We start from the raw sequence: 72,089 nt of genomic DNA, 5'->3' as shown, positions 1-72,089 counted from the left end.
TCTTAATAGAGAATTTTATTACAGAGAATCTAGGAGATAGATTTGAATCTATTAATGAATATGTCATGTATTTTATTTGAATTCTATCTCTTAAAAATGTGAATGCATTGCTAATCTGAGAAATATTAAGTTCTTACTTGTCACCTAAATCAGGATTTTAAAAAGATTCCCAGGCGATTGTAATGTGCAGCCAAAGTTGAGAACCACTGTTCTAGAGGATGGATTTGAATCTGTTGATGAATAAGTCTTGTATTTTGTTTGAAATATCTCTTTAAAATGTGAATGTATTGCTAATCTGAGGAATGTTAATTATTTACTTGTCACGTAAAAATTAATGTTTCTAAGTTAAGAATTCTAACTGGAAAGACATTACATGGCTTTGGTGTAATAGAAGGCATGAGGCATGGAGATGCCTTTTGAAGGAAAAGGAAAGTGGGTTCTAACAGCGATTCGGAGCCGTCTGGTAAATCGTATTTTCCCTAAACCAAGGACACTTAGTAGTAAATGATTTGCATTTTTCCTCTCTAACCAGAAGGTAAACAGCTTATATCAATCTACTCAGGGAGACAGATAGCTTAGAGGAAATTGCCCAAAGTATTGTTGTTCCAGGGCGCCAGGGTGGAGAACACGAATTACCTCAATGTTATTGTTATGGTATTAACTAGAGGCTCGGTGCATGAAATTTGTGCACGTGGGGAGGAGGTGTTCCTCAGCCCGCCCTGTGCCCTCTTGCAGTCCAGGAGCCCTCCAGGGGATGTCCTACGGCGTAGGCCCAGTCAGACATCATTAGCACCACCCTGGCTGCTCCAGCCGTGAGCCCCGCTTGTGGGAGTGCACTGACCACCAGGGGCCAGCTCCTGTGTTGAGGGTCTGCCCCTGCTGGTTGGTGCGTGTCATAGCAACCGGTCGATCTGCTGTTTGGTCAATTTGCATATTAGCCTTTTATTATATAGGATTTTTGACTGTTAACTACCCTGTACCCACCTATGTAAAAGAAGCATGTATCTATCATTTTACTTTTTATCCAATCCCAGAGGTCCCCCCACACACACACACACTTTGCTCTCTCCCACTTCCCTAATCTATCACCAATGGATTTCATGTAACTAATGTCTCCTCCTTTGATTGTAATAGTAATTTATAAAATAACGTGAAAACTGTCATTCTCTGGAACATTATCTCCATACCTTGAGATTCTGCTTCCCAGCTATTGTTGGCAGTTTGGCTCAAACAAATTCACAAAAATTCTTTACAGGTTTGAATGTTTCTTACATTAACAGAGTTTAAGATTACAAATCAGTGAAATTAAAGGGGAAAGATGGAAATAGTCGCAAAAATAGAAAATGAAGCTACCTGATAGAAAGTTTTAAAGAAATGTTTAAATGAATGAGAATCCCTATATTGCTCATTATAATTACAGCTTCCACATGGGTCACAATTAAGCAGCACCCCTAATACTACAGTGGCTTTGAGACTCTCCAGTCAGGCTGGAGAATTCTGAAAACCCTCTGGGAGGTGAAAGAGGTTTGGTAGCTTGTGGACCTTCACAATGATGGGGTCTGTCTTGTGGTTTGCAGAAGGAGATACCAGAAAGGCAGTGGGGCCACTGGAGAGTGTGAAGGGAAAAGGAGACATTGTAATGCATTATCTAGGAAAAGGGTTCGATTTCAAGGGTTTGGGATAGTGCATGGCATATTTGTCCACTTACCCAAACTGTAACTGGACAATCAATGGGTCCATGCTGCCTGCCATTACTTGAGTCAATTCAGCAGACACAGGGTTGAATCATATATGAGTGTTTATCCCAATACTGCCAGCAGTATGGGAGAGCAGCAGGTCATCCACAAAAATCTGCTCTGCACCCCACCATAAGCCAGATGCTTCTGTTGGGTAGAGGGACAAAGATTACATGGGGAAGTAGGCAAAGGGTATGCCAAATGGGCAGTTTACAGGTAATATGGGCGGGAGATTTGCAAAGGCCTGTGGGCATGCAAAGGCTGGGGGTCTTCAAAAGACTAGTGATATGCAAAGGGCTGGGGGGCGGTCTTCAAAGGGCTTGCAATTCTGATTTCTGCAACAAGGTTGTTAATCTTTCAGCTCCCTGATGGGGAGGATGGGCTGCATTTCCAGGTGAGCTCCCAGCCAGGTTAGAATGTGCCTTCTTTAACAAAACAATCACAGTTAACAGAGCAGGATTAATATTTCTTACAATTATAGCTGGCCCCCAATATTCTATTTCTGTCCCTATCAAAACTACACCATTCAGCTACTCATGGGTCAAACTGACTGTATTACAGGATAATGTAACATTCTCCTGACTAGAATGTTATTGAATAAAGAAGGGAGATCAAATGAAGGGAATTTTTTCCTTCAGCCACCTTGGGTAGGTTGCTCTTAGGTTTTACGCCGCCGCAAGGAAAAACCGTGAGTCCAAACAGAGACCAGATCAAACAGGCTTTATTGGGAGCACACGGGCGGGTTCACCGGCTCAGAGAGGGGAGCCGGAGAAGCCGCGCCAAACCTGGGCAGGGGCAAGGTTTTATATTTTTCTGAGGCAATTGTTGCTGGCCGAAACTGGTGGCAGTCGGGGCTTTCTAGGGTCAGGTGAAACCTGTGGTCTGTCCTGCGGTTTGGTCATTGTCCGGAGCCGATTGTCCGGCAGGAATTTTCCAACGGGGTTGGGTGGTTTTCAGATGTCAGTGTGGACAGGTCAGCTTCTCACCGGCCCAAGAGAAGGAGGGGGTCCTTTCGCCCCCGGGGCAGGGTGCCAGCGAATACCAGACAGTTGCCTTACAAATACTTTTTTTTTTTTTTTGGCCAAAAATAATACAGCCATTAGAAATATCAAGTTTCATGGAGCATCTTGGTGAGATTTTTAAGCAAGACTTTGGTAATAACACTAACACTGGGGACTGCCACATCACCTTTGCAGAGATGCTTGACTCCACCTCACTTGCTTCTCACCTGGCTGATCAGAGGGACCAGCTGTGATACAGGTAAGCTTTTTCAATAAAGAGTCCATTTATTTGGGAGAAATTGTTGGCCATAAACATGAACTGGAAAGCCAAATGACCGATAATGTGACTGAAGTGTTTAGATATCCACCCCAACTGTATCTGGTCCCTTTACAATTATGTATCTACATAGAGCTAGTTCATTGACTCCTCATAGTTTTCCTGTAAAATGAGATGAGAAGGACATAAGCCCTGGAGGCAATACCAGGACGCATGGCTGGAATTTTCTGTTTCGGCATAGTAGATACTCATCTTTAGTAGTGTATGAATTTCTCTTTTCTGTTTATTTTTTTTCCTGTTGAATAATAAAACTTTGTAAGAATATTACACCCAATTCAATTTAACTTAGTTAATGCAATAAACACTTATTGGGTGCCTATGACATGTTGAATACCATGATGGACATATGAAAGACAAAGAGGACCTTAGCCCTGTCCTTTGGGACATTACCTTCTAGTATGGATAATAAGATTTTGCATACAGAAACTATAAAGCTAAGTAGACCAGGTTATAAAAACATTTTTAATGATGGAGAAATGCTTACAAAATAATGTCACGAGGAAAATTAACCTGGACACTAAACAGTATATACAAATTGAGTTCTCCTAAAAAGATTGAAAGAGAATATTCCAGAATGACAACAGTTCTCTGAGTGACAGACTTAAAAGTGATTGTAATATTCTTCTTTATTCTTTTCTATTTTTTCAAACTTAATTTTTAAAAAATGAATCTGTGTTGCTATGCATCCCCTTTGGAATAGCAACTATATCTTTACAACAATACTTTAAGGATAATATTGGGTATGTGTACAAAGATGTAAATACAAGATTATTTTTGAAACTCAGTGTATAATATCTAGAAATAAAAAACCTTCTAAAAACCAACCCAAGAAAATTAGATAGATCCATTATGGAGCATATGAAAATGAATGATGTAAGTCTAAATTTATTGACATAGAAAGCATCCACAACCTGTTGCTCAGTGTGTGTAGTATGGTCTCATTTTTGTGGGGGGAGAAAGAAAATGTGTATGTAAGTGTACACATAGTAGAAACTCTGGAAATACATGCCTCAGAGCCTTAGGCATCAAGGATGGGTTTGATGGGCATAGTCTTCCCTGGAAGTAGAAAATAAAAGTACATGGTATATGGTATATCTATGAACAGTAATAAAACCCATTAAAATCAGTCTGCTTATTACCATCTCCAGCAATTCTAAACAACAACAACAACAACGAAGATGGCATATAAGTCTCAGCTGCCTGAATTGTCCATGGGTCCCCTATTCTTATGAATGTACACATGTAATAAATATGATTATTCCCTCCTGTTAATCTGTGTCATGTCAATTCGATTATTAGGTCAGCCAGAATAACTTAGAGTAGAAGGAAAATTACTTTTCCTTCCCCACGCCTATTTTTATCCATTTGGGAAGGATCACTCCATAACTTCCCAGATACACCTGTATATCTTCTAGTAATACCCCCTCCACTGTTGACTTTTCCCCAGCAGTACCCGGAAAGGCCAGTGACGGTTGGCTTGTGAAGTTGTCACTGACCTCTCAGATATCATCTCAGGGCAGACTCATCCAAATGAATTTAAATGTGACTCCCTTAGAGAAAGAGCTTTGTATATTAGATAAATAGAATTCCAGGTTCAAACACATCTGCATAGGATCAGCCTGAGTGAACTTGACTCAGTGGACATCCCATAAGGAATGCTGAGGTGCTGGAAGTCTCTGCTAAGGGACTTAGCACCTTTGCTAAGGATGGGTGGTGGGTGTGGAGTCTGGAGGAGGTGTCTGGGGGGCCTTCCTCAGATCTAGCAGGGCAGAGGGGTAGAGGCGGGCTGGGCTATGCTGACCCACACTCTTTTTTTGGCTGAGGCAAGTTTTCTACCTTTCTTTTTTGTTCCTTACAGAATGCCTTTCTTTTTGTTGACTGTCAACATACTTCTGCTTATTTATGATGCAGGTGAGTTGCTTTTCAAAAACTACTTTGTGGATATTTCTAAGACAGCTTTGGAGATAGTGAAGAAAATAGTGATTTGGAGGTTGTTTTTTTTTTAAAGCAAGTGATTTAATCTCTGAACCTCAGTCTTTTCATTTGTTGTTTTGTTTTTTTTAAATTTTTTTTAAAATATATTTTATTGATTTTTTACAGAGAGGAAGGGAGAGAGATAGAGAGTTAGAAACATCGATGAGAGAGAGACATCGATCAGCTGCCTCCTGCACATCTCCCACTGGGGATGTGCCCGCAACCCAGGTACATGCCCTTGACCGGAATCGAACCTGGGACCTTTCAGTCCTCAGGCCGATGCTCCATCCACTGAGCCAAACCGGTTTCGGCCTTTTCATTTGTTTTATGCTGTATTTGTTTCACAAGAAATAGTGAAGAACGGAAGGGGAAATAGACACAAATTGTACAGCATTATTGTTTACTCTAATTTCATTTTTTAATGAGAAAGTCCTCCCCACACCCCAATTTGGTTTGTCCATTTGAGGCCATATCTGGATAACTACACTTATTCACACCTATGATTTGAACTCCCCCAACTAAAAAAAAAAAAAAAAATCTAGCACCATCCCCCCCCCCAACCCCCCCCCCCCCCCCCCCCCATATCCCTGCACTTTAGGTGACTCTGACATGTGCTGATTTATAGTATAAGTATCACAGGATATTTGAAATGAGATCTGTCCTGAAAAATCTGGATGGGCAGTTAACACAGGGTGTTCTTTTTTATAACTCTACTCAATTCTTCAAAAATGTTGGGATGCACAGTATATTCGTGTTAAAATATTAACATAATTCAGCTAACTCCAAGTATATATGCAACAATTTCTTTTTAAAAGGCATGTATCCAAAATCTGCAATGTAACTACTCTGAAAAGTGATGAAACACGTTTAGAGTTTTCAGGCACATGCTATAGCAGTTCTGCTGGACTGCTGGCCTCTTAAAGCTCACAGCAGCTTGAAGGCAGCAGGTCTCAGGCTCCAGAGATCTACTCAGGAGTTAGTGCAAGACCTGGTCCACCCAGGTTACTGTAACTGGGTACTGTGTGTGTGTGTGTGTGTGTGTGTGTGTGTGTGTGTGTGTGTGTGTAAAGGGGAGCAGTAGGTCAAAGTAAGATGATAATTCACTCGTGGTCAGGAACAACCCAAACAAATAAATTAAAGGAATGGGTGTGTGTGTAGGTGAGGAAGAAAAAGGTATGTTAGTTCTAATAATATCTTTCATTGTATAGCAACTTTTGACAGCTTAATACTATGTGCTAGGTACTATAATAGGTGCTTCAGAAATAGTGTCTTTCTACAGTTTTTAAAGTGTTTTCCCATATTACTAGCTTTTTGCTGAGTTTTTACCTCAGCTTGTTAGGCCTTGGGAAACTAAAAGCACATGGTCTAGAACAGTGATGGCGAACCTATGACACGCGTGTCAGAGGTGACACACGAACTCATTTTTTTGGTTGATTTTTCTTTGTTAAATGGTATTTAAATATATAAAATAAATATCGAAAAGATAAGTCTTTGTTTTACTATGGTTGCAAATATCAAAAAATTTCTATATGTGACACAGCACCAGAGTTAAGTTAGGGTTTTTCAAAATGCTCACACGCTGAGCTCAAAAGGTTCGCCATCACTGGTCTAGAAATAATACAGCCTAGTCAGTGTGGCTCAGCGGTTGAGCATCGATCTATGAACCAGGAGGTCACGATTTGATTCCCTGTCAGGACACTGTTAGGCTGCCGAAGGAGGAATGCACGGAGGAATGCGGGAGGCCAGAGTGGTTAGAGGTTATGAATTTATTCAATCATCCACGCACCAGGTGGCTGAGCCTGGATGGCTCCAGCACCCAGTCAGGGGAGTCAGTGGCTTTTAAAGGGCTTTTGGCGGGATTTTTTTTCTGGGCGGAGACTTCTTTGTGCATACCCGGAGGGGAGATCATGGAATGTGGTCACTGCAAGTGAAAAGTGGTCTTTAGCAAAGGGAATGTCCATAGTGCAATGACCTGAAAAGCCACTTCCAGGGGGAAGGGTACCAATTCAAATGCTCCATCAAACCTAACAGGCACATGCCTGGGTTATGGGCTTGATCCCCAGTGTGGGGCATGCAGGAGGCAGCTGATCAATGATTCTCTCTCTTTATTGATATTTCTACCTCTCTCTCCCTCTCCCTTCCTCTCTGAAATCAGTAAAAATATATTTAAAAGAATACAGATGGAAACAAACAGAAGAGTTATTCAAGTTTAAATAGGACCATCTGCAGACATATCAGAAGTTAGCTTTCATATTACCAATTACATCACCAGGAGTTCGTGTTCCATGATTTGCTGGCTAGAACCTTTGGATTCCTGAGTCTGAGACCCTTTCCTGAGAAGCTTGAATTAAGGACCCTTCATGAGCAAGTTACATATTCTTTTGACAGAGGTTGGGAAAAGGGGCAGCTTACTAAGGTATCCACCCATTTGGTTCACTCCTCTGTCCATCTGAAAAATGACTAAGCCATGTCTCTAGGATCCCAAAGTATTTCATAACAACCTGGGGCAGGTGTTCTCATCCTAATTATATATAAGGAACCTATAACTCAAAGAGATTAAGTAACTTGCCCAATGTGAAATGACTTAGGCATTGGGGAGACTTAGAATTTGAATTTACACATCTTCAGACTAAGATTTATTTATAACTATAACCCATTGCTTCTTGATTATAACCACATTAAACAAATAGCAGCAATTTGAGCAAGACTCGAACTGAAACAGGCTCTCCCTCATCTTGAGCCTTCAAAGTTCGACTGGAATATACCATTTACCCCTTTTCTTTTTAAGCGTACAAACATACAGAGATATATGGGGATAACCATATCACAAATTGAAGCAAAATGTCCAGCAATAGGGATATGTTAAATGCATTCTATTTCCTTTATAATTTCTCTTCCGTGTTTTCCAAGATATTTTTTTCAAGCATGGTTGACATTCATTACTATTCTGCAATTAGCTTCAGATGCACAGCAAAGTGGCCAGAAATCATGCACTCTACAGAGTAGTCCCCTGAAGTCCCAAGCACCCACCTGCCCCATGCTCCATTATCATGACATTATTGACCATATTCCCCATGCTGCAATCCATATCCCTGTAACTATTCTGTAACTACCAATTTGTACTGCTTAATTCCTTCACCTTTTTCTCTGAGTCCCCTAACCCCTGCCCCTCTGACATTTGTCAGCCTGTTCTCTGTTTCTGTTTTGTCTGTTTATTTTGTTCTTTAGATTCCACATATAAGTGAAATCATATACCATTGAATTCTTGCATCTCCACCTTGCCCACTGCAGATCTTGGGTCTCTCACCTTCATAATAATGTGATCTCTTTATATAGGCTTTGTTCTATTTCTCTGGAGAATCCTGACTAATATGTCCGATAGCCCTTATTACGTGTTTTAAATGAGCTAGATTTGTTCTAAAAGCTTTTCCTGAATTAATTCATTTAATCTTTTTTCTAACACTGAGGTAGGAATTAAGGAAAGAGCATTCTGTACCTAGCATAATGTGGGGACAGACAAAACACACACATTGCAAATCTCACCTTCTATGCCCATCTTTGGGCTCATTCTTTCAGTCTTCCAATCATTTTGTAAATGCCAAATTTCTGTACTAAATTTCTATCTGCTTGAAACAACTACAGTGATTTCCTTTACCTGTTATTACATCCTACCTGATACACTAGGCACTGGTCTTGTTTTATTATTTTTTAATTTAAAATTTTTAAAAATTAAATTAGAGAGAGAAACATCAATGTGACAGAGAAGCATACATTGATTGCCTCAAATACTCACCCTGACCAGGAATCAAACCTGCAACCTGGTTATGTGCCTGACTGGGAATCAAATCTGCAACCTTTGGTGTATGGAATGATGCTCCAACTAACTGAACCACGCTGGCCTGGGCAATATTCACTGGTCTTTACAAGTGCTTTATTAAGTTCATTGCTTCTTTAACCTTTTTAGTGATATTACCCTCTCCTGCCATTTCTCCTTTGTGGAGGGCACAGAAAATCTTGTGTTTTCTTAGGAAAGAGAAGACATCCCAGAGGATTATGAGGCAAAAATTATAAAGAATATTTCCACTTCTTTGGGTACTATGGGTTTTTTTTTAAGTTTTCTCTAAGTTGGTTTATCAATTTCACAACAACACAGAGCAACTAGAGAACCAAAACTCTTTGTATGAGGGAAGAGTCTCCGTGGATCAGGCTGAAATTTCTGAGGGGGCTCTATCCCTTTTACTAAGAAATGTGGGTTTCATGGATGAAGCTATGTACAAGTGCTCAGCCATCACACCATATGGAAGATTAGAAAGTACAATTAAACCAATAGTAGAAGGCAAGGAATTACTTGGAAATCTCACAGGGTAGTGGAGGGAGGCATATGGCAGAATTCCTCCAGGATAGGAGCTGAAAGAGTGGGAAGTTGACAGTGAGAACTATTTGTTATCTTCTGTATTTCTCGGCAGAGCATATGAGGTCAGTGGAAAGTTCGAAATGAATCCCCCAAAAGGGGAAGATTCCAAAAATAAATACAGCAGTAGTACCTGAGACCCAGAGGGCAGGAGCATACATGTTTCCTGATTTTCTCTCACTGTGCCTGGATCAAAATTTTAACTACAGTAAACCTCAAGATGTGTTGCCTACACAAAAGTTAATGTAAAAACTCAGGGCAAGATTTCTGCTAGCCCGATCCTCCTGGGGCTGAAATAATAAAGGAACTAATTGCTTTGTTAATTTTTTTTTCAACCCGACTCTGAAATGCCCCAAGTGTACTTGATAGGATTGATGATGAGGACGTGGCCATGTGCATCTCCAAGGGCTGGTACCTATAGCCCAATGTGACCTGGTTGGCCCAGGCAGAGAGGGACTTGAGCAACCACAGTACCTGGAGGTCCTGGAGGAGCAGATGAATGGCCTCTCCAGGGTGTTCTCCATCCTGAAATACCCTGTCAAGTTGAATGAGAAATATGTCTACCCACATAACAGCGTCAGATGTGAACAACCAGCCTTTCAGAATCATCTGCAAGTACCCGAGTAAGTGAGTGAAGGCAGGTTGTATTTCACCACTGGGAAGTTATCAATCATTAATATTTACTGAATGCCAAATGTATCAGGCACTTCTGGGCTCTTTGGAGATTTAAAGAGACATCTGAAACATAAGCTTGTACTTTGGGGCAAGAGAAGGTGGTAAAGTGGAGTCTCTTTGGGTTTGAAAAGAGACCACACTTAAGGGACTGACAATGTTTATCCCAGTGGATGTGGCAGTTATTATTGATGAGGCGTCTGTTCCCCTGCTAAGGACATCAACTTTATGATGTGACAGGCCATTTATCAGCCTCTCACCACATGCCTGGCACGTTCTATATTTCATTTTTAAGTCCTTCCTCCACCTTGCAAGGTAATTGTTATTGTCCCCCTCCTTTATGAGGAATCCAAGAAGTTAAATAGACTAAGGACATGGCTAATAAGCACAAGAGTTAGGATTCAAACCCTTGCTTTCTGAATCCAAACTTCATGCACCTTGTTTTCTTATGCCACACAGCATTTATATACCTGAGACCACAAACTGCGTGAATAGATCGAAGTCCAGAGAAGGGGAGCCCCTGTGTGATAAGTAATGAGACCAGAAATGAAGTTGCTGCCTCATTCGTGAGTCCTGGGCAGTCTTAATGTTGCTATCTAGCTACATTCTGGGGACCTTCCAGCTCCTTGATAGAGTCCTTGAGAGAAAATTTGATGGGTAATTTTGCATGTGTCAGTTCTGTTGCTTTCAAATTGTTTCCCGTCCCTCAAGGAAGGATTCAAGGACTTGAAAAAGTGTATAAGAAAAGGAACATGTATCTATTGAATATTAATGGTACGTACATTAGGGTGGACCTAGGTACCTTCACATACCACATTTAACCCCACAGTGATCTCTGAGGTAGATATTATTACCCCCTTTAGCAGTGAAGGAAACAGAGAGAGAAGGTCAAGTTCTAAAGGCCACAGAGCTGAAAGTATTAGATCCTAGGATTGAACCCAGGCCTAAATGTTAACAAAGGCCTGTGTACTTTCCACAGTAACATAGTTGACTCAGAGGGCAGTAAGTTCCTTGTTGTAGCATCCAGAGCCTCAGGCAGCGCCATCCAGACATGCTGCCACAGGTGGCCCCACCTGCCTCTCCTTTCAGGATGAAGGTGATGGTGATGATTAAACTTGCACCATGAGCTAATTCCTTCTATTTTCCCATGACCCTGACTTAGATCCTTACCAAGAGCTCCTTGGAGGGTTAGATCTGGCAGGGACTTCAGCCATCATCTTCTACTAACCACAGCATGTAGGAGTGAGGAAACAAGTCCAGAGAGGTGAGATAGTGGTCCAAGGTTGTACAGACTCTACCTGAGAAGTCTGAAGGAAGTTTGACTCCATGCAAAGGTTGATTGGTCACCTTTCAGGTTTGGTAAATATGGGCATAGCAGTTAATCAAGTATTCAAGACCCTTTTGCAATACTGGATCTCCCAGTAACTTGCTGTGAATATTTTACAACTATTAAAATTATACCCTAAAAATTTTAATGACATAGGGAAAGGCTCCCAACATAATATTAAATTAAAAAAGCAAGATGTAAGCTTGTATGTGTCATATGAGCCCAAGTTGTTTAACTGTATGCATATTAAAAAGATAGGATGTATAAGAATAATAACTATTATTATTAATGACAATCACTAGTTATATCTGCATAATTGGATTAATTTTTTCTTCTTTTTACTTGCCTGTCTTATGCAACATTCTATAATGAATATGCATTATTTTTGTAATCCAAGAGAGCTGTACTTTAAAAATCTGTTTAAACACCTTTACGAAATATAATTCACATGCCATAAAATTCATCCATTTGAAGTGTGCAATTCAATTGTTTTAATATATTCACAGAGTTGTGCAATCATTATCTCTCTCTAATTTTAGAATATATTTATTACCCCAGAAAGAAATCCCATATCCATTAGCAGTCACTCCATTCCTCCCAGTATGCCTTCAGTCCTAGGCAAACACTAATCTGCTTTCTGGACAATAGATTTTACTATTTGGACCTTTTATATAAATGGAATAATACAATATGTGGTAATTGGATTCTTCCACTCAGAATTATAATATTTTCAAGGTTCATGTTATAGCATGTATCTACACTTCATTTATCTTTATTGCTGAATAATATATTCCACTATATGAATATACCACATTTTATCCATTCATCAGTTGGTGGAAATTTGGATTATTTTCACTTTTTGGCTATGATGAATGATGCTGAATATTGGTGTATAAGCTTTTGTGTGGACATGTTTTCAGTTTTCTTAGATATATACTTAAGGAGGAGAATTACTTGGTCATGTGCTAATTCTAATTTCTTAACTGTTTGCAGAACTAACAGACTGTTTTCCAACGTGGCTGTACCATTTTACATTCCCACCAATAGTGTGTGTGTTTCATTTCTCAATATTATTGTCAGCATTCATTATTATCTGCCTTTTTAAATTTCAATCATCCTAGTGGATGTGAATGGTATCTCATTGTGGTTTTGATTTGCATTTTCCCAATGGCTAATGATGTTGAGCATCTTTCTATGTGCTTATTAGTGATTTGTATATCTTCTTTGGAGAAATATTCATTTAAATCATTTTCCCATTTTAAAAAATGGGCTACCTATTTTTTTTATTACTGAGTTGTAAGACTTTATATATTTTGGATTCCAGTCCCTTATCTAATATATGATGTACAAATATGTTCTCCCCTTCTGTGGGTTATATTTTCACTTCTTGATAATGTCCTTCAAAGCAGAAAAGTTTATTTGCCTAATCCAGGATCACAAATATTTACTCTTATATTTTCTTCTAAGAGTTTTATGATGTTAGCTGCTACATTCAGGTCTATGATCCATTTTAAGTGAATCTTTGTATCTGATATGAGTTAAGGGTCCAATGTCATTCTTTTGTGTATAGATATTCAGTCTTCTCAGGACCACTTATTGAAAAGACTATTCTTGCCCTATTGAATTCTCTTGACATCCTTCTAAAAAAAAAAACCCCTGATTATAAATGTGGGATTTTCTGGACTCTCAATTACATTCCTTTGAACTGTTTAACCTTATGCCAGTACTATACTGTCTTGATTACTGTAGCTTTTTAGTAAGTTTTGATACAGGCAAGCGTGGATCCTCCAGCTTTATTCTTTTATTTCAGAATTGTTTGGGCTATTTTTGTTTTGATATTCCCATATAAACTTTAGGATCAGCTTATCAATTTCTTCAAAAAGGCACCTGGGATTTTGATATGCTTGGGATGCATTTCTTTCCTTGAATTGCCTAATGGACTCCTGCTCATCCTTCAAGATTTGGCTCAGACTCTAAATCCTTTTTAATTCTCTTACTCTCATTTCCATTTGTTCAATATTTCATTCACTCATGAAATATTTGTTGGGCTACAACTCTGTGCCATATTCTCTTTTAGGCATTGGGGGTGCAACAAGGAATAAAACAAATCCCTACCCTAGTGGAGTTTACGTGCTAGTAGTGGGAAGAAGTAGACAGAAAATAGACAGATCATTAAAATATGTAGTATGTCACTGAATGAATCCATTTCATATGAAATACAAAAACAGGCAAAATTAATCTATGCTGTTAGAAGTCAGGATAATGGTTACTTTGGAGCAGGAAGGGGATAATGGCTAGAAGAGAGCATGAGGGGATTCCAGAGGTGTTGGTAATATTGTTTTGTTGTTGTTTTTTTACATCTGGGTGCTGTGTTCAGTTTGTGAAAATTTTGAGCTGGCTGTGTTCAGTTTGTGAAAATTTTGAGCTGGACACTTACATAAACTTTTCTGTATATATATACTAGAGGCCCAGTGCACAAAAATTTGTGCACTCAGGGGGGAGGGGGGTCCCTCAGCCTGGCCTGTGCCCTCTCACAGTCTGGGACCCCTCGGGAGATAACGACCTGCAGCTTAGGCCTGCTACCGGGTGGCAGAGGGCAGGCCCAATCCCCAGGTGCAGCCCCTGGTTGGGCTCAGAGCAGGGGAGATTGGGGAGTTGGGGCATCGCCCCCTGTCATGCACAGAGCAGGGTTGATCAGGAAGTTGCGATGCCACCCCCTGTCACGCACAGGGTAGAGCCGATTGGGGGATTGGGGCACCGCCCCCGGTCACACTCAAGGCAGGGTCGATGGGGCGCCACCCCCTGTCACGCACAGAGCAGAGCAGATCAGGGGGTTGGGGTGCCGCACCCTGTCACACTCAGGGCAAGGCCAATGGGGAAGTTATGGCTCTACCCCATCACACACAGAGCAGGGCCCGTGGGGCAGGGGGGTTGGGTAATATTTTAATATAAAGTAAAACATTTATGTGGTATATTCGATGGTGAAGTTGTGTAGAGAAAAATAAAGCATGGCAGGCAGATTGGAAAGAGGGGGTTGAGGGATGAAGGGTTATAATTGTAAATAGGCTGCAATTTCCAGAGAAAGCCTCACCAAGTGTTTAAATTTTTACAAAGATTTGTAGGAAGTGAGGAAGCCAGGCCTTAAGGTGGGTTTGAGGAACAGTAAGAAGACCAGTGGTTGGAATAAAGAAAATGTGTAGGAGAGTGTAAGAGACAATCTCAGAAAGATAACAGAAGGCTGGATTGAATGGCACTTGTAGGCCATTATAAGGGTTTGGCTTTTGCTAATACTATGGTAAGAGATGGAAAGCTGTTAGAGGGTTTTTAACAGAGGAGTGAAATGATCTGACTTATATTTTAAAAATATCTTCCCAGCTCCTTTTGAGAAAAGACCCAAGAGCATCCAAGTGTGGGAATAGGTTTAGGAGATTGTTACAATAATCCAGGTAAGAGAGGATGATGACTTGGTTCAAGGTGATATTAGTGAAAGTGATGAGAAGAAATTGGATTATGTACATATATTTTAAGGTAGAGCAAATAGGATTTGCTGAGAGATTAGATGATAAAGTGAAAGAAGGAGAGGGTCAGTGATGACCAAGGCTTTTGCTGGAGCAACTGGAAGAATGGAGTCAACATTTATTCTGATCAGAAAGTCCTGGAGTTTGGTTTGGGATGTGTTAAGTTAGAGATGCCAATGTCAGATATGTGAGGGGCAATGTAGAGTAGATGGTTGGATATGAAATTAGAGTTTAGGAGAGAGGTCTAGGCTTGAAACATAATTATGGGTGTTGTCAACCTGTAGATGGCATTTCAAATTATGAGACTAGATGGACTCACAACACAGTCGTTATAGATGGAGAAGAGGAGAGGTTCAGACACTGAGTCCTGAGACCCTCCAACATTTGTAGGTCAGGGAGACAAAGAGAAATCAGGAGAGGAGAATAAGAAGGCGTGGACATTTAAATGGAAGGGAAACTAGGAAAGCACCATGACCTAGAAACCAAATGAAGAAAATGTTTCAGGGAGGAAGTGGTGTGGTGATCTGTGTCTAAAGCTGCTGATGGTTGAGAATAGATCTTTTCAGGGGAGGAACATGGACTACTTGTGGAATCTGAGAATAGATTACTGGACAGTTAACACAGAGGGCAGTTTCTTTTTAAAAGGGAACAGTAGAAAAATGTGTATTAACTGAAAAAGTTACAGGGTTTTGTTTTCCTTTTATTTAGATGGGATAAATAATAGTGTTTGAATGTTGATAATGAACAAATGGAGAGTGTGAAGTTGATGTTGGGGAGAGGGCGAAAATTACTGAGTAATGTCTTCCACTAGGCAGAGGGGATGGGGTTGATGCACAGGCAGAAGGATTTACTGTAAATAAGACTATGTGAAAGGTGGTTACACAGAGTAGATGGGCAGATGCAGAAAGGGGAGTAGTGTGGTGCTTGTGGAAATTCTTTTCTGCTTGCTTCTAATTTTCTTAGTGAAATGGGAGGCAAGTTATCCGCTGCGTGTAAGGCTGGGATGGTGATGTGGAAGATGTGAGGAGAAAGCATGAAATGGCCACCGAGGAGAGTGGGTGAGAATAATTAAAGAAACAGAACAGGGCCCTGGTTGGTGGTTCAGTTGGTTGGAGTGTCATCCTGTACACCAACACATGCGGGTTAGATTCCTGATCAGGGCACATACCTAGGTTGGGGAGGCAACCAATTGATCTCTCTCTGTCTCCCTTTATCTCTTTCTCTCTCTCCATATCCTCTGGTAAGAATTAAAAAAAAGAAAGAAAGAAACATAACAGGCTTCCTGGGCAATACTAAAGGCACTTTTGAGGTTTATGGTCATGAGTTTAAAGTGAAACCCCTCAGCATGATTGTGTGTTTTTTTCCAGCCACATTCAGCTGCTCGTGTGTGGACAGAGAATAGGAGGAGAGTCGGGTTAACCAGATGTGGAGGTTTTGCCATGCAGGTATGACACAGGAAGACAGATGCAGGCTAGACAGTGATGAGAATAATCAATCATGAGATCTAAGCTGGGTGAGGAAGGATGAAGGATGCCAACGGAAGAAAGGACGGTGAAAGGGTGGTAGGATTATTTGTTTTTTATCCTGATGGCAGCCAAAAAATTTTTGGAGTTGGGTACTAGAGATAGTGAGATGGAGGACAGAAGGTAGTGTTTGGAGAGTTTCAGTGCCTGAAATTGAGATAATTTATTTTTACTTCCTGAACGCATACGTACTGTAAGAGCATGGTAGAAGGTTAGGAGAGGCCAGCCAGCATTTAAAAGATAAATATCACATGATCTCACTCATATGTGGGATACAATGATCAATATAAATGGATCCAGAGAGAAGATGGCACTGAGCGGACCATCCAACCTTGGGGAGAAGGCAGGGGAGGGGGCGGTTAGAGATCAAAGGACTTGTATGCATGCGTATTAGCATGACCAATGGACACAGACACTGGGGCGGTGGGGGCTTGCCTTCAGGGGTAGGAGCAGTATGTGTGTGGGGGTGTTAATCGGGGGAAAAGGAGATATGTAATACTTTAAACAATACAAATAAATAAATAAAAATAATGAATTGCATCACAGCCTGTTAAAAACTGTTAGTTGAAAAAAAAATAAAACAATAAAAGTGGTTGTGGACGAGATACTCTTCAAATTTGGTTTAAGATTTTCTTCTGTGAATGAAAATGTGAATAATCAAACTATGATTAATGAGATCAGTAATCTAGAACAATAACATAACTGAGTTAGCCTTTTAATATTTGATATGCATTTGAGTAATACCCCAAATCCAATCAAGGTATCCTGGCTATAATTTTAGAGAAGACTTCAACACATATGATTAAAATTAAGAAAGCATAAACCTCATCAACCATAATGAGCTCTTTCAGAAGATAGTGTTATTGGGGTGGGGATTACATGTCTATAACAATCACTGGGACATGGGAGAGGAAAGCAGTGTTGGTCATGTGTCTCCGGGACAGAGTAGAACAGAGGGTCTTAACCAGCCAACATCAACCCTCTTGGGAATATTTGTTCCTATGGATAATGCATGTATAGCAGGTGAAAGCCATTAAGGTTTCCCAGGCAGACCCTGGCATACCCCTGTGCCACCTGCCCAGGATATTTGGTTCTCATAGTTTCCCTGCAGCCAGCCTCACCTGATGCCATTCCAGTCTCATAAGACCCACGAGGGCTTTAGGAGTCTAGTTTAACCACTTCTCAATACAGGAATGCTCCCTGACTTCTTATCATTTCCTAACCCAGACCTACCATCCATCATTCTTTTAAATAAACTTGTTCTATCCCTGAGTAAATCTTCTCTCCCAGCTGCAGTTCCAAGATTTTATTAGGAGAAAACTTTTCAGGCCTCTTTTAAGGTTCCTGAAACCCGGACCCACCTACATCAGGTAAATATGTTCTCATAACTTTACTTAGTGGGGAGGGAAGGGAAAAGGAAACCAATACGACTGTTATTTTAATTTCTTTATTTATCAAGAATAAAAAAAAAGAATCAGGAGTTACAAAAACAAGTTAAATGCAATATGGAAGCCTACTAAATACAAATACATTTCACAAACACATAGGCAACAGAAACCTGTTTAAATTGCTTCTTGAAATTTGACTATTTGAAAACATAAGTGTAAAGGAAAGACATTCAGACTGGTTCACATGGACTTACTGGCAGGTGGAGGAGCCCTGCTTTCCAAAAACAGTGATGGAGTCAAGTCATGGCATGTGAGGTCTCCATGGACACCGGTGGGGAGTACATGTCTATAATAACAGATGCTGTAATTAATATGCTTATAAAATAGTATACACACAGAGAAAGCCCAAGGAAGCTTGCAGACTAAGCCTTGTGCTTTGAGAGAGGTGGAGGAACTAAACCCAATTTAATCCTGTTTATTTGCTCCATGTAAGACTCCCCAGACTAGGCAATTTAGCAGCTTTCCATGAATGGTCATCAGATCACATGATTCTGTGGTGCAGGTAATCGCTTCCCTATTTACAGGAGGAATGCAGATTTGCTCTTAGGAATTCAGTGTTGTAGGGTAGGTTAAGTCTTGGATGGCAGCCATTGTCCTAAATGTTAACAGGTGAGAAGACACTCTGGTTTCTTACTTTAAACAAACTGGTATTCCTGCTCTCATTCCCATAGTGTCCGAGTGTTGGCAAACTTGATCAAACCGTGCTGCCGGGGTTCTCCAAGGCACTTGGGCAGGGAGGTGCCTTTCAGACAGCACAAGTGGGGTTCCAGGGGAGCGTTTAAGTGGGATGTCGATAAATGCTCAAAATTCTAAACAAAGTGGAATGTTCTCCTTTCTAAGGAGAATAAGGAAATTGTTTAGAAGAAATTCCATTTTCAGTACAACTTTCTCAGAGTTGCCTGTGCAGTACAATCTACATAATTTCCCTCTAATGGCCTGAAAATGAGATCTTATGTCAAGTTTTAAATCTTTGTTATTCCAAATGCTTGTTAAGTATGGTATTGAGTGGGGTTAATGAGGACACAGGCCAAAAGACATAGGAAAGACTGACTGCTCACCAATAACAATTTTAACATTAAATTTCCACTTTTCCTCTCTTGAAATGGGAAACTTCCTTTTGTCCTCATCTCTAAATGGAAAGCCATTTCTGTTTTCAAGAAGGTTTAAGAGGAAATGCAAAAGTGAAGACCAAGTGGACTGGTTCTCTTCCCACTCTTCCAGGGCAGGGTTTATCCCAGAGGGCTCTGCGTCATGCACCGCACAACCCGTGGGGCCATTCACTGAGGTCAAACTTGGTCAGCTTGTTGTTGGCTATCCGAATCTTCTTCTTATAACAATAAGTTTGCATTTGTCCTAAGAAGGAAAATCACAGGAACCTGTCTCCTCTGAGCCAATGATCAGAACCACAGACTTTACAACTCATGAAATCGAAAGGCTAATGCATTCCTACCTGCTCACTGAGGAAACTGAGGCCCAGAAATAGGAAGAGCCAGGGCCAAAGTCACTCTCCTAGTCAGCGGTGGATCAACGAGCATATTGATAGGCTGGGATATCTAAGCCTTGCTTTAGCTGCACTTGTCTCCATCCTTTGAAATACTGACTAGCATGAACTTAGAATAATTGAAAACAAATTAGCTTTTGGATCTAGAAAGCGTGTATGGGGACGCTTCTCTTCCCCTGACTTCTGGCTGAGGCGTCCACTGCTCCTGGGGCAGACTGCTGACCCACTGGGAGCCAGGGGGCAGTCTCTGGGCTGCAGCTAGAATGCGGCAGGGTGGGAAGTCTGGGTTATAGCGGTCCCTGCACCAGGAAGAACCCAAACTCCCCCACCTCTGAAATGGTAGGACTACTGAAAAATAATTACAAAAGCTTAATTCCTAGTCAAGAAAATAAAATATAAAAGAACAACAATAACATAATGATAATAATTGAAAAATGAAGTGAACTTGCCAAAAAAGTTTTACAGAAAAATAGCACCTTTGGTAAAAAGTATTTTTTAAATTTGGTTGGGTCTCTAAGGGGCTGGAAGTCCACAAGTATCTGCATCATTTGGGTGCACCCTCCCATAAACTCCATCAAGTATGAGGGACACTGGGTAACTAGCCAATGGCTGTGTGTCTAGAGGCAGTGGTTGGGGCCATGAGAAACAAAGACGCTGGAGTCTTATGCCGACTGGAAAGGGCTGGAAGCAGAATGCATTCTTCTCCACTGAGCTTCCCAAATCCCTCCTCTAGGGATAGTCTGCTAAGTTCTCTCTGGCAATGCTTGCCTCCCTGTAGCGTGTTTAGAGCTGCGGTAGACTCAGAAGTGGTTCAGATCTGGGTCCACTCCTCTCCCAACCCTGATGCAATTACCTTACTTGCCTCCAGGACCCAAGCCCCATTTATACAGTTTCTCTTAAATCACTCCTAGAAATGAAGGCTATGGCCCTTCCCCTCCTAGCCAGCCACCCCCATTTCCTTTATTGCAAAACAAACAGACGAAATAAAACTTGTTGCTATACAAGCAAATACTGGTGATTTGGCGATTGTAGCAGACACTTGTGTATACTGGACTCAGCGCTGAAGTGGAGGAGAAGGTGCTGGGCTCTGGACACCTTCCCAGGTGCCTCCTCACTAGATCTCTTTGGTGCTCACTCTCTTGGTCTTTTCAGCTGTTTCCTTTGAGAAGCAAGAGAAAAAATAAATGTTATGTAAAAAAAAAATCAATGGCATTTACCTAGTCCTCAATACTTTATTTAGCATCGACAGATTCATGCTTATGCTGAATTTTAGTTCTGGTTACTTGTCTGTCTCCTGCATGGATGGCAAACAACTTGAAGGCAAAGAACATGTTTTATTCACAATATGGTCACGTAGGGGCTGTCACGGAATTAAGAGTTGACCCTGTTTGAATTCCTATGAAACAGTCAGACCACACATTATGATGTCTGTCTTAAAGATGAAGAGAAGGCTACAAAATGGAAGTGCTACAAGACGTCCTGAGTCCACGTCCTGAGAGGCTTGAAGAGCGACAGGCCCTGGAGGCACCATACCTGGGCTTCCATCATGGCTGTGCTGCTTTCTGGGAGGTTTGGGGCATATTATGAAGCTTTCCATGCCTCAATGTCTTCAACTACAAGACGAGGATAATAAAGTACCATCTCTTACAGCAAGGATACATTTCTTCAAAAGGAGACATTTTTCTTACAGCCAATAAGCTCATGAGGAGACATTCAACATCAATCATTAGGGAAATGCAAAAAAAAAAAAAAACTACAGTGAAATGCCACTACACAGGGATGGCTAAAATAAAATATAACGGACAATGACAAATGTTGGCAAATTTGTGGAGAAATTGAAACAGCCTGGCACTTCCTCAAAAGATTAACAGGGTTACCATATGATCCAGCAATTCCATTTCTAACTGTTACCTAAGAGAACTAAAAACACAAAGCTTTTACAAGAATGTTCATAACAGTATTATTCATCATAGCCAAAAAGTGAAAACTAAATATACACCAGCTTATGAATGGATACACAATATGTGGTATATTCATATCATGGGATGTTATCTATATATATAAAAGCCTAAGTGACTGGCCGACCTGCTGACAGCTATGATGCACAATGACCACCAGGGGGCAGACGCTCAATGCAGGAGTGACAGCAACTTTGCAGAGTGCCCTCTTGCACTCCGAGACCTCAGGGGATGTCAGACTGCCAGTTTCAGCCCAAATCCTGCAGGCCATGCCGAGGGACCTTACTTGCCAGAGGGACCCTGCTCACTCTGCAGATGCCCTTTGAGCCCCGGTGCCACCCCAGGTGCGGCAGGCCAGGGAGGGGCTGCGGGAGGTTGGCTCAGGGCGCGTCCAGCCTGTCTAGCCCAGTCCCGCCCCTCTGGCCACCTTCTAATTAATTTCCTTTCAATCTGTGCACCGGAGCTGATTTTATAAAAAAGGATAAAGCATATATTTCAACAGTAATTGAAAAATCTTTAATAAAAAAAAGAAATGAAGCACTGATTCAAGCTATAACAAGGATAAACCTTGAAAACATGCTAAATGAAAAAAGACAAACAGAAAACACTATGTATTGTATAATTCGATTTACCTATGTCCAGAACAGGAAAATCTATAGAGTTAGAAAATAGGTTAATGATTGTAGAGTGACTTCTAATGGGTATGAGGTTTCTTTAGGGGATGATGTAAATGTTCTGGATACATAGTGATGGTGGCTGACAATCGTCAGGTAGGACAATCTTGTGAATATACTAAAAACTATTGGATTGTACACTTTAAAGGTGTGAATTCTGTATGTGAATTATATCTCAACAAAAAATTTAATAGGAAATAAAAACAACAGTGACTGGTATCTTACAGACACACTGTTGGTGCCCTGTCCATAGCCCTGGTCTTTAGCATCTCAGTTCACTGACATGGTTTCTTACTGCCAGTACTTGCACCTCTTTCTCTGGCTGGCAAGCCAGAAATGCTAGGTAATTTATGTTTGCTGGAGGGAACCTTGCCAGTAGCTGACAGGAGTTCTGGTAGGAATACCCTCAGGCATGAAAACTGCTCCCAGAGTTCCTCACGAGGATTAAGCTCCACTTGCCTACAGTGATAACTGCTGGATACGCACTCTGTTACTTCCTTCCCATCCTGAGCTCACTTCCCAATTTCCCTTTTGGTGTTGCCTGGGATTGCCTTCCAAATAAACTATTTGTACCTGAGTCCTTGCCTTAGCACCTGCTCTTGAGGGAACTCACATAGACAGAGACACTTAAAGATGAGAGCTATTCTAATTCACTTCCCACTCTCTACTCTGATCATCTCTCCATCCTAAATGCAAGGAATTCCTATGGACTTCGTTTTTTTTCTTTTGTGGAGTTGTACTCATCTGGAAACTCAAGGCTGCTGAAATATGGAAAAACAGAAGATGGGAGATTCTGCATTGGCTCAAAAAGCTGACATGAGGTTTCTACACTATTAGTGATAATGACAAAATGCATATAAAATCAATAAATATGAACAATTACTATTAATGTTAACAATTCTTTATTTTCAAGTGAAATATTTCACACAATAGTTTAGCAGTCCTTATGACCTTTATATTCCTTAAAAACTTCTATGAGAAAGAGAAGGCTTGAATGAACAGACCCAGTCTACAGATAAGTGGTCTAAGGTGCAATATCCTTTGTTAAGACTATGGTAAACGAGTGGAAGATGGGCCCAGGAGTCCAGCATACCCATGTTTTCTCCTTAGGTCCTTAGCAAAATATGTCAGTGGATCACAATTCTGCTAAGAACCCTTTACCCAAGAAGGCCTTTAATTTGACATAGAACCTGAGCAGAATTCTTATATCTCAAATCTCCAGGAAGCAGAACCTTGAAGTTTCCTGTGTTTGTCATCCCAGGCTGTTTTCTAGCCAGCTTAATATTTAACTTAAATCCTTTCTGTTGCAGTCCAAATTCACTAATTTCATGCTCACTGAGAGCCAAGTATATACCAAGCCCTGTGTTAATACAGGACTGCAATGATGAGCAAGCTATACTAGTGGAGCCTGGCCTTCAAGAATCCATGGTCTTTGGGTCTAGGTACTGGTTGTGACATAAAACAATTACCTTATTTAGCCCATGCTCATTTGCAAACCACTTGCAATCCACTTGCAAATCACCAACTGGCTGATTCTTATTTATTAAGCAATAAATAAGTTGCCAAGTTGTAATCTGCTAGGACCCGTGGGACCCTGCAAGGACCCCATCAGGGAACTGTATCACAGTTTGATACTATAGGTCTATCATTCAGGACCTACTGTATTAAATAGAGTGCATCTTCTTGGTCTCCCAGGACATTAGGCAACATCTGAGTGGTGGAAGGGCCTGGTGGTGGCAGAGATGCCCGAATCAGCACAGAGGCTGCAACTCACCTGGTGCTTTTGGAAGTCTTGGACAAATCTGGTCATCTCCTCCTCTGTCTGGGTCTGGGCCCTCTTCTGATTCTTTCCTGCAAGAAGAACCAAGGCTCAGAGGTGGCTGAGGGAAGCCAGTTGGTGGTCCCACTGGTATCTACTTTCTAGGTCCTTAATTTCATCTCCCATTTAATCAGTAGAAGAGGTGAATTATCCACATTCCTCTGACACCTCCAAATTAACACACTGCAAATAAAGCATCCTACCCCCACCCTTCTCTGGCCTCTGTCCTTAGTGACTTTAACTGCTCCAGCCCATCCATTCCAGGAGCTGGCCTTGCAGAAAGAACTACGGAGAAAATCTGGACCCTGACTCAGGCATTCTTCTGGGGCAGTGACTCCCTACCTTTCACAGGTCCTGGAGAGCATTTCAAATACAAATGCTTAGACTGTACCTCCAGAGACTCTGATTTAATTGTTATGAGGCAGGGCCTGGGCACAGGGTTCTGTAAAGCTCTCGAGATGGTTTTGATGTGCAGCCAGGGTTGATCACCACCACAACTACAGTGCCTACCAAACTTGCACAGTGAAAAAAAAAATCACAGAATATGTCTTAAGAACATAGGTTTCCAAGCTGCTCTTTTGTGGCTTCTGATTCAGTAGGTTTGGAATGGAGCCCAGGAATCTGTACCTTTATCGAGAATAGCACTGTTGTTAGGAAATAGCGCTCCACCACCACTTCCAGACTTCAGCATCAAGTTGCCCCCCCATGGCAACTTCCCTGGGCTCTGGCTCCAGCTGGCTTCGAGTCTCAGTGCCCTTCTTTTCTATGCCATTGGGATTTAGGATCTAACTTTCAGGTATTGACCTGAAAATGCCTTGGGTGCCATCTCTACAATGTCCTCTCAGGTCCATGGCCTGCACACCAAGATGTGCTAAGGCCCCCGGGGCACCACCATGGAGAGTGCTCTTTATACATAACCACGTAGGGCTCTGAACATGGGCCATCAGAGAGGATAAACAGCCCAGTTGCTGTGGAAATGGGCATGGTCTCAGGAGGGCAATTATTTGGATTCTGTCTACTGCATGTGATGGGGCTCATTATCCAGATGATCGTAAACCAGCTGTTCACCGATTGCCTGCATCTTAGAAAGGGATGGCTACCTTTACTAAGCCAGACCAGGAGCAGTTAGGTGTGAAAAACTATTTTGGGTGCATGAGTAGAGTACAGGAGGCTTCCTGGTTGAGGCAGGCTGGGTATTGTTTTGAAATGTTCTCTCTTGGCTTCACTAGTTACTGTATGCTTGGCCTAGCTACCATGGCTTTAATTTGGCCTCCAGCAACTTCTAGGCATTTCTACCTCTAAACAGCCTCTTCCTGCTTTTTAACTTGTCTCTGGAGTTACGCAGGTGTCCTGCTCTCCCACACTGAGAAGAGACTTGTTCCTGGGGAGTGGGAGACGAGGGATCCTCCGAGCTCCATTCGTATTATTGGTGTCTGGGCTTTTAATCTAGAAGAAGCTCTTCCTGGGTCCTTGACCTCTGTCTTCAATTACCAGATAACCTGACCTTGAACATGATCCTAGGACCAGCCTGCTTTTTCTCGTCTCAGTTTGCTTTTTTTTAAATATGATTTTATTGATTTCAGAGAGGAATGAAAAGGGAGAGAGTGATAGAAACATCAATGCTGAGGGAGAATCATTGATGGGCTGCCTCCTGCACACCCCCCATTAGGGATTGAGCTCACATCCTGGACATGTGCCCTGACCTGGAATAGAACCGTGACCTCCTGGTTCATGCATCAACGATCAATCACTGAACCAAACTGGCCGGGCTCAGTTGGCTGTTTAAGATATAATTTTAGGTTCATTCCATCTAGTGTAAATTTGGGGCTTGATTCCTTCCAACTGACCTTTCTTCCCAGAGCATGTGACCTGGCTTCACCCTTGTTTGTCCTGTCTCCACTCTGAATGATGCCTAGTTTTTCCCAGGGCTTGGCTTTAATCTTGGCCATCATTGTCGTCCAAGACCCTAATGGTTCTGCACTGGCCTCCCAAACTCTGTCTGACATCTATATATCACCAAGTCACCCTGCCCATGTCTCAAGTACCTCAACTTTTTTTTTAAAGGAATATGTAATTCTGTTAGTTTACAGAAGGTCTACATTCTTCCTTTTTCTGCTGAGAATGGGCGGTGAGGAGGAATTGTTTTAACTTCCAAACACCCGAGTCTTTTACATATAGGATTTTCTAAGCTATCATAAGGATTAAGTGGGTTAATATGTAAAGTGCTTAGAAGCTGCCTGGCACATTGTTCTCACTAAAGTGTTCGCTTTCATTATTATTATTACCATTCCAATCTCATATCAACGTTTGTTCTTGCCCTGCGTCTTGAACCTCTTTTGTTCCAAGCCTCTGGAGTGATTTTCAAACTTTTGCTTCTGGGATAAGTGCTTTGTCCTCAATGCTGCCTTCTTGCAGCTCCAATATGACAAGTTTGAGTCTGTCACTTGCTGCCCAGGTTCCTTGCTCCCAGCTACCACCATTGTCTTTTCCATCATCCCCACCCTGACTTCTCTCATGGTGATTTCATGAAGGGGGGGCTCTGCCCCTGTTTTCCTTCTGCCTGAGGCACAGCTCACCATCACAGGTCATGGCTGTGCAGACCCAGTTTCCACAGGCACAGACACAGCGGTTACAGTCCACCTCAGTCTCAGCTCCATCAGCGTACATTTCATCCTCCAGGGCACACTCTGTTGGGACCAAAAATAAGAAGCAATCATTTAGGGTGAAGGTGGAACACAGAGTCCTGACTACAGTCTGTGCACCTTACCCTTTTCCCAGACAAGACCTGCCTGTCCCTCAGAGGCACTATATCTGAGCAAATGCTAACTAACCACCAGCCAAAGGTTTTGGACCTGAACATCACTATGGAGATGAAGGGCTAGAGCCCACCTAGAATAGTGGAAGGGAATTTTCTTAGCAAGCACTGGAGAGGGCTATCAATTTTAGTCCCTCAAAATGCTCCCACTCCCCCTCACTCCTTGTTTCTTAGGTGAAGCATACTCTTCTCTGGAGGGTTGAAGGACGGATTGAGGCACTTGAGGAACTCTTGGAAGCTGAGTTTCCAGTCAGCATTTTCATCAGACAGCTCAATGAGAGCATCGACACAGAGTCCTCTGAAACAAAACACAGGAGAAATGTGTCAGCCAGATCTCAGCTTCACTCCTGAAGAAAGAAAGTAAGTGTCAGGACCACGCACACCAGGGGCCCCAGAGGAGGCCAAGAAGGTGACTGTTAATTGATAAAGTTTCTCTCTACACTGACCTCCCACAACCATCAATCCTTCTGACTCCTGAAGCACCCAACCTTTAGTCTGATATACTGAATGTCAGATCACTCAAATGTTCCTCCCCAGACAACTAAGACTTCCTGTATGGTTTTGTCCAGTTTGGATTGACAAATGTTTCACTACCTGCACACCTTCCACCAGTAATTGCCTTTCCCTATGGTGTAAGTGTCAAGCCGACCAAACAAGGAAAATCAAAACAGAATCGAGAGGAATAGACAGACAATATGAAAGCAATGTGTGATCTGAAAGAACGTGGAGTTCAAGCAAGCATCACCATTCTAGAACAAGACCTTCCAGAAATTTCACAGAATCTCAGCTCTCTCACTCTCCCATGGCCTGGATTTGAGCCCTGGCTCAATCACTTACTGCCCAAATGGCCTTGAGCTAGTTATTCAACCTTTCTGTGCCTGCTTTCTCATCTGTAAAATGGAGACAGGACTCCTCCTTCACTGAGATGGTATGAGGATCAAACGTTGAACTTGTAAAATATTGCCTAATTTTAGTTTATCAAAATATGAAGGCTTTTCAGATATTATACTTAGGCCATGGACCATTGTTAAGAAGGAATCTTTCTAGAGTCTGGGCTTTCATGCTTGTAGTTCTTTTGAACAAAGTGGTGCTTAAACTATTTTAATTCTTACCAATGTACTGGAACCACACCAGAGGTTTCTTAGGGATTCATTTTTATTACTATTTGCTTTGGAATGATACCAGAAAAGGAGAGGGACGTACTCACATTTGTAACCATTAGAGTTCTCTACATGAAATAGCACCGATTATCATAAAAATCAGATCTAAGCTACAGTTAAATATTGCATTAAAGTAATTCCTTCAGAAAATTAACCGTTAAAACATTACCACAACACTCAGAAACAACTTTGTTCTGATGCAACCTTGATCATTTACTTAAAATTACATGCTTCTATTCCTTGCAAGTTCTAGCCAAAAACAATAACCGTTTGATCAGATACTAGTGGTGCTCAGTATATTAGTTCATAATGTTCACAGATTAGACCCGGACAGAATTCCTATCTTGCTTTTTACTTCACATTAACATTGGTGGCTCCTTTGTAGCAGGAAGGAGTTCAAATCCCCTCTCCTATCCAGCCTTCCTCTCAGGGACCCCTCCCTGTCGCTCTCACCCCACTCACCTAAGCAATTTGTTGTTCTCCTGGTCTGCATAGGTGGTGATGTTGATGGCGGTTTCATTCTGCTCCACAAATTTCAGGAACTCACTGGAGTCCAAGCGAGAGTCACCATTATCAAAATTCTAGAAAGAGGATGAAGAGATCTTTCAGGAACAGTTTGTAGAACCCAGTTCCAGCATTCCCCTGCTGGGCTGCACCCACCTCTGGTTTATCTTGTTCTGGACATGTTCCAACCAACTCTGCCCTGGCTTAGCCTCAGAGAGCTACAGCACCAAAGGCTCGGATCCCTGGGCACCCAGAGAAGGCGCCTGAGCCTCAAGATGAGAGAGTGAAAGTGCCTGGGCAGAGGCCACTGACGGCCTTTCAAAGCCAGACGCTGCCAGGGAGGGCAGCCTGAGGGTGGTCCGCGGAACCCAGAAAGCCTGGGGGGCTTCAGGAACTCTGCAGACAGCCTCGATGGCAGCCCTGAATTCAGGCAGCCACCACGCCACATCCTTAAACCCTAAAGAACATGTGGTAACTACGCTGTGAGCCAGAATTTCCGTGGCAGAGCCCAGGAAGTGTATTTCTAACATGCTACTTGGGAATAATGACACAGGTGGCACTCAGAGCTCACAGGGCCATTTCTTAATGCTTGATTTCCAGCTTCCCTGGCCTGCTCAGTGCTTAACTTTCACACTGATACCCTTCATCAGTGAGGAGTCAGACGCAAATGGCTTGCAGGCAGAGGTGGTGCAAAATCCCCCACCCTTGTCCTGTGTGTGGGCCCCACTGCAGCACAAGTCCTCAGCTGTCCAGCTGTCCTCATGGCCCAGCTGACATCCCATGCGCACAGGGTGAAGGTGTATTGAGCTCAGGCCTTGTCCCCACTTTGTGAAGATGCTAAACCAAGACCTTGTACTCAGGCCCCAGCTGCAGGAGGGGGGTGTCAGTTTTAAGGCTTGGCTTAAATTCCAAGTTGGACACTGTTTTCCTAAATAGTTCCAATGGAAAAAATTTTGTCTTTCAAAATTCTTCCCTTAGGTTGCCTCATACTGCTGCCCTGGGAGTAATCAGCACCCTCATGGTACCTTCAAGGTGGATTCTCAGATGGTGTAAGGAATTCTGGAAGAAAAGTCTGTCCAGGTTTCTAGGTGGAAGGTAAAGACACAGCTACCAACTGTCCTTCGATAACTGTCACAGTCGCATGTATTCCACTCTAAGGCTGTAAACCTCTCCAGGGTATGTATGACAGCAATGTATGAGACAACTATGATGGCCCTTGTTTAGTATCTGTTCATGATTCTTGTCCTAATTCCTAGGAAGCGTTCTCAGATGTTCTGTAGTCACCATACGTTCACCCGAGGAACCTTCCCTAAGTGTTCACCTTGTGAGGTCTTGATTAATGAGCATAGAGAAATAAAATAAGGTTGGCCAGGTGCCATTCTTAGCAGCATAGGACTTTCTGGGTCCAAATGCTACAAGTGCTGGACAGACCGGAGCAGCTTTTACAGACCCAACCCCATCAGGGCCTGAGTACAGACTGAGTGTGGGGAGAGGAACAGTCCCGCAATGGCTGTGGACCCAGCGGGCACTAGGGGCACCTGGAGCCTGGCACCTACAGCCCAGGCAGCTCTCAAAGGGCAGTGCTGAGTGCACTCCCTGCACATTCAGTGGGACCAGAGTCCAGGCCTAAAGCTGAGGGAGAGGCCAACCTGCCTGCACTCATTTCATGAGGACCCAATTGGGCTACTCAGGGCCAGGTCTGTATGTGGCAGCCACAGGAAAACAGAGGTTTGAAACCAGCCCTGAAACAGCCTGGAATCCTGAAGTCCCTAGGGCGCCTGCAGGGGTAAGGGGGAGGCTGGGTCATGAGCTTGGACCAAGACCCTACCTAATTCACTGTGTCTCTGTTCAACCAACTGGTTACAAAGGCATAGTACCTCTTTACACCAGCATTTCCCAGAGCTACACTCGAGATAACTGCCCTTTTCTATGTAACCTTAGGGTTGAGGCAAGGCAGGAAAGTGTGCTCTGAGACCCACGTTTGGGCTTACTGCAAGTTTGGAGATGGTTGAAAGGAGATGGGCTCGGACAGGCACGCAGTTGCGTACAGCAGCTGGGCTGATGGGAAATGTAATCCTGGGGTAAGGGAGGTCAGAAAGCTGGATCCAGTTTCAGCCTGGCCACCAGGAGTCTGCCACCCAGAGTCCGGGGTGTGTGTGTGACATGGCCGTGGAAGCCTCTTTCTTTACCTCTTCTCACGCTTTCAACTGAGTGAGTTGCACTCAAGAAAGAGTGACTGAATCCCCAGTTGAGGTGAGGGCCTGATTTTGGTCTTCTCCAAAATTCTAATTAGTTTTGCTTTTTAACTAATTTTTCTATAAGGAATGCCAGCTGGGCTAAGGGAGATCCGCTGGTGCAGAAACAGTCTCTGTGAGGTATCAGATCGCTTAGAAACAGGCAGCTGTTTGCCTAGTGGGCGGGAGTCTCCCTTTGAAGACTCCAGGTCTCAGATAATCATCAAAAAGCAGATGCTGAAGGACAGATAAAGAGCTTCCCAAGGGCTCCAGAGCGTGGGAGAGGTTGAGACAGAGGACACACTGAGAAGGGCTGTGACCTCAAACACTTGGAATCCAGAGAGATATACTTGTTCTGCCATAGAAGAGAGAACTCGCCATCTAAAGACAATAACACAAGCAGACCCTTAAATGACCAAAGATCCTATTTCAAGCCAACGCAGTATGTAGGGTCCAGAATGTCAGTTAGAAGAGGAATCCATGGACTGGGCTGGTGCTGACCACATTCGGTGACTTCAGAGCTGGCAAGAAGTTCCTCATGTGTCTGGGGCTGCTCCTGAGTCCTGCCTGGTTAGGTTCTGGGACAGAAGGCCCTAAGGCACGTGAGGGCGTGTATGTCTGGGGATGAGCATTCCAGGGCATCTGCCCAGAGATGTGTGTCTGCAAGTGAAGGGGCTTTTGTGCGCATGTGGGAACGTGGGTAACTGAGTGCATGTGTCTGTGGGTAGGATGTGTCTCTGTGTGGCGTGTGCATCTCTGTAAGTGGAGTGTGTGTTGCTGTGAGCACACGCACTTGCTTTTGCATATAGTTCGTTTATCTCTGAGAGGGACATACATTCATGTGCATCTGTGTTCTCGTCCATCAGCTGGAAGAGAGCACCCTTAACTGCTTCTTCCAACAGCTATTTCAAGCTCCCAGAAAGATCTCCTTGACATGGTGGCCTTGCTCATTGCTAAGTACTATTTCTACCCTCATTTCCCTTTTTGAAGTAGCATCTCTCCTGTTCCCAATGGGAATAATCTGTCTCTTTAAGAGAGTAGCAATCTCTAGGTTCATGAAGGATCCTGGACCCATGTAATGCCAATCCATCGACTCTTCTCAGATGAGAGTTGCTCTGTGGGCCATAGGTAGTCAGTTAATGACTTAGAGAAATATCAAACTAGGTGGGAAAGCGGCTAAGGAGGCCTGGGTCTGAGTGAGATCAGAAGGTATTTTTGTATCGGCAAACAGTTCTATAAGGAGTCATATGGGACGGGGGCCTGGAGCCTGGCCATAGTTTTCATACATAAGCTTTATGACACCTATGTGGCTGTAACTGCACAAACAGAGCAACACATATGTGTTAGATCATAAAGACTGTACTGCTGGACTCCCTCTGATCAAGCTGGTCAGAAGGCAACTGTCGCTGCTGCATGGAATGATCTATGGTGAGGAAACACTCAAGGACTCTCTGCTGTTTTGTATTTCCTTGTGGTCTGGCCACGGGCGACCAGTCTTTGACCCCAACTTTGGATTACCTTGAAGTACTTGTCCAGGATTTCACTGTAATTGCTGCCTTTAGAGAACCAGCCGTCTGGAATGATCTCAGCTTCCAGCCACTGGATGATGCGACGCCGGAGCTCATCACGATTGGACTGATAGCAAACGACTGCAGGAAAGAGGGGAGGTCAACTGACAGTGAGGACCCCAGTGTCCCCCAGCACCCACCATGTGAGTGTGTCATCTCATTGCAGTCCCACAGCACTTAGGGAAACAGGATGACCACGCACATGCTACAGAGGAGTCAACCCAGGGCACATGTTGGAAAGTGTTGAACCCAGGATTCAAACTCGCGTGTCTAAAAAAATTTATAAAGATCAAAAATATTGAAACAGAAAGACTATGTTGCATAGGTGAGGGGAAAAAAAGTAAAGCAGCAAAATAAAGGTCATTTTCATTAACTTTAGGAAGCTGAGGGGGGTGGGGGAAATCAATCAATCAATCAACAGAACAGCTCTCTTGGCCCAAAGATAAGGTAAAATAATACACGAATAAAGGAGAGCATTGCATTTCTTTATGCCACTGGATTTCTGATTCTCTGTGTATAGCTTTTCCTTCTCTAACCAACTGGGTCTATCAAAACTTTCTTCAACCTAAATTTTGCACTGCCTGCATTGTACTTTATTATACACAACAGAAAATGAGACCAACGCAGGGCCATGTTGAAGCCAGTCTCTGGACAGCTGTGTAGGCCACATGGGAACAACAGGTGGGCTGAGAGTTGGGGGGATGGGGAAGCAGGGAAGGGAAAGACTTGGCAAAAGGGAATTCCTGGAAGATAATACATGTTAGGATGTGCAAGAGGCACTGAGCCAGTGAATGAAAATCTGGGCACCTCTCCCCAGTGTGCCACTTTTTAGCTGTGGGATTCAGGGAAATTCACCTGGCCTCTCTGAGCCTCCAACTCCTCATCTGTAAGGTAATTACAATAAAACCTACCTCACAAGGTTACTGTGAGGATTTAAGGAAATGTACATTCTAAAGGGGTCTGCATTTATAAATGACGATGACATTTTACTTTTTATTCATAGAAAATCACAGAAGAAATCTTACTGGCATTACAGATTCCCCCCTTTCTTAAAAAGTTGTGCCTCTGATTCTGCTAGTCCCCCGACAACAGGCTATGTTGTAGATCCCTGAAGGAAGGACTCGGTGACTTTCTCGTCCTTTCAGTTCAATCCTGACTCAGCAAAAATGCAAAACGCAGTCAACATTCTGACCCAACCCGATGCTTCACATGACAAACACACAAAAAACTGCAATGCAGTTCTGCAGCTTTTCTGAGCTACGCCGAAGAGCGGCCAGCTGTGGGTCACAGGGCTGACACGGAGCTCTAGTGGTCTTCAGCAGGGACTGCAGAACACGAAGTTTCCATCGTGAAAAGAATTTCCTCCCTAAGATGCACAGTGCATGGACGGGCCTTGAGAACGTTGTTTTGTGAAACAAGTCAGTCAGAAAAAGCTAAGAACCATATGATTTCATTCATCTGTGGGATATAAAACTGAAACTCCTGAACACAAACAGCCGTGTGGTGGTTGCCAGAGGGAAGGTGCTCGGGGGTAAAGGAGGTCCCAAGAGATGGTGGCAGAAGACCTGACTTTGGGTGGTGAGCACAGTGTAATATACAGATCTTGTAACACTGAAACCCACACCTGAAACCTATATATGTCCATGCTGACCAATGTCACCCCAATAAATGTAATAAAATTTTTTTTAAAAAGGTGCACACTGTAGAAAAATAGGCACTCACCTGGGCTGGCAGATGGACCTACAGATTTCTTTTCTGAAAGACAAAAGAAGATGCATAATGCAAAGTCAAGAAAAAAGAAAATGTCTATGTATTACTAGGATTAAAATGGCCCCTCATTAAGTAGCCACCTGTAACCTTTTCATCATTTTGTCTTAAGTCCTGTCTCCTTTCCTTCTTCCAAGACCCAAGTTTGGGGGGGAAGGCGGTCTTTTCTTTCCGGCTTTGTTTGACATTTTGGGGCCACTGAGTTCCCTCCTGATCTCACACCTTGTCCTGCTAGATTGAGGGATGGGGAGGTCACTGGAACTTTGAGATCTCATATGGAATCACTGTGGAAACAGAGTGCAGACCAACATGTGGGAAACGCCTCTTGTTTCTTCAGGGTAGTTTGAAGCCGAGACAGGTTAGGCAGGGCAGCGGCTAGGCCGGGGGCGAATGTCTAATTAGCAACAAGCATGGGACCCCTTCCCTTTTAACCTTATGACAATGGTTTGAATGTAAAATAGAGGAAATATAATACTACCAGGGCTGAGAGGTACCCAAATTTTAAAAGCATGGGAAAAGTGAAATTTACCTGCTTTTTAAAAAGATACAGAATTCACTTAAACACTTCCTTATTATTATTGATTACTGATGTGGTTGCCTATCCACCATTCAGCTGCAGACAGAGCTGGAAGCCCCCTGGGGGTCTGATACAGGAAACCCTGGGCAGAAGCCTGGGCCATCCAGGAGGAACCAGCAGGCTCATGGTGCCAAGAGGATATGCCTCCAAGAACCTGGGTGGCCTCCACGGCTTTGGGTGCTGTGGTCAGGGTGGAAAGGACTCTGGAATCCCTGCCACACTGCTCTGCCTTCCTGGCTCCCCAGTGAGCAGTGAGGGCACTCCGTACCTTTGCAGTGTCCATCGTAGTCGACCTGGATTTTGGATCCAGTGAGGCAGGCATCTCGATGCAGCTCACAGTGGTTGAGGTAGGTCTTGCCGTTGCTGCCACACACAGGCCTCTTGTGAGGTTTGCATTGCTGAAACAGAGCTGGATGTTGGTGCAATCAAGGGTGCTGGCACACACAGAGCATGCACACACGAGCACACAGACCCATCTCCTGAGGACTCCCCACCAGCAGCGATGGCCTCAGCAGTGGGAGCCTCAGCCTTGGCATCTGTGACCGTACCCCACTTAGTGCTGGAGGCACCTTATCACCTTGCAGCCCCATATGGCTCTGTGTGCTGATCCTGGGTCAGGGTCTTCTGCTATTCAGTGAAGAGACAGACTCCCCCTCCCTGTCACACCCCTCTCTGACACACCCCTCCCTGACACACCCCTCCCCACCACACCCCTCCCTCTCTGCCACATCCCTTCCTGACACACCCCTCCCTGGCAAACCCCTCCCCAACACACCCCTCCCCTACATACCTCTACCCGACACACCCCTCCCTGCCACATCCCTACCAAACGAGCAGAAAGGGCATTTTATTAGAAGTCAGGAGTTTGGAATTTTCATCGCTTTGCCATTTTGTAGTAAGTTACTCAATGTCTCTGGCTGATCTAAGATCCCTTAAAAGTCAACATTCTATGACACAAAACAGAGCTGAGGGCTGGAAATGAGGAGACTGAAACGCAGGCAAATGCCGCACGCCTTTACTCTTCTGGGGTGGACCCTGAAGGATCTTCGCTCTCTTGCTTTGCTTGTACTTTGGGGCCATTGTTTTCCTCCCAATCTTACAACGCCTGCTGTGAGGCTGGGGGTTGGGGTGCCTGGATCTTTGTGAAGTATTACAGAGAATCATTATGAAAGAGGAAGTGGACTAAAGTTCACTTGGCAACTCGGCCCTACTTTGGCTATTTAAAGTGCCCTGGTCACAGGCAAGCTCAGTTTCTTAAGACTTTTGTGGTTTCTGAAAAGAGAGAGGGGGAAGCAAGTTCAGCTCGGACGTAATAAAGGCACCGAAGCAAGAAAGAACAGATGCAGTGAAAGGAAACACAGGACACTGGAATGGGAGGTAGACCAAACTTTCCGATTTACAGACAAGAACACCAAAGCCAGAAAGACAAACTGCGCTTAACCAATACTCATGACTGAGTTCTTCTATGTGCTGGGCACGGGGCAAAGCCAAACACAGTCTCTGTCTTCATGGTATCCTGTGGCACTAGCTTGCTCAAAAATCACACAATTGTATGTGGCCAACCTGAGACTAGACGCCAGGCTGCTGACCCCTAAGTCTGGGCGTAAACCAACACCCAGCGGCCAGCGCACCTCCAGTGAGGCCCTGCCAGGCCTCCAGCATATCTGTTTTCCTAATTTCTAAACTGGAGGACTTCCTTTCTGGAGCAATGGGTCAGGATCCTTCCTCTGGGGACTCAACTGGGTGTATTTATTTGCACAGAGACAGATGCACTTCAGGCTTGGGTTGATTTGACAAAAAGGGGGTAAAGGGCACGCATTCAGAGTATTTGTTTGCCTGAAGAGTGAGAACTGATCAGAATCCTGCTTATGAAAGAAGTATTTCTCGAAAGCTCACTTTGCTTTTTATGGTTCATTCAAAACCAAAGCAAACTTGAAAAACCTGCATTCTGTCTATTTTTTAAAATTTGCATATCCGAGTGGAAATCAATCCTACAGAAATAAAGGCAGCAGCATGTAGAGCTATTTGCATAAGGGTGTTGTTGTTCAGTGGGACGTGTCCATCTATAGGGAAACGATTGCATAAATCTGGTGAGTTTATACCACTAAAGATCACACATCTGTTAAAAACGGAGTTACAGCTATACATCCTGACCTGCAGGGCTTTCCATGATATATGCATGAGTACAAAACGCAAGTTGTGTATATACATATCTATAACTACATGTTATGATTCCATTTTTGTATGAAATAGAAAGAATCTCTCTACATGTTTATAGTAGCAAAGGCAAAAAAGCGACACAAATATATTCCAATCTGTTAACCTGGATTTTGGATTAACTCAGACTGGTTAACTCAGACTAATGGGATTTGAAGGTTATGCAGAAGATTAATTTTATGTTTGCATAAATACCTGTACTTATTTGTCTTACATAAAGCAATTATTCGTTTTGTAATTTAAAAACCTTATAAAGCTAAACTTAAAAAAAATTCCTGTATTCACATCTGATTTTTAACCCCTGAGATGAAAATTCCACTCTTTTCAGATAGACCAGGTGTGCTTTCATAAAGTTGATGACATTGTTGGCACTGCTGTGCCGACTGGCAGCTCCAACAAGGCAGCCCCACTAGCCTGGGCAGCTGTCCTCTGGCTCCTGACCTCAGGACTTACCTCAATGCAGAGGCAGGTGGGCTCTCCCTTCTCTGTGACTGCACATTCCCGGCCGGCTCCGCAAAACACATTGGCACAGATCTTGGATTTGCTCCTTAGTTCTTCCTAAAACACAAAATCATAAAAGAACACCATGTCACTGAAATGAGCCCATGATGGGATGAACCAATGATGGTGATTATGGTTCAAGCCCAGGGCTTGGTCTGGAGTCACAGGTTGAAGGGTCCTGATTAGCCACAAGCTGTCCCCAGCAGCCAGCACCAGCCTTGCCAGCACTGCTCCAGCCCAGGCCACCTATGAGTCCTTAAGATTGTTTCTTAAAGAACAAGAGTTCCTTTCTTGCATGCTCCCATTCTTCTAAGAACATTTATTGGTTAATATAATATTATCCATTATATGCCAACACTATACTAAGGAATGGAGATATAAAGGCACAGTCCCTGACCTCAAGGTGCTCTGTGACTCTCTGAGGAAACACAAATCAAGAGATCTTTAGAAAGCGATATGGAAGCACCAGGGGGCTGGAGGAGAGATGGAGGGCAAGAACCAAATGAGACTCTGAGATAGGGGGCCTTCACTGATTTCCAAAGGATGAGAATAGACTAGTCAGAAATGGAAACTTTTTTAAGAAATATTTTTATTGATTTCAGAGAGAGGAAGGGAGAAGATATAGATAGAAACATCAATGATGAGAGAGAATCATTGATCGGCTGCCCCCGCACGCCCCCTACTGGGGATCGAGCCGGCAACCTGGGCATGTGCCCTTGACTGGAATTGAACCTGGGACCCTTCAGTCTGCAGGCTAACACCCTATCCATTGAGCCAAACCAGCTAGGGCAGAAATGGAAATACATGAGAGAAATATGGCTATCTGAAAGACCAAAATCTCACTGAGTAGTGTTCAAAGCAAAAGAAGAACAGCCAAGCTATTGAAACATGGATCTGCTGTTATTTTATTTGGTCTAATTCAGGTCCTGTCCACATCTGCCTCTGGCTTCAAGACCAAGAGGGCCAAACCATCTGATAAGCAGTAGAACTAGCCTCAAGACACTTATGGTCAGATATTCCTGTGCAGACATATGCACTAGAACTGAAAAGGCAGGGAATGGCTCCAACCTATGCCTCTAAAAATGTGGGTGTTTGTAGTTATTCATCTGTCAGTGACACACTTGTTCTCTCGTGTTAATTGGCGACTAAAAGCCAGCCCCACCTCATTTGCCACTCAGGCCAGCAGTAGTGGAGGTTGAATGAAGGAGAATGGGATTCCTCCAGCCACTCTTCCTGACTGGCTGCACAGGCAGTCTCACCACAGGCCTCCGGCCTGCCCACCAGGGTGGCATTGCCTGTGCTAAAACCAACAAAGATGGCAGTTGTGATGGGGTCATGGGACTGGCCATAGTAAGGGTGGGGATGGAACCTGAGATTCTGCCCTTCGGGCCATGTCTACTCTGTCAAGCAGAGAACTCACACTCACAAACTCACTTCTTACAGTAAATTCTTATAGCTGATGTTTTATATCCAATAATAGGTCACAGAAAACAAAAAACGAAGTAGATATTGAGAGCTTAGGGGCTGTGTCCAATACAGCTGGTCTGCTGCCACCCAGAGGCTGCTTTGCAAACTTCAGCTTATTGTTTTCTCTCCTGAGCCAGCCTGCGTGTCATACAAGGCTCCCATTGGTCTAGAAACCCTCGCCATGTTTACATCTCATTGGTTCACGGGCTGTTGCCACACCCATTCTTTTTTGGATGTTGCTAAGGCGAATTCAATAAAGCTGGCAGGCAGGGAAGAAAAGAGGAAGTAATTCCCAGAAGGCTGGGAGGACTAGCTGTTGTTTCCTAAACCAGGAATAGCGATAAAATCAAACATATTCTCCAAGCAGAGCAGCCCTCTTGGAAACTGTGCCTGGGAATAGAAATCAGCTCTAAAAAAGAAGAGGAAAAGGCGATCGCTGAGCAGTGTAAAAAAAAAAAAATCTCAGATAAGACCCTATTTTCTCCTTTCCCTTTCAGGAAACAACCAGCTAACATATAATCCTCTGTGTGTGTCACACGAGGTGCAGACACACAAATGCATAAAAAGCATGCTCAGACATATGCCTACACTTAAAGGCACACCAACACACAGCTCCATGGCAGACACCCACAGCCGTTAGCACTTATTAGCTGTGTTTTAACTAGTCACTTTAATGCTTTGAGCCTCAGTTTTTCCTCTCTATAATAGGGAAAAATATCAACCCTGCCCTGTGAAGATGAAATTAAATAACATGTCTGGAAGTGCATCACAAACTGTAAAACAAATTGCCTATGAAAAGTGTTATTAATGTTAATGCTTATAGAGTTTACTGCAGAATAATAGCCGGTGGCTTTATGGAGCCTCTTTTTTATCTTATGTTGTTGCTTTTAGTGAGTACTAAAAAAAAAAAAAAAAAAAAAAAAAAAAAAAAAAGCTTTTGGTTATAGGTTGAATTCAACCCAAGTCATTCATCAGAAATAGATCTCAAAAATCCATGTAAAGATACAGATACTTTTTATTTAAAATATAGACTAATACTTGAATAATACAATTAAAATTTACAAAGTGTTTACATACATAAGATTTCCTCTTACTTTGTGAACAGCCCTGCAAGAACATGTAAGTTATTAACCCCATTTTATAGACAAGAAAACTAAAGATCAGAAAGGTCAATTAACTTCCCCAAAGCCCCAAAGCGAAAAATGAGAGGAATTAGGATTCTAACCCACATCCACAGATAAGAGATGATTAAGCTCCCATTTATAAATATCTGGTACCCTGCTGTGAGATTTTTACTATACATTATCTTAGTTAAGCTCTATAACAATGCCATCAGTTTGACACCATAATCATCCCCATTTTACAGATGAGGGTACTGAGCCTTATAGGTTAAATAAGCAGCCTTATAGGTTAAATAACCAGAAAGTGGAAGATTCTACCCAATCTAAAGGAAAAGTTCGTATACGCTGCGTTAGAGTTAGATTTGAATCCCTTTGTTCCACCTCTGCTCCTCAGTTGCCCTGGTCACGCCTGTGCACAGGGATAACACTGATCCCTGTGAGGGCTGTGTGAGATTAAATGAGATGTACCACATGTCGCAGAGTGCCTGCCACACAAATGAAAGTGGCCATCATGACAGTGCAAAACCGATGCTCAGGCAGTTTTCCCTCAGAGATGCTGTTACCACTTTGGGCTGTCACATCCCCACTCCTCCTCCCTTACACCGGAATGACAATCCTGAGAGCAGGTGGACCAACTAAATGGGAAAATCAAAGGGCCTACCAATCCTTGTGGCCCTGTTTGAAGACCACAGAGAAATGCAGGTGGTGCATCTGTCAATAGGTGGCAATCTCTCTCTTTGTCTCACAGAGCCAAGAGCCGCAATGCAGAGTGCAGCCCTGGCTCCTGCAGCGCCTCTCAGCTCTTCCCTGCCAGATGTGGTGAGGAGGTGGGAGACTGGGGTTCGTGCCCTGCAGGCACAGGCAGCAGGAACCAAGAACTGGGAAAAATATGTCTTACCTGAAGCCCTCAGAGTCCTCCCCAATTCCTCCCATTCATAGGCATGCTTTCATGTAGAAATCAACAATGAAGACAAGCCCTTCCCAAACTCCATCTTCTCTGGGAGCAGGGGTGCTGAGAGCATTCCCAAAGCTTCTGGGAAGTTCCTTAGGGTGGTAGGTGGTTTTACCCATCTGCCGAGTGACTGATTCTAAGGGAGGGAGAACACCTTGAGATGTTCATGGCAGGAACATGCTCATGGGTAGGGAGAAGTGTGGCGAGGAAGAGAGAGAGGAGGTAGGGAGGCAGGTCTCGCCAGCTGACCTGGTAGGAGTGAAGATCTTGGGAAATTTGGAATGGGGCCAGGGACATGATGATGTGGTGTTTGGAATATTGTGTCTGGTCCCATCCAACTTGGGAATTCTGACTCCAGGTGCGGGGCAGCCTGGATGGAGACAGGCTGGAGAAGGGGAACCTGCCAGACATAAGGCAGAGATCTTGTGGGGGTGACAATGGATGAGGGCCCGATGCTCATATTCATTAGAGCACCTGCACCAAGTGAGGCTCCTTACAGAGAAGTCTCTGTCCTCGCACGTCTGTGCAGGTTTCCATATAACAGATGGGGAGGAAGGTAAGATTCAGAAAAGCTCTGTGATATACAGAGACCATATGACTAGTGCGGGCTGAGTCAGGCTTAGAACACAGGTCAGCCTGACCCCAGAGCCTCGATACTCTTTTTACCAAGAGCAGCAAGGCAGTGAGCCTCGGAGAGAGGGCACAGCTCCAAGGGCAGGCACAGGGAGAGGTCACGGATATACACACCCGTCGGTCTTGTGAGAATATAATTGATTGGGGAGAGGGGGTGTATTCTGGAAGTGTAGACACACTGATAGATGAATAAAAATTAATAAATACTTGTTCCCAATGGAGAAACACCAGGTTTCTACTTTTATCTGTCTGCATCATCTCCCTGACTGGCTCTATGTTGTTTGCAGTAAGTGTTGCAAGCCATGCCCTGGGAATTTGGTCCCTTGGTTAAGTTTCACAATGCAGACTTCTCTTGGTAAAGGCTGACAAGGAAGATTGCTGACTTTTACAGGAAAAAGCCTCCCCTCTGAGCAACTGTCAGCCACTGCATGGTAATAAATGATACTTTATATTTGTACCGTAATATTGATTAGTCTGTAACTCTGACTATCATTTTTTATTCTCAAAACCTTCAAGGATAAGCAGGCAGGGGTTATCTCTACGGCTGTTCCAGATGTAACATCCTATGATGAAGAAACCGAGAATTGTGGACGGCTATATGTGATTGGCCCACGACCTTATGGGGCTCCACGTGAGGTCTCCAGACTTTAATCCAGCTCTTTCCACTACACCGCTTCGCTTTCTTTACAAATCAAAGCTAGACCGGATCCACGGTCTAAAAAAACAGGAATTATTTTTGCAACTGAAAAAGCAAGTTATTTGCCAAACCACCACTAGAGGTGCTAGAGTGTCTGAGTCTCTGGGCCCACCAGCAGTAAGTCTGAACACGAAATAACACTTTGAATGTTTAAAAAAGTCTTCTGAAGTAAAACAATTTCGGGAAGAACAATGTGTTTTGGTAAGGGAGGGAGCTTAGAAGCAAAGGCATGAAACTACATCCTCATATACCATCAACCACGGACGTGAACTGGGTCAGCTCTGTGCCTTCCATCCTTTTCCTCCTTCCTAACTTTTCTTTTTGAAAAAAAAAATAAAAAACAGCCCTTACGTATGCCAAGGTGGAATTTTGGCTCCACTTGCCACTATTCTGTGACAGAGCGGCTTTGTTGACGTGAGAAAGGCTCTCCTTGCTTTGCCAGAATTAGTCATGGAAACTTCACAGAAACACCAGGGCTCCTCAGATTCGCACAGCATCATGGAGTTGGGGACAAAGGAACTCACAGAACTGGGGAGAGCAGGAGAGCGCGGTGGGGGTAGGGTGGGATGCTGGCTGCCCCCGGGAGGCCCTTCTGGAACGGAACCTAGTAGCCCAGACCTGAGAAAGCCAAGGAGAAGGCAAAACCACTTTAGGGCCTTACAGTCTACCTGGAGCACCATGGGATCTTGCTTGAGTTCTCTAATTCCTTTCCCTGAAAAGAATGTGTTGGTGCATGCTACTTATTCCAGGTAGAGAGGAAGGAGTGATTTCTAGCAGATGTCCCGATGCACTTGGCAGCAGGCACTGCATTCACAGGGACTTGTCCCCCTGTGTGTTCACAACCCATCCCTCAATCTCGAGTTTATGCACCAGAGCCAGGTCCAGGTTTTTTGGGGTCAGAGCTTACAAAATTTAAGGGGCTCTCCTTAAGAAAAAGGATGCTTGCCCTAGCCCTAGTTGGTTTGGCTCAGTGGATTGAGCATCTGTCTGTGGGCTGAAGGGTCCCAGGTTTGATTCCCGGTCAGGCACATGCCCAGGTTGCAGGCTCGATCCCCATTAGGGGGCATACAGGAGGCAGCCAATCAATGATTCTCTCTCATCATTGATGTTTCTATCTCTCTCTCCCTCTCCCTCTCCCTTCCTCTCTGAGATCAATAAAAATATATTTAAAAACAAAAACCGAAACCGGTTTGGCTCAGTGGATAGAGCGTCGGCCTGCGGACTGAAAAGTCCCAGGTTCGATTCCGGTCAAGGGCATGTACCTTGGTTGCGGGCACATCCCCCGTGGGAGATGTGCAGGAGGCAGCTGATCGATGTTTCTCTCATCATCGATGTTTCTAACTCTCTCTCTCTCCCTTCCTCTCTGTAAAAAATCAATAAAATATATTTTAAAAAAAACAAACAAAAAAAGCAAAATAATGTTTAACAATGACTGCAAAATTGGGTACAGGGCCGTGGATGGGCCTTGTAAGTAACAAGCATGAAACTGAAGCTTAATTAGCTTTATGGTAAGTCGGACTGTCCACCTACCCTACATTTTCTTCCTAAACGAGAAAGCTCTGCACCGGTAGTCTATTAGTCGGAGCCTTGTTTAATATTTTATGCACATATAGCTTATCTCAAGTAGACTAAGCGCTTGCACATTTTGGCTTCCCACAGACGCACCACATTGTCCTGCCTGAGAGAATGCTTAATGAACGTTTCCTACACTAAATGTCATTTGGGGTCCATTCAGATTAGTGTCAGTGTCAGTGGCCAGTGACAATGGCGTTTGGGATGTCTGGAGGAAGCTGTGGGCTTTATGACATCAAAATAAAGGATGCATTACCCCAGAGGATTCGCTTTAAGATAAAAATATCTATTATGGACTTGATAATAGATATTTTTATCTTAAGAATGATCCAGTTCTCCTTTCTGTTGATGTCTGCCTCTATCACAGCTTATGGGATAACATGCTCCTCATCCTTTCTCTCATGTGATAATATATGGTGTGCCTGAAAATTACTATCAAATTTCAAATGGGACAAAGCTGCTTACCTTAACCATTGTCTTTATTATGTGACAGATTCTGTCACATTCTCTAAGTGTCTGCCTGAAGCACCCTGTCAGACTGAAGCACCTAAAGTACCACCTCCATAGAGAAGCCCTTTCTCTGCGACCCCTCTCCTCCATAGACTAGGTCTTTCTTGGGGTGGCCCAGACCCAGCACAGCCACCTGGGTGCTTGGCTTCTCCATAGCGCTAAGTTCCGATGTCTGCAATGGTCTTGTCCAGTCCTAGCAGAAGTATACAGCAGCATCTAGTATGCACTTACAGAGTTAGAGTTACGCTAGGCACTTCATACAGGACTGAAAACCATCTCACACGGGTCTAAGACAGTGGTTCTCAACCTGTGGGTCGCGACCCCTTTGGGGGCTGAACGACCCTTTCACAGGGGTCGCCTAAGACCATCTGAAAACACTTATATAAGTACATATTGTTTTGTGATTCATCACTATGCTTTAATTATGTTCAATTTGTAACAATGAAAATACATCCTGCATAATAGATATTTACATTATGATTCATAACAGTAGCAAAATTATAGTTATGAAGTAGCAACGAAAATAATTTGGAGGTCACCCCAACATGAGCTGTATTAAAGGGTCGCGGCATTAGGAAGGTTGAAAACCACTGGTCTAGGAGGTCGGAGAATTCATCCCTATTGGTAGGGAGAAGACTGTGGCTCTGGATCGTCTCCAGTACCTGAGGAGGGTGTTTCTGCTCTCATGCCTTCAGGTCCTGGTCCTCAGTGATGAGCTGGGGTGTCTCCCCGGGGAGTGCCATGCTGTTTCCTCAACTCAGGCACATCCAGTGACTCCACTCTTACTGAACGGTTCCCCAAGATCTGTGTATAGTCCTAAGAGTTATCCCTGGGAGTGCCCGAGATATTCCGTTAGTCTTCCTAAAGAGTGCTTTTTGCAAGTCCCCCAGTTTCGCAAACTCACCCCCTAGCTTTTCCAGAACACCTGGTTGGTGGCGTGAGGGCGGGAAGGGGGGCAGGGGCTTTTAGGTCAGACCACTTTCTGCCCTGAATTAGGCTGTTAGGTCTGAGCATAGATTCATTTTCCGTTCTCCAGCTGTCTCCCTAAGACTTGCCCACATGAAGGACAAAGTAGGGCTAGAGAGAGTCCTCCAGTCTTCAGGAAAGGACAGGCAGGTAATTTAATCCATCAGAAAGCATGTTTGTGGTGAGTGCCTATAACAACAAAATAAGAATAATAAGTCTGTGACCAGTATGGTGCAAGCTCTATGGCATACACTCGAAAGGAGTGGTCTCGGCCTTGGCAAAAGTCTCTAACCTCGTCAGGGCGATGGCTAACAGGCCAATGCAGTCCTGAAGGAGATGGGGCTGACTCCAGGACGTGGGGCTTCATGGGTGAACTGGGACTTGAGCTGAGCCCTGACGAATGGTAGGATAGGGATGGAGGTTTTGAGCAGGAGGGTTTTAAGAATAGTTTGGCAATGGTACATGGGAAGAAATGGGCAAGGAGGAATTAATTGGAGGCACAAGGAAATCAGCTAGAAAGAGCCTGGGAATGAGAGTCTCATATAGGGTGTGGCAGAGAAGGAAGGAATCCAAGAGAAATTTCTGAAGAACAAGGAGATCTGGCAACATACTGGCAAGAGAGAAGTGGGGAAGGAGAGAATGGGGGAATCTGCCAAGATCTTTGGCTTCGAGGGCCTGGAAGGTTGTTGGTGTATCTCAGAGATGGAGCCCTGGGAAGGGCCACGTGAGGGAGGGGCAGGCAATGATGCATCAGTAATGGGCATACGTCTCCGGGGATGTAAAACATTCCACTGACAGTTGAAAATAAAGGACTAGAGATACACATCTGGACATCATCCGTGTCAGAGTGAGAAATGCAGCCAAGAGAACAAATGAACTCAGGAGGAACGGGTGGGAATGGAGGGATGAGGGAAACTGAGGAGAGGAAGGGACAGGGTGTGTGCAGAGAGGAGCAAGGAGAGCAGACTGCCACCAGCCCTCTTGGGGTCTCCTCGGGGCAGAGGCAACACCTGGCCAGGTTACAGGGCTTGGCAAGCAACGTCAGGTTGGGATTCAGCCTCCCTCACCTTCTCATGTAGTGAACAGCCTGCACAACTGTATGAGGGCTCTGACGGTGAAGCAGCCAAGAAAGTAGAGTAGGCACATTCAGAAAACTGGGAGCAAAACCAGGAAATCTAGAGAGCGCCAAGAAATGCATGATGAATGCCATTATATGAGAAATGATTTGGCAAACGTTGGGATGAGACCCTTCCTCTTCCCCGCAAAAAGCCTTTAAACTTCTGCTAAAACCTGAACCAGTAACCCAGAGGACAGACCAGACAGAGACAGTGAGGTTCCATATAAAGAGAACTGGTGCAGAAACCTAGAGACAGGCCCTGATATATAACTAACCGCCTGTAAAACACTGTGTGGCTTAGGGCATGATGCTTGACCTCTCTGGTCCTCAGTTTTCCCATCCATAAAAAAGGGGCGGGGGGTTGTAGATGATGTCAAAGTCCCTTAAACTGTTAGGATTCTCTTAACTAGAAAGCACAGGAATTTCCCATTTCAGATGTTCTTGAATATCAAACTTTATTCTCCCAGGGAAGCTAACCCAAATGCCCAAACTAAAGAGACTGTTTACATATAGAGCCTCGTGAGGGTATTTCAGGGGTTTTGCTGAGTTTGGGCTGAGGAATTAAAATTGGCTTTCAAAGTCAAAGAATTTTCATAAGAAATGCCTTTTCATTCCCTCCTGGATCGTGGCAGAGGAAATCAGGGAGCAGTAATGGGACCCCAATTGAGTGGCCTTATTTCACTAACCAGTTAACTGCTTGGAACCCTCTACTCCCCTGGAATGCCATTAATAACCTTTTTATTCTATTTGTGTTTGCCTTGCAAGAAAAAAGGAAAGAGAAGAAGGGAGAGAATGGTTAAAGGAAATTCACATGAGATTCACAGTTCTTCATTCCTGCCAAGAACCTGTCACTGAAGTATGTCTGGGACTGCCAGGGCTCACATTTACTCAGCATTCAGGATCTAATTATTTCCACATGTAGTTCAAGGAGAATGGTTGATTAAAAGTAAAAAAAAAAAGAGAGAGAGAGAGAAAACCCCACACCTAAATCCCAATACCCTCAACTAAAGGAGGGAGACAGCTCTGGGGCAGCTGTGGGAGAGGGTCCCCTGCAGTGCCTGCCACATCTGGACCAACATTCCTGCAAGCCAAGCTTCCATTTCCCCTAGCTTCCCAAGCCCGGAAACAGATAGGATTCACATTCATGGGCTTCTGAATAGAATGTAATATTTACTCCCCTGCTTCGGTGGGAAGCAGGTGAGATACGGATATAGCCTAAGAGCTACGAGTTCTCTCCACCCCTTTGTCCCAGGGGTCAACTGAATTTAGGTAGCCCCTAGGTAGCTCCTGATACACACACCTACTAGGGTATAAACCCACTGATTCATTAACATTGAGTACCTTCTCTAATCGGGGAATAGTCCCCCCACCTCCGTGGCTCCTTTCCATTATCCCAATTTGTGCATGGCTCCCCTTAAAACTGAAGGCTATCGTTTCTCCAAGGTGATTCACAAGAGCTGGCACTGATTCAAATGCCTGACACCGTCACCTACTGGCATCTTCTTGGCCACATTTAACAAGGCCTTTGGCATGAAGCTCAGAGTCTTCTCTCCCCCTGGGTAACTTCATTGTTAACATGGCCTTGAGATCCTTGGCCTCTTCACCCCCAGTAACTCTCTGGGTACACGGAGCGTCAGCTGTGCATATGGGTAGAGCAGGTAGCCACAGCATATTTAAGTCACAAGCAGACTAAAATAAAAGATATAGGACTCCTGAGGTTCTACATTTTGAAATGAGAACTCATTACCCTTTGAAAATGTCAGCACCGTTAGGTATTGTTAGATGCTCCTTTAACTTTCAGATGGGAGGAGAATGTCCTATGAGACCAGCTAAAAAGATATCACCACCTGGAAAGTCTGTTTTGTCTGGATTGCACAAATTCTTCCCGTCCTTCACGGCTTAGCTCAAGTTACACCACTCCATCCTCTGTGACCTTTCCTTTTGGTTGATATGAATTCCTTCTTCCTTCCATGAATTCTCATTCCACTTTGTCTGAACTCATTTTAGTCACTTTTTAAAATTTTAATTGATTGTCCAGATTTTATTTTCCCAGCTGAACTCTAAGTTCCTAGAGGACAGGATTATATTTTAGAGTTCTTTCATAGGTCCCAGCATAGCACCCTGTGCCATCCATCAACCTTTGCTGAAAGCATGAAAGGGCTGCCCTGAGGATTTGAAGTAGGGGCTGAAAACAGATCCTGTGCCAACTCCTCTTCTGGGGCTGCCCCCTTCCAGGACCAGTCTTTTGGGGGAAATACCCTACAGGCCCCACCTTTCCCCACCAGACCATAAATATTCAGCCTGAAAATTCACTAATTAGAAATTGTCTTAGACCCATAGAAAGACATTGGTGTGTGTGTGTATGTGTGTGTGTGTGTGTGTGTGTGCGCTTCACTTGTTGGTAAAGTGGACAGGAGAGCAGTGGGGATACTGAAATGGCTTCCAGTCATTTCTTTTGTCCATCAGCAATGTAACACCTAGCTGACAGGCTGTGGGAATGAGAAATTGGTGGAGAGAAAGAGGGTAGAAGATGAGGTAATGTGGGAATGTGAAAATTGGGTGAGACTCTGGAGTGTACGGGGTGGCCTAGACAGGGAGGAGTGGAAATAAAGAGAACCAAGTGAGAAGAGGCCAAGAGAAATCATGAAATGGGCTTGTTATCCAAGGCAGCTGCTTTGTGTTAACTCTTCCCAGGAACCCCACCCCTACATTGTCCTATGAGGTAGAAGGGAGGCCAGTTGGTCAGTCTCCCTAGACCAGAAAAACAAGCTTCTTCCCTTGTCCTATCCCTCCCCACCCCTAGAATGTTTCAGGGTCTCCAACCACTCCCCTCTGGCTCATCCTTACAGTGGGCGGCCAGGGACGGGTGAGGTTTTAGTTGTGCCCAAGTGGTTTATTTCCTCTGGGGCTGGACACCTTAAAAGGAACTGTGATGTCCCACCAAGAGCTAAGACAATTTGACAGATGAAGGGGTCAAGGTGGTTGGGTGGGGCTAGCAGGGAAATCAGGGGAGATTGGAACACAATGGAGCAGAGAGACCCAGAGACCCAGCACAGCCGAGCAGTGAGCAGCGTGGGTCTCCATTCAAAAGACAGGGACAAAGCCCTGAGAACCTTTGTGGGCAGTGTGGCTGCAAAGCAGCCATCAAGTTTCTAGCAACTTGGCAATTATTTCCTGGCCTGAGGAATGCAGAAGGGGTTAAAACCCAGCAAGAACTCCAGGCTAAATGAAGTCTCCATATGTGTGTCTCGGTGTGGTTCTAGGAGAAGCAGACAGATGCAATTAGAAGTTCTCAGACACTGTGTTGCCATGGCAACTGCTGGCCAGGAGAAAAGTGGGGAAAACCAGGAGTCCGTGGAATACAGTTTTCCAAAGAAATGCCAGAGGCAGGTGGTGTTCATCACCCTCAGGCTCCACAGGGAGGGCTTGTGCCTCCAGTGACTCTTAAGGACCCTCCCAATTCCCCTGTACCACCCACCCCAGAACAATTCCAAATGCAAATGAAGGGCTCCCTTCAGATGGAGGAGTGTGTACCTGTGATGTTGCTCTCTGGGTGGCCTCTGGTCCCAGGGGCTTTCTAGATCTGAGTCTGAGGATCAGTGAAGGAAACTGCAAGCTTAATTTACATGTCACCATGGGACCCAGTTTCTCCAGGTGGGGGGATGCTGGATTGGTGCTGCAGGGCAAACAGGGGTTTGTGAGCTTGAGCGGGAGAAGATCTGAGCATATATTTTATCAGCCAAACTGGGACTTCTTCCAGACTAAAGGGGGACCTTTTAAATAGACTTGGACAACAGGCAAACTGTGACACATGGTCACCTTAAATATTAGGCTGCCCAAAGGAAAAGTGGTTATTTTTATTTTATAAAGTAGGAATTCTAACCTGGTGTCTATGAGCTCTCAGAAACATAGTGATAGATCTTGGAACTCGACTTTTCTAGGGAATAAGCTAGGAAAGATGAGAAATCCAATGAACGTGCTACTCTGAGCATGGACTACCTCTTGCAGCATTAATTGACTCAACTGCCCCATGAGGATATGTATGCATGGGGTTCTGCTGCTGGGAAGCTGGAAAACCTGGGCAGATTTTGAAACTGCTTCAAAATCTTGGTCATTACAAATCCTTCCAACTGCTTCTCTAAAGAGAGAATGATTCATTTCATGCATTGTTGACAAAGGGAGCTGGTTCTCTATGAGTTTAAGGCAATAATGTGGGCAATAGAGTGGGATGATTTCAGAGCAGAGAAAGCTACTAAATCTCCCCTGACGAAGGGAGGCTTCCGGGAGTGCATTCTTGCACATTCCTGAACAACTGAACCCAAAACACTGGCTCGGTGATCCTGTGGTCACAAAACCCAGGGGAAGGTCAGACTCTCCCAGGGAACCAGCAGAAATGACTGCATTTTAGGCATCATGTAGCCAGCCTAGAAATTATGAGCATGTGGTTCAGCCACAAGCTCAGTTACAAAATTGTAGGATGTTTAAAGGGTAAGGCCCACCCAGGGTGCATCCCTAGTATTTTCTCAGGGACTCTGAGCGTCACAGCCATTTGATAGGAATTCCTGCCAGTTACTTAGCAACCATGGCCGGTGGTGGTCTTCTACTCTCAATTCTGGTTGGCAGTCATGGGCCCACCTGATTTATTTACCTGCACTTAAACCTGAAAAGTGGGCCACATATCTCTGAGCTTAATGTAGAGCTTCTCCAAGATTTGGGGTTGGCAATGAGGGGCTCCTTAGGAAGTTCTGATGCTGACTTGCAGATCCCCTAGACTTTAAGAATCAATTTTTGAGGAATGTTAACCTTTCTGGACAAATTAAGAACCACATAAAATCAGTCCCTTTGAAAAAAAGCAATATGCCAAACACAAATCAGTTTGCATTTCCTTATCATTGCCTGAAGTGGAATTGGACAAAACCTATTTCTGGGCAAGTAAGCAATATATGGGACAATCAAGCAACAAAATACCAAACATCATGCTGGATAGAAAGAATAAAGCACAGGGCACATTCCCAAGCTGCTGACAGTTCAGATGGAGAAATGGGACATAAAGACATGGAATTCTAAATGACAGGACTCAATCTAATAAAAGATAACGCAAGACAATGTGTGGCTAAATCGGGGTGGGCAAACTTTTTGACTCGAGGGCCACAGTGGGTTCTTAAACTGGACCGGAGGGCTGGAACAAAAGCATGGATGGAGTGTTTGTGTGAACTAATATAAATTCAAAGTAAACATCATTACATAAAAGGGTACAGTCTTTTTTTTTTAGTTTTATTCATTTCAAACAGGCCGGATCAAGCCCGCGGGCCGGCCGTAGTTTGCCCACGGCTGGGCTAAATGCAATGTATGGTTAAGCGACAAGTGTCCAGAGCAGTAATTTTCAAATGTTATGAATCGTCATGTAAATATCTGATATGCAGGACAGTCTTAGGCGACCCCTGTGAAAGGGTCGTTCGACCACCAAAAGGGTCGCGACCCACAGGTTGAGAACCGCTGATCTAAGGGAAGAAAGGTCAGTGCCCCTGAGTAAATAGTTAGGTATTTTGTGTTTTAAAAATTCTTATGGCACACAGGTTGAAAATTGCTGGTCTAGAGCAGCACTGTCCAATAGGAACATATCAGTCTATAGATAATTTAAAATTTTCTAGCAGTCACATTTTAAAAAGTCAAAAGAAACAGATACATTACTTCAGCAATTTACTTTAAGAATAGCCAAAATATTACTATTTCAGTATGTAATCGATATTATTAATGAGACATTTTACACATTTTTCCATAATAAGTCTTTGAAATTGACATGTATTTTACACTTAAAGCATGTCTTAATGTGACCACCCACATTTCAAGAGCTCAACAGCCACCAGTGGCTAGTGGCTTTTCCTACTGAGTAGCACAGCTCTAAACCGTAAGTTTAAGTAGTCCTGACAAATCACTGAGAGCTGAAGAGGAGAATTTTTAGGTAGAAAGAGTAAGGTGTTAACTTGGAATATTGTAGAAGTTGTGTATATAATTGAAGTCAACATATATTATCTGAACATATGAGTGAGGCAGCATCTGGGCTGTATCTGGGACCAGGCTACACAGATCCCTGAAAATGGGCAGATATCACGTGCATTTAAGCCTAATTCTGGCTCTGCTTTTAGTGCTTGTGGACACTGTAAGGAATGTCTCCTCTGGTCTTCTGTAAGGAAGGCAAAATGTTTGCCACCTCTTGTCATTAAGACTCTATATGGCTTCTCTCATGAAACAATGAGAAGGGGTTAATTAGACTACATATTTGGAGTCTTGTCTTAACTATTAAAATATACTTTTTTTTCCCTTTGCACAAAAGTTCATGGACAAATTTGGCAGATACACTCTGTTGCTGCCAGCTTTCAATAGTATGACATGCGTGTACACACACACACACACACACACACACACATTTTAGTGTCTTGAGATGAAAGTCAATGAAAACATGCACATTCTATTCTTCCTGAGACATTCCTGCCTTACATTCTTTCCTTGGAGCGGTTGGGAAGTCACAGCTGGGGGGAAGAAGCTGTAAAACCTACTTGTGCTGGCCAATCAGGCCTTAGCTGGCAGGAGGCCCACCAATGAGAGGCTGCCAGGTATTCTGCTCCATTGCAGCAAAACTCCTTATTTTTGCAAAGATGAAAATCCTGTGAGACCCTCAAACTATACCAACAATGCACAATGACCTCCTTTTCTGTTCACGTTGTTTTTCCCCGAGGACTGTATTAGAAACCCTACACAAAAACCTACCAGCTCAGTGGGGAATAGTCTTTAATAGATTATGTTTCATTCAGGGTGAAAACACTCCCAAGTATTATATAGCAGTATAGTTCTCAGGGCTCTCTTCCTCACTTTAAACTGACTAAGCACTGGAGAAATGCCACATAGTTAGCTGGTTTAGGTCACCCTGACTCCACTAAAAAATGGAGCAACAGTTTATGTAAGTAAGGAAATTTGTCTGTGAGCCAACTGTAACAGAGAGGGCTGCAGGCAAGTGGGAGACTGGCTCCCTGGGACTCCACCAGCTGCTGATCACTGTGTATATCCAACGACATTGTTTTACCCATACTGGTTGCCATTCAAATGAAATAGGAGAGAGCAGAAAGGATCCCCAAAAGTAAAGGTCTCAGCAAATGGTAAGGTCAGAAGACAAAGTGACCAGAAGTTTTGGGGCAAAGACTCACCAACAACAGAATTTAATACTTTATTTTATGTTCTTTGGGATATGAGTTTATTCTGGAAATAATGGTCAGTGAAATCATAATGGCAGATCATGGAAGGAAAGAATACAAATATTTACTATTCTGCTAGCCTCGGCTTAAATTTCTACTTCACCTGGAGCTGAGAGAATCAAAATCCAGGTGTCAGACTAAGCTAACTCAGCACTAATATCATGTCAAGGTTAAGCAAAGTGCTGATAGGCAAGTGCTGTTAACTATCTTCCCAGGTGCACATATACTTGCAGAATCCAACACAGGGATGACTGGGGTACAGAGTTTATAGGCAGGATATTATACATTTTCTCATCATATAGGCAACACTTGGATTCATTAACTGACCCATTTGGCCAGTGAATTATTTCAACAAATATTTACTGAGCACCTACTATATGCTAAGCTCATTTCCAGGTGACAGGGATCCACTGGTAAACGAGATAGAGAAGGACTCTGTTGTGAAGGAGTACATATCATAAAGGGAGGACAGTGAATAAACACAAATAATAAGATCATTTCAGATTGCAATGAACATTTAGGAGATAAGTTTGCCAGCATATGTTTGACAGAGACATCTGGGTGAAAGAAAGGGCACCACTTACATTGAGTGATTAAGAAACCTCTCTTGAGCTTAGACCTGAAGAATGAAATGAGCAATTCAGATAGAGGGGAAAAAAGGTGCCATGTTCTGAAGCAAGATGGAATTTATTATGTTCCTGGAACAGAAAAACTTGTGGCTGCAGGGAGAGCGGTGAGAGGTAAGCTGGGAAGAGTCGGCCCCAGGCTGGAGCATGCAAGGTCTAGTAGGCACTGATGAAAAATTTGCATTTTATTCTCAAATACACAGGGACCACTGGCGGGCTTTACATAGGAGAGCGAGGTGATTAGACATATGTTTTAAAAAGTGTACTACTCAGGCTGTTTGGTAGAGAAGTAGATGGACAGAGGTAAGGAGGAAAAAGGGGCGAGAAGCTAGGATGCTACTGCAATAGTCCAAGCACAAAATGATGATGGCTTGGACTAGAGTGGTGGTAATGGAGACCAAGAAAAGTCAATAAAGGCATGATATATTCTGAGAGTTGAAAATGAATAATCAAGAAGATTCCTGCGTACTTCAAGTTGAAAAAAAAATCCAGCTAGTTCTAGGCAATGTATAGTCATAACCATGCCAGTGGTCCAGTATGGAGTCATTCCCAGAAGGATCTACACCTGGACTAGCCCTGGGGTCCAGAGAAGTTCCATACCTTCTTGATGAAATGGAATCAGTTTAGGTAAGTGAGTTCACTCACGTAAAGCCCATTAAGACCTGGGGTCAGATGTAAATAGTCTCTGCTTATGGAAATCTGTCCAGAACTGACCCATGTTTCCAAACTGCTCCATGGAATACTAGCCTTGACATGTTTATGGTATTTTTTGAAATGGTGTTCTGTGGTGCAATGTCTGGGAAACACTGCTTAGACTACTGTCCCCTAGAGAGGAAAATACCTAATGCATGAACCCTGTAAGGCTCTGAAAAGTCCTGCAACTAAAAATCCATTTAACCAAACACATATACTGATATCACTCATATAGTTTGAGAAATACGGATCTAGGTTCTGTATGTCTCTCTCTGTAGTTCTGCTGTCCCCTGGAATTCAAGCGAAAACAAGAAGAATAGCAACCACTATTTATTTATTGAGTAGTTACCTTGTCTAAGGTGCTTTAGGTCATTATCCCCCTTGCTACACACTATATACAGGTAATGCTTTAATTTACAGGTTTAATATTATTGTTTGCTCTTGTGAGTTTTAATTACAGACCATATATTCACTTAGAAAAAGCAGACTTACATCTTTTCCGATCATATACAGCATATCAGTAGTGTTCACTCATAGTATGTCCTCATGAAGCTATAAGATAAAGACCAGAAACTCTTCACTTTATCACCTCATCTTCATTTACTGTACTTACCCTATGACAATTAACAGTGGCAATTTCCCACCCTCCACCACTGCCTCCCTTCCCTTCCCCCAGTCCTCCTCACCACTACTTTCCTTCTTCCTATTTACTCCATTCATTTCTCAACAAGAACCTAAGGTACTTGTGTGCCATGTTGTTTAAAGGGCAGTTAACAGGGGTGGTTCACAGGCTTTGAACTCCCCTGGACTTAGAATCCCTAATTTTTGTTTCTCCCTCAAAAAAAAAGTCAAGACTTTCTGAATATGGCTGTTGTCATATCTAAACCCACCGATGGTAACAATAACTCTCAGCTATCTGGACACACACACACACACACACACACACACACATTCATCAACCTGGGCAAAGCGAAGACTTTTTCCTGGAGTTAAACAACAGATCACTGGGGAATGAGGAGGTCTTCATGCTCCAGGACACTGTAATATGAGTGATTGTGGTCACTAAATGACAATGCTACTTACACTGGGCAAAATAATGACAGCATTACCTAGAAAAATAATCCAATCACCAACTGAAATATAGCCGCTGGGGAGGAACCCAGCTTGCTCACGAATCCATGCAGCAATTCACTGAAGCAACTTAAGCAGAAAAGAAGAGCGTTCTATTTGCTCAAATGTGTAAAGGGAATTTAGAGGGGAAATTCATTTAACTAAGCTGTAAAATGGCCAGCACCGTGGGGTTAATAATCCTCAAGCATTGGTTGTTCTTGTAGGATTTTATATCATGTTCATGGTTTCTTTATTTTGTCTTAAAAAATAAAAAGAGTGCCTAAATAGGTCATGTAATAAACACCCACAAAAGTAAGTTTCATAGTTTCTTATTATCATCCAGGTTGTGTTATACATGTTCTCCTATAGGAAATAAGGAAAAACACAAGAATTATTTTCCAGTTGTATCTCCCAGAGATAAAGCTGTTAACTTGGTAACTGCCCTTTAAACATCATGGCCCACAAGTACCTTAGGAAATGTTATTAAGAAAAAAAGTCTGCAGTGAGTACTGAATTTATTACACCCAACATTTAGCAAAGACTTGAATGTCTGGCCTCGACTCAAAACACTTCCCCATCCCTTTCTCCCTTCTAGTCTTGTCCCTCAAGAAAGGAAATTGAGAAACCCTAAAAGAGCTCACACCTGAAGTGGGAGTCCTGGTGCTGGGGTTTTCTTTGATCATTAGCCAGCCCTTGGTGCCATGAAGAAAATTACTCTTCTGGTGAACATGACGCAGACACCAATTAATGCATAAAGTGAGAGTATTAACCTAAAGTAGCTAAACCAGGAAGTCTGTTTCTCCGTGTGTGGCTATTGGCAAGGCCAAGGCCACACAGGATACGAGAGGAAAGAAAAGAAAAATGCCAAGGATAGAAGACTAGAGGAAGAGCACGGGAACAAAACAGAAATGGCCATATTCCTGAAAGGTGCTAGAACTCTAAGGAGAAGCCAAATGACTTTTCTGCTTCTGATGTGCACCTACGCCTGGGCCCAATTAATTGTAGTGCCATAATAATAACCTATAGTGAAGACCCAAGGATGGGGATGCCCTTGGAGATGAAAAGCTGAGTGTTCTGAGCACGTGTGAATTCTGCCTCCACCTCCAAGGCAGGTTTTTGTGAGCTGGCTGGGCCCTCCTGCTAGGGACCTTAAGAGTGAAGGGAACTCAAGTATGTGTGAGTCTGCTCAATTCAATAGCTTTTAGCTGCTTTACTAGAAATGTCACACATACCAAGTTCACACTGAAGTTTAGATGAGCCTGGAGACAGTCACCAGAAATTTCTCTGAACTGATTTTTGAGGTGTTCATCCATTTTATTTCAGGCTGCAAATGTTATGCCACAAACTTGAGTCCTTCTCCATAACTGCAAATCGGTTTAGTTAGCCTGATGCTAACAGAGAAGCTAGTGGGACATGCTAGTCCTGGGATTTGAGAGGAAAAGTATACCTCTGGTTTTTGGAATGAGGTAGGAAATGAATGAATGAGAAAATGAATGAATGACATACCTTAAGTTAACGTTCATTAGCAAGCAAACCTCATAACCACACAAAAAATAAGCACTCCTCATCACTATTTTCTATATGCCCAGGCTCAGAAAGGAATCAGGACAGCAAAATACCAGTCAAACACTGAACTAAGCAGTCAAATTAAGGGAAATTTAATAATATATATACTTCTCTCCATTAGTTCCCATAGAAACTTGTTTTTGTGAGGGGAGTGTATTTGAGCTATAGGCAGGTAGTCATGTTCTCCAAGTAGTGAAACTTAAGTCAATTAAGTAGTGTCAATTAAGGAGTGAAATTTATGTTTGTGTCTGTGCATGTAATCTACCTTGGAGCACAGCCAATTTTAATTCAGTCCTGACACTGTACCAAGCAACACTGGGCGTGCTCCTACTTAGGACCAACAGTCTCCACAATATAGCATACCGGGATTATGTGGGATTCAGGAACTGGAATGCAGTTAAGGTAGCAAGCATTTAAGCAGGATGAAAACATCTGCTCTGGCCTCTGTTTCCTCACTGCCTTCACCCCAGTAAGTCACTTACTTTAACCTAGGAGGTCGAGGCCAAAGAGCAGTGTTCTCAGCTGTAACAAAAGCCCTGGACTGATTTAGAGAGAAGGGCATGGGGACTAGAGGAGCAACTTCATCAATACCTGCTCAGGAAACCCAGGATCCTGGGCATGGGCCAGTAACATGGTGAGAAAGCAATAAGGGCTCCAGAAATTAAAATTAGGGGTCAGGCAACATTTTAAAAAGAAAGTGTGAACATTTTAGAAGGTCAGAAGAAAGTCATATAAAAGCTGAAGTTGCAAACTTTGGAATTTTGGGTTGTCTTCTTGTAAAAAAAAAAATTTCTTGCTCAACCCCAACGGGACCCAGCATTCTTCATGTCTCACCCAGTGTTGTTGAACAGCTGGTTTCTAAGGTGGAAAATCAAGCGACTCCTTCCTACAGAGCCAACAGCATTTGAACTTCCTGGGCACGAGGGCTGTTCGGTGCCCCATGCTGTACTGTTTATATTATACTCAGTGCAGGCGGGAGTCAGGAAGGGACACAGAATGCCTCCTGCTTTTACTCATTCTCTTTTTCCATTCCTGCACCGGCTTCTCTTTCAAGCTGCCTCTCCCAGACAAGAGTTAATCAAATATCCTACTGCATTAAGTAGGATATTTTGATAATCCAACCTAAATTGTCTGCCTGCTTTTGTAAGGATAGGACTGCAGATCTGGGTTTTAGAGCTCCCCTACTCTAACCCCCATTTTTTGCAGACGAGGGGTCCAGTGACTCGCCCACGTTCACACTTCCCATGGAAGGCAGGAGGTTCATCACCTGCGTGCATGGTCTCCCCGGGTCATGCACTCCAGCCCATCTCTGCCCGGCCAATCAATGGAGGCTTGTCTGAGGCCAGCTCACTTCCGGGCTCTCTGTAAACTCAGTTCCAGCTTCAGGCAGCACTGCTGGTATCTTCCCGACTCTGAACCTCTCAAGACCGTGGAATCCTGACAGTCTCAAAGGGTACTCACCTGCTTCTTACTATACGTGGGGTCAGGCCAGTCCCCGAGACAAGTTTAAGGTTAAGAAAACTGGGGAAACGAGTGAAGAGACGAACCCAAGTCAGCGCTGCAGAGCTGTGCAGATTGTGCTGAAAAGGCTCAGTGCCAAGCAGACACTGTCTAGACGTTCACTAGCCTCTCCAGGGGGGTGCGGGGAGGAGGGGGAGCAAGGCCGGAAAGCCCGCTTGCTTTTTGTTCAGCTAATGCAACACATGACACAACCCCTGACAGGCTCCGGGCTGGGAGTTCACTGCCTAAAACATTTTTTCTTCGGGGCTGGAATTCCGCTGTGGGCTGAGGGAATTTGTGCTAATCCAGCAATTACAGGGAAGCTGGGAATACTTTTCTTACTTTTCTTAATTCCTGGGGAATCACAGTTCCCAAACTAGACTGAGTTGGGCAACAGCTAAAAGTAGCACATTGGTGAATGCCAAAAAAAAAAAAAAAGCAAATTAAAAAAAATTTTTTTAATTGATTTCGAGAGGAAGGGAGAGGGAGAGAGAGATAGAAACATCAGAGTCAGATGAGAGAGAATCATTGATCAGCTGCTTCCTGCTCGACCCCACTAGGGACTGAGCCCACAATCGTGGTTCATGTCCTGACTGGGAATTGAACCACGACCTCCTGGTTCATAGGTCAATGCTCAACCACTGAGCCATGCCAGCCTGGCAAAAGCAGATTTTTAAAAAATTTCCACGTGTATCACCTTAACGAATCCAGAGGAAAAATTGGCAAAAAGTACAAAACTGCCTTTTGATGGAGGCCTGGAATGAAAAATTTGCAAGACTGAATGATGTCAATTTATAAAACGTACAGATGGATAAATGGCCCAGCCTAGTCCAAAAGGCATCATATATATGAAAGAAAATGTTGAGTTTGGGAGCTTTGCACATCAGTTAGGAAAAAATGTCCCATGGGCACACAAGCCCCATGCCAGGGTGAACAGCCTGGTAAGCAGAGTGCAGAATGGAGTCGGCCTCATTTGCCCCCTGAGGCAGCTGCACTTTTGCCGTAGATGGTCTGAACAACCTCACCCAGCAACTCAGCTGAGTCTTAGACATGTCTTGCAATTTGGTCCTATTCAATGTGGAGAGGTTGTGAATATACCGGAAGGACAAAGGGACTGCCTTCAAGCATCGCCTGAGCCACTGGCCATGATGCTACAAGGGCTCTGATGGAATAACTATACTTCATGGGGGTCAGAGAAGCAGCTGGCTGAACCAAGTCGGGACTAGACTACTAGCATGCCCATGTCTATGTGGCCAGAATAACCAGCCTGAAGTGTTGATCGAGGCGCTTAGCTGACATAATGGAAGAGGACTGTACAGGTTTTTGTGTGTGTGTGTGTGTGTGTGTAGTTTGTTGTTGTTGGTTTTTTTGCTGTTGTTGTTGGTTTTAGTCCCTGTTACCTAGAAAAACCGTTTTAGTTTGGTTTCAAAGTCACTTTCAAAGTTAAGACACAGAGGGTCTAGAACAGGGCATTTGCCTAGAGAGTCGAAGTCCTGTTTACTAGGTAGCTGATTTTGAGTCACTAACTGAATCCTCTGAGTCATGGTTTCTTCACAGATAAAAATAAGATGATAATCATGTCATTATCAGGTTGTGAGAATTAAATTAGATAAGGCTTTTCCCTCTCCTCCACCGGTTGTCCCGCCAACCAGCACTCAGCTTGTGGGGCATCCCCTGTTGGAGGACTTCCCGGAGGACTCACTGCTGCCCCGTCCTAGCACTTACCACACTGGATCAATCTGAGCCTGATCAATTGAGCACGGGAGGTGCTCAATGAGGACTTAATTCTTCCCCTGGAGGAATGATAGGGCTCTGGCTTCACAGAGGAAACACTATGTAGAAACGTGAAGGCAAGATTGGCTCAGTAGAAGCAAGGGTTCTGATATGAATTCTGGGCGTTAAAGCATCCACTGAAATAAATACCCTACTTGCATTTTTCAAAGAAAGTGACTGCAAGCACCTGGGGAACAGGGTCTTTGTCCTCGTCACCAGCACTAACTCAGTGCCTGACAGAGATCATGCTTGTGATCCTTTTTACTTTCCTTTCATGAGTTACTTTAAAAAGTTGGCTTTGCTCCAGAAGTGTGAAGCACAATAATGCATCAATGCTCCGTGCTGCTTTCTCTCTGCATTAAATGTGAGCCTGGTGCCTGAGATGTTCCGACAGCTCCTAATGCAGCCCACACACCCCAGGGTGACCTCTGTGTAATGGTGGAGGAAGAAGATGAGATGGAGAAGGAGAGGCGAGAAGGAAGTGGGGAAACATGAACAGGAGAGCAGACAGCCACACAGGCAGCAATGGAGACCCGGCTCTGGGGCCTGGGAATGGGTGGTCACGTGAGGCTGCAGTCAGGGCTGGCCGCCAGATACAGCAGTGCCCGGACGCAAGGTTTGTGTGCAAAACACCCTAGGCGTTGCCGTGGCTCCCAAAGGGACAAATCCAGCCTGCTCCAGGAATACTTCCGACCCTGTCTTGAGAAGAGGTTATTTATTTTTCAAACAATGGAAGCAAAAAGTTCTATTCCTTTGCCTGATCAAATTTTTCCAAACCCCAAATTTAGGATTTGTGGCCCAGTAATAGACATACCAAGGGGACTACAGCAAGAAAATGTGAAAATGAGCATTCCACAAAAAATCCAAGATATCTTGTGGCTCCCTCCATTTTTAAGGAGGAACATAAAAGAGAGAAAAGCTAAATGTGGAAAAATTCCGGACGAGTTTGATTATCTCTCTTCTGTGCTTTTTCTCACTCTGCTTCCCTTTCCAAGTCTCTCCCTTGTTCTCTGTCTCTAGGAAGAACCTATGCTGGCTTGCACAGATCACTGCCTGTGCATGGGAGGTACTCACTGAGGACTTAATTCTTCCCCTGGAGGAATGATAGGGCTCTGGCTTCACAGAGGAAACACTATCTGAAAATGTGAAGACAAGATTGGCTCAGTAGAAGCAAAGGTTCTGATATGAATTCTGGGCGTTAAAGCATCCACTGAAATAAATACCCTACTTGCATTTTTAAAAGAAGGTGATCATTAATCTCTAGAGCAGTGGTTCTCAACCTTCCTACTGCCGCGATCCTTTAATACAGTTCCTCATGTTGTGGTGACCCCCAACCATAAAATTATTTTTGTTGCTACTTCATAACTGCAATTTTGCTACTGTTATGAGTCGTTATGTAAATATCTGATATGCAGGATGTATTTTCATTGTTACAAATTGAACATAATTAAAGCATATTGCACACACACCCACACACACACACACACACACCTCCCCCCCGCCACACACACACACACCATGGCTTTGGAACTCTTCCAATAGATAGGGATGCTGCAAGAATGATAATAATAGCTAACACTTATTGCACTCTATGTACCAAACCACTTTCCTAATTGCTTTACATGTAATAAATAGCTGTTAAATCGTCACAAGCAACCTATGGGTGAAATACTCTGTGGTAAGCCCATTTTATAGATGAGGAAATAGGCCCAGAGAGGCTAACTAACTTCCCCAAGATCACAGGGCTATAAGGGCAGTGCTTTAAATTAGGGAAATCTAGCTTCAAAGCCTGAGTGTCAAACCATTATGCATACTTTCCCCCAAAGATAAATCAAAAACAGAGCAACAACCTGTGCCAGCACACAGGTCAGACAAATACAGACAATGCCAAGTAAATGCTAATGTGTAACTTGAGAATTCTCTTGCTGAAATCATGACAAAGTCAGCAATATTATCAGGCCTATTAGGGAATGGTGAGAGGCACTTCGTCTCCTCAGATGTTTGGTGTTGAGTATAAGCCATGAGTAGAGGAAGCCTTTTCCATTACTGAACTGGATAGATAGGCAGAGAGACAGTCATTATTCCCATTTCGAAGGTGAGGAAAGTGAACTCAGGGAGATTAAATAACTCACACAAGGTCTCACAGCCAGATGACACCAGAATTGTAACCTGCTCCACTACCCCTTGCTCTCACCATAACTGAGGCCGCAGTGAGGCATCAGGTGGCTTTAGAAAGGTAACATCAACAAGAAAGTAGAGCAGGCGTCCTAAGTCAAGGACTCTTTCACGATTTTATAATGTCCCGCTTAAAAATGAGAAGGTTCTGTAACAGGTCCATGTTAAAGATAAAAGTTGGAAACACCCAGATATGAGACCAAGAGAAGAGAATGAAGGAAGGAACTCCGTGGAAGGCTGAGGTGACATGAACATGGGCGATCAGAGAAGAGCACTAGCACTCCAGGGACAGACACAATTTCAGATCAAGTTCCACACAAAAAAACTGCCCCCTACTGGACAGACTGGCCAGTGGCCAATGGCCCAGCAGCTCTAGTGGAGCCTCTCAAATTCTGAGAAGGCGTCCATCCACTGCTGCACTTCATCGTTTTCCGAACCAGCAGTAGGAAGTGAGGAAGGGTATGGTAATTTCTTCAAAAGCCATAGAGTTGGCCCCTGGACGGCCAGGTCCATATGAGCTGCACAGTAGGTATGGTGGTAGCAGCTCCTTCAGAACAGGGACCTATGTGGTGTGCCTTCTGGTCCCACACTATTCTTCATAGTAGCATTGGTGCAAAGTGACTAGCATTAATGGCTGGCACTTTCGTGGGAGATCAATAAGTTACGCTCATTAACTATGGTTGGAGGATAGGAGGAAAAACTGTGGGGAAAAAGACAAAATTCACTTCAGACACAGGGTTTTAAATCTTGAACATAGTAACAAGTAAAGACAAGGAGGCTTTTTCCCTACTTCAATTCAAGCCAATATCCCATGACGCACACATATATAAATCTGGGCCTGCAACACGTCATGGCTTTTGACATATGTCACATGACTTGTTTTGACAACAGTTTAGTTGGTCACAAATAGTATCCAGGATTATTTAGGGGACATTTTGACATTATTTAAGTTTGACATTCAAACTTAACCCTCCGAATAGGCTCAAAGGTGATGGCTTCTAAATGAGCATATAAAATGTCTGTGAAGAGATTATATGGAAATCCTCCAACCACAGCAGAAAATGCTGATTTATAGAATCCATTTTGTACTCCAACTACCCAAAGAGCTTTCTATTAGCAGGTGATTGCCAGGCGGCTGCTACTGCAGAAGCTGTTATCTATGACAGCAGCAGCTCTTAGAGCCTCAGTGGAAGCCACGCTTTACCCCATCAGAACAGCCAAGGAAGCTATCATTATCATATTTCTGTTGATGGCTCGCATTAGAGGCTTTGCCTTACTTGAAGGTGTTCGAATCAAAATCATTTAAAGAACTTAAAAGCTGGGGCCAAGAACAAAGTGCTGTTTTACTAACATTTTCATCCATTTGTACTCCGGTCCTAAACACCTATTACCCCAGGTCACATAGTCCCAAACTCTGCCTTCTAAGCACCTTCATTTTGGCTAAAGATATAGCAAGGTTGTCAAATTGGGTTGACTTTTCTAGCAGGCATGGCAAATATATGTGTACAGATGCAGATGTGAACAAAACCAACTCCATCTCTGTGTCCCGAATTTCACTTCAGTTTTAAGTTTCATACAGTGACCTTTGAACAACCTCACGACATTTAACAAGCATAATAAAGCTTTCTAGTTGATGATATGTGTTCCTTGAAAATGTAGCCATGAATATTTTTGTCAGTAACAGCCAGAATGGCATGACATTCAAGATAAATATAAGCTGATAATAATATGGATTATAAACAATCGTCTATCACAAGACTTCAAGGAGGTAGGGCCCCTGGTGTCCCTGTGTCTTGTTAAGTGGAGTATAATCTGCAGATTGCTGGGTCATCTTTTCTGCTCCGCCCCAATCTTCCCATAAGTAAATTACCCTTTAATAAGTGTGGTCATTTTCTATGGTGTTGCCTGCTTCATTTTTTGGTCTGAAGATACCTACTCATTGTGGTAGCCATTACACCTTTTATCTCACAAACAGGATAACTGATGTGAAATAAAAGTTGCTAATGGCTACTTAGAATATTGCTGAGAAAAACGTTCAAACCTCCTCTAGGCTCATAAGGACAAAGTTCTATGATTGATTAACAATATCTGTCAGGGGAAAGGGAGAGGGTAGTAGTGACATGCATGTCATGTTTGTCCTATCTCTGCAGGCCATTTATCTCATAGTATTAGGAGGTACTTATTTTTATTGCTTACAGTGTCTAGTAGGCACATCACATACATCTGCTGATTGATTTTGATAATTTCTCTGAAAGGAGGAATGAAGGACTGGTTTATCTATAGCTGGTGGAATTATGGGTAATTTTATTCTTTGCTCTAGTTTTTTCAATATACTCTAAGCTGTTATGAACAGAGGCCCTGTGCACAAACTTGTGCACAGGTGGGGTCTGGCTGGCCTGCCCCTATCGGGGTAGGGAAGGCCAATCAGGGGTAAGGGCCTCGGGCAGTTGACCAGGCAGCCCTGCCTCCGGTCAAACTCAAGGATGAACTCCCGATAGAGGAGACAATTTGCATATTAGCCTTTTATTACATAGGATTTTATTTTCCTATTTTGTCAGAAAATAACACGTTAACTTTTATTTAAACAAAATAGCATATATTAGGAGGGTAAATTCCTCTTGAAAAAAGAGAGGGGTCACAAGAATCTTCATGATGGAGTCCAAGAATTTTCTAACACTTGTCCATAAATTTTTACACAGTTGTGAGGATAAGGCATTGGTGTGAGGGGTGTTCTGCTTTTTAAATGAAATCATAATCATTTGCCAGAGCCTTAAAAATTTTTGCAAATGTAATTTTTAATGGCACATATTGCTGTTAACTCTTAACTCTTAAGTTATTGCATGAGTAATAGGTTTTAAGTTCTTAGCTATCATAAATGCTGTGACAGGAATCTTATATAGCATCCCTTTAAAAGTAATAATGGCCAAGACAAAGTAGTCAAATCTAATTGTTTTAGTTTCTTTCTTTGACTTAGTTTCTCAGTGTAGATTATATTGAGTTTTATAATATACCCCCTGCAAAGCAGCAAAGTCAGCTCCCCCAAAGCTGATCCAAAGTTTGCTAAAATGAATTCATGTCAATAAAAAATATATTAACTGAATTTACTATATGTCTTGTAGCTAATAAGAAAAATAACTTTGTACTGCAAACAGGTTAAGTACATATTAAAATGCTTACAATAACATCCAAATTGCAAGTTTCATTATCAATGGGATTAGTTTACCTTTTCATTAATTATTAAAGGTTTAACATGAATTAAATGTTACTAGGGTCAGACATCAAGAGACTGGACTAATTAAACCATAATGATCCTTGAGTGATGAAATGTAACCTTGATCATATCTACTCACTTTTTTCACTGTAACTGTTTCTATACACCTGGACTCCTTCACTCTTGGTTGGGTGGTGGCTACATGGGTGTGCCCATATGTAAAAATTGATTAAGCTATGTATTACAAATTTGTGCATTGTACTAATGTAAAAGAACTCTAAAAATCAAGATAAGCCTTATGTTAATGTAAAGAAGCAAAAATAATACTCGCAAAGATACTTGTTCACCATCTAGTTATAATAATACTAGGGGCCCAGTGCACAAACTTTTGCACCTTGAAAGGAACTGTGGGCCACGAGGCAGCAGTGGGCACAGGGGCGGGTCTCGGCCCATCCTCTGCACCCCGACCCGGTCCTTTCCACCACAGCCCTTGGTCTCCTGTCTGCCAGCAGCCCCGCTCCCACCACTGCCGCTCCCACGTGCTGACTGCGCTGGTCCTGCTCGCTTGCACCTGCGTGAGCAAGCGGCTGCTGCTGCCCCCATCACCCCTCAGAAGAAGGGGGAGGTGGAAAGCCCTCAGGGGCTATTGAGGATGACAGCTGCCGCTCACCTGCTAACGGCGCCAAGTGATCGGGACCAGTGCCAGGCGCCAGCAGCGGTTGCAAGTGGGGCCATTGCCAGCAGTGGCTGTGAATGGCGGCTGCTGGCCCTGATTGCCCCTCAGGAGCAGGGGGAGGTGGAGAAGCCCTGAGGGGCAATTGGGGCTGGCAGCTGCCACTTGCACCTGCTGATGGCGCCAAGTGCTCGGGACCAGCGCCGGGCACCAGCAGAGGGTACAAGCAGTGGCTCTGGAGCCAGCAGCGGGTGTGAGCAGGGCCAACACCAGCAGCAGGTGCAAGTGCCCAGCAGGACTGCAGTGCACGGGAGCAAAGAATTTTCAGTAACCACCAGAGGCTCACCCCAATGGCAGCTACTGGAGCCCTGCCTTGGTCTGGCACTGCTGCTCACCTGCTCCACCATCCTGCTGGTGCCCATGCCCGCCATGTTCCATGCGCACCCCCTGGTGGCCAGAGCATGTCATAGCCACCGGTTGTTCGGTTGTTCTGCCGTTTGGTTTATTTGCATATTAGGGTTTTATATATATAGACTGGAGGCCTGGTGCACAGATTTGTGCACATTGAAAGTAAATTAATTAGAAGGTGGCTGGTGGGATGGGACTGGGTGAAATGGGCCGGACATGACCTGGAGCCAAGCTCTCACGGTCCCTCCCCCTGCCGGCCACACCTGGAGCAGCGACGGGGCTTGAAGGGCATCTGCAGAGTGAGTGGGGTCCCTCCAACAGGTGGGGTCCCTCTGCCTGGCTTATGGGATCAAGCTGAAACCGGTAGTCCGGCATCCCCCAAGGGGTCCTGGAGTGTGAGAGGGCACTCTGCAAAGTTGTTGTCACTGGGCAGCTCCTCCGTTGAGCATCTGCCTGCTAGTGGTCAGTGCGCATCATAGCTACCGGCCAGTCAGCTGGTCGCTTAGCCTTTTATATATGTAGATACGTTGTATCTGCCATTTTAAAGCACCTGGCCCACCATTAAGTTGTAAGCAACCTGAGAGCAGAGACCATGTCTTCTACTTCATCCATGACTCTGTGTGTAGGGTTTGCCCTGCCTGCAGAAGGAATGCTGACTGACTGATGGCTAGTGAAGGGAAGGTCCATGCTGTTAATGACTCACCCCCAGAGAAAGGACCCGGCATCAGTCACAGATGTCAGAATATAGCACTTTAGAGAAAAGTGTGCATTTGACCTGCAGGACATTAATCACCTGACTTACAAAATGAACCTACCTAAATGCAAGTATTTTTTCACTCCTGTAATATCTGGCATTATTAAGCTAACACTATTTGTGGCTGCTAGAAATTTTATGTCCAAATGTCCAATTATTTGAAGAGAGCTGGGGAAAAGCCATGGTGACATTGCCAGTTCTCCATGTGTAACCCTTGGTATTTACAGCTCTCCCTTTACTTTCTCCATTCTCCTGGAAACACACATCTTTCTGCCTCGCTGACTTTATTTCCTTCTTCGGGATAATACATCCACTGCAACCCATGCCTCCCAATCTTCACCTCACAGCTCCTCCCCAACTCATTCCTCTAAGCCTGGGACCCAACTCCAGCTTCCCAGCACCCAATCCAGAGACTTCTATGGGAAGTGTAGCATGTTGCCCTTTTAAAGACATTTCAATGGCCAGGGCTTCAATGTGCAAGGCACTTGCCCATCTGTTTTGGCTATTCGGCAGAGTCCCTGCTATGTTGTAACATCCCAATTTCCAACAATGGTCTTTGAAATCACTGCAAGTAGTGTATTTGCCAAAGGATAAACAAACAAGAGATTATTTTAGTGGTTAATGTGCAAGATGGATATTAAAATCTTAGTTTTGCTGCAGCTCCAAAAAGTCAGAGGATATGGGTGAGACTCTAAGCCTGCCTGAATCCACCATTAGAATAATCATAAAGCATATGGAGGAGTTCCCACATCAGCCAATAAAACTGAGACTCAAGGGCATATGTGCTGGCACCTAGGTTCTCAACCTTTCCCAGCCTCCCAGTCAACTGCAGTCATTCTCAGTGGGAGGGAGAAAGATAAGGGAGAGTGAGCAGGTCCACAAAGCCCCCTCCTAATAGAATCTAGAAGAGGGGAGGCTGTGCAATTGTTAGTTGAAGCACTCCCTCTGCTGTTGCCGCCCCCATTCTTCACCCATATGGGATGCTAATATATGCTCATCCAGAGATGTGCCCCACCCCAACACCCCTTTCAAGCACAGACTCTACAGAGTGCCTGGGTGTGAGCTCAGGTGGCTGGGCCAGAATGTTGATGGAGACTGCCAGAAGGAACACGTTGGTGGTAGCGGATGAAGACAAAGATAATGCAAGAAAGAGGAAGCAATCAAAAAAGCAACCCTGAGGTGCCAAGCAATAACACTTTCCTTAAATGAGATTTGCTAATAGATTCTTGAATCTAACCAAACAAGATTTATAGCCTGGCATTAACAATGATGACAACCACCTTTCCCCAAGCCTGGGACACCTCTACTACTTCAAAGGCTTGACTTCTTCAAATAGCAATGTAATTTGTCAGGCAATCATATTTATTTAATTATTTATTTATTTATCCTCACTCTAGGATATGTTTTATTGATTTTGAGAGAGAGAGAGAAGCATTGATGTGAGAAACATCGATCAGTTGCCTCCTATATGCACCCAAAACTGGGATTGAACCTTCAACCTAGATATGTGCCCCAACCAAGGATCGAACCCGCAAGCTTTTGGTGTACAGGACAACGCTCCAACCAACTGAGCCACAGAGCATGGCAATCACATTTTTAAAAATTATGTTGAATTGACTCCTTGTGCTTGTATTCAACCAAAAGGCACCAAGAAAACTTGAGTTTATTTTCTAAATTTCAGTTTTAAAAGGTTCAACAATATTTGTACAATTTGAACCCTCAAGTCTACTGAAGTGGAGTCGTGTCAATGAAGACTGCAAATATCATCACTTGGCTTTGTTTATGTTGTTATAGCTAACAAGGAAAAATTTTCTACTGCAAGCACCGTTAACTGCATGATAAAATGCTTAAAATAACATCGAAATTGCTGGAGTTAATTTACCTTTCTATTAATAATTAAAGGTATATTATTAAAACATGGATTTAAAAATTGCTGAATGTTACTAAGGCCAGACACCAAGAGACTGGATTGGGCCCAAGACAGCTTTGTTCAGTGGATAGAGCATTGGCCTTTGGACTGAAGGGTCCTGGGTTCGATTCTGGTCAAGGGTACATGCCTGGGTTGTGGGCTTGATTCACAATAGGGGCGTGCAGGGGGCAGCCAATCAATGATTCTCTTCTCATCAATGATGTTTCTATCTCTCTCCCTCTCCCTCCCCCTTCCTCTCAGAAATCAATTATATATATATATATATGATTGTTTAAAAGATAATCCTAGATCAAACCTACTCCTCATTCCTCATACCCTGATTTCACAGCCTCCTTTATACATCAACTTCCTCCATTTTCATATCTCAGCACTTCTTGATTTTACCTTATTCCCCATGGATTTTGTCTGGGAATTCTGCGAGAGTGCTCTAGGCTTTTCTACCTGAAACAGGAAATTGCTGCTGGGGGAACTTCCTATGAGAACTAAGCTTTTCTCAGCAATGCACTGGGGGGAGGGGGTGTAACACAGGCTGTCTAGAATAGATCCTGGACCCTGGGCCACACAGCCTTGTGGAAAGAGAACCCACAGTTTCCTCACACCTCATACTAACATTCCAGTTCACAGAGCGATTTCACACACTAGCTGGCAATTCCTAAGCCTGCCGTAAAACCAACCAGGGATTCACCTCATCCATCAGAGGGCTGCAGCTGCCTTTTGAGGGCCCAGCAAGGGTGTTCCTTAGCCAGGCCTCAGTCACCCAGTGAAGAGGGGTCTTCCCTCAAATTCAAACCTGGAAAACAATGCACGAGAAGCTGATTTGGAGTTCGGGATGGGTTCCAAAGGTGGAAGGAGCTGTGTTCAGAGCCTTCTTCAGAACTAACTAGCTGTGTGACCTTGGGCGGGTTACCTGATCTCCCCAAGTCTGTCTCTCCCTTTGTAAAATGGGATAACAAAACAGCCCTTACAAGGTTGGAGAAGTTTTAAAAGAAAGGATGCATGCAGCCCACCACCTGCTGTACAAGTACGAGGCAGTTATGAGGTCCTGATATAGGGTAGTGGTTAAGAGCATGGGGTGTGATGCTAGACTGTTGGGGTACAAATCCTACCCCTACCATCTCAGAGCCCCCCGGATACATTGTGTAACCTCAGGACTCAGTTTCCTCAACATTAAAATGGAGTTTTATTACAACACAGAATAGATAGCCAATTAACATTCGTTATTTTTTAATTCTTTGTTAAAATAGCCTGCTTCTAGCTCAGCCAAGACTGTAGTAGTGATGTAAATGAGAGTTCAATATAATGAGTGTGTGTGTGTGTGTGTGAGTGTGTGTGTGTTTAATCGTAAAGACTTGCATGCTTCCATGATTTTTTCTGGGCAGAGTCCAGCGGTGGTGTGAAGGGTGGGGCTAAGCTGTAATATGAAGAAAAAAACTCCAAGAGGGAGAATAACCGCCCACCAGGGAGCTATTCCTTTTGTAATGTACATTCCATTTCTTCTCCCTCATGCTTTCTAATTCCTTCCACATTTCCTGCCATAATTATCAAATGTTTGGTTTCTGACCTCACTTTTCTGGAGACTAGAGCCCAGGGAATTTAGAATTGTTTATTTTCTGTCCATAAACCTTTGAGTTAATGGAAGGGCTGGTGAGTGAAGGGTTTGTTGGTCTGTTTGCAGTGTCTCAGGAAGGTCACCGGAGTTGGAAAAAAACACACACATTACCAAAAAAGTGCTGAAATACTTTGGAAAAACCGAGCCCTCCAAGAGCTGAGCAGTGGATGGCTCACACTTGCGCAATGCTAGTTTAAGGGAAAGCTTGAGATTTTAAAAGGCCGTTATCCGGTCCCGACCTGACAATAACACACAATCCGAGGGCACTTTACAAAGGAAGACAAAAAAAATCAGAGAATTATAAACTTGCTTTATAGGCGAGAAAAAATTTATTCCGCCCCAAAAGAAGAATCTCTTGGGATTTTGTGGGAATTTCTATCTCCCCCCCCCTCCCCAGTCCCCACAGGAGACAGACTAGAAAGGAAAAATCCCCAACTCTTCTCAGATTCCTCTTAAGTGAAGGAAAGAACTCAAGGCGCCTTTTTGAACTCGGCCCCCGTCCCAAACCACCCATCCCGTCCTCTCCCCCCTCCT

General features: G+C 43.7%; 1 protein-coding gene across 1 annotated transcript; it reads right to left on the bottom strand.

Annotated features, from left to right (window-relative positions):
* Positions 1-17,927: 17,927 nt before the first annotated feature.
* FSTL1 (follistatin like 1) lies at positions 17,928-44,348 on the bottom strand. Its single transcript, XM_006755408.2, has 10 exons — positions 44,241-44,348; positions 37,195-37,299; positions 34,793-34,922; positions 33,903-33,935; positions 32,131-32,261; positions 28,337-28,455; positions 26,900-27,012; positions 26,476-26,586; positions 23,855-23,931; positions 17,928-20,607 (listed from the first exon to the last, which is right to left on the bottom strand). The coding sequence occupies exons 1-10, from the start codon at positions 44,346-44,348 to the stop codon at positions 20,563-20,565; spliced, it is 972 nt and encodes a 323-aa protein (XP_006755471.1). The 3' UTR covers positions 17,928-20,562.
* Between the last annotated feature and the right edge of the window lie 27,741 nt (positions 44,349-72,089).

Source organism: Myotis davidii, unplaced genomic scaffold, assembly GCF_000327345.1.
Source record: "Myotis davidii unplaced genomic scaffold, ASM32734v1 scaffold292, whole genome shotgun sequence".
Classification (NCBI taxonomy): Eukaryota; Metazoa; Chordata; class Mammalia; order Chiroptera; family Vespertilionidae; genus Myotis; species Myotis davidii.
The sequence above is the reverse complement of the archived record's forward strand: the minus strand, read 5'-3'. Positions and strand labels throughout refer to the sequence as shown.

Excerpts from the sequence above, each read along its gene's own strand:
- FSTL1 (XM_006755408.2), bottom strand. The coding sequence starts at position 44,348 with ATGGAGAAGCCAAGCACCCAGGTGGCTGTGCTGGGTCTGGGCCACCCC. Across the intron at positions 32,262-33,902 it reads AGGTCCATCTGCCAGCCCAG|TCGTTTGCTATCAGTCCAAT; the intron begins GTGAGTGCCTAT and ends TCTTTCCTGCAG. Across the intron at positions 20,608-23,854 it reads AAGACTTCCAAAAGCACCAG|GAAACAGCTGAAAAGACCAA; the intron begins GTGAGTTGCAGC and ends TGCTTCTCAAAG.